The sequence below is a fragment of the Mauremys reevesii genome, linkage group 1 (assembly GCF_016161935.1).
Source record: "Mauremys reevesii isolate NIE-2019 linkage group 1, ASM1616193v1, whole genome shotgun sequence".
Lineage (NCBI taxonomy): Eukaryota > Metazoa > Chordata > Testudines > Geoemydidae > Mauremys > Mauremys reevesii.
The window spans coordinates 283,280,999-283,353,087 of NC_052623.1; the positions used below are offsets into that span (position 1 = coordinate 283,280,999).

A 72,089-nucleotide genomic window follows, 5' to 3' on the forward strand; every position below is an offset into this window, starting at 1 on the left:
AATTGAAAACTGAAAAACTTTTAGGTTTCTGTAAAAATTCTTGGGGTTTAGTAAAAATGTTCAGTTTTGGAAAACTGAAAAACATTTTTTGCTGAAAACTAAAACCCCAATTGGGGGAAAAAAAATTCTCCCCCTACCCTCCACGAAATTTTCAGTAATAAAATTTAGTCCGGCCCCCTCACCTCCCAGAGTGTTTTGGATGGGTCACAGCCCTGCAAACTCTTATGCATGTGCTTTACTTTACTACTGTGAGCAGCCCATTTCCTTCAATGGGACTTTGCATGGCAACAAAGTGAAGTGTTTGCAGGTGTGAGGCTTACCCCTGCTTGAAGCTGATGTGCCCCATCATATCCCAAGCTGCATTGTCTTCAGTGTGCTGCAGGTCTTAGTGGACAGTCATGCTCAGAGGAAGTCCTGATGCTCATTTTATGCACTTTGCCCTGAAAAGCTTTCTTCCACAAAAGCAGGCTAAAAACCACTAAAAGTTTGAAAAAGAGCAGGAGTTGTAAGGAAAACAGTTCCAACAAGCTCCATCTGATGTGCTTTTATTTTCCACCTTTCTCCAGGTATGATCGCACCCTTCTGGTTTACCCTCCATCTGTGATTCTCTCCTAATCTTTAATCTGTGTCCCCTCTACCTCCCTCACCTGGACCACTTTCTCAAGTCAACATCCCTTGCCTTGCCTACCCTCTCATCCCTTCCTTCTTCATAAGTATTCTTCCAGCTTATACTATGAACTCTACTCCATTCAGTGACTCCTCTGCTTCTGCACTCCCAACACACTTCAGCCAACATGGCCTTTCTGAGTTTGTATCCCTAGTTCTTCCTCTGACTAGTCCTTTTTAATCTTTCTTCCTAGACACCAGCTACTAATTATTTCCACTGCCACTTCTGGGTAAGCCTGCAGTAGTGATGGTAGAAGGCAGAGACTGGAAAATGAAAAAGATCTATTATCTCTGTTGGCTTTGTAGGGATGTAGGAGCAGACAAGGAAGTGTGAGGCAGCATACAGATCCCACAATGGACAACAAGGGATTAAGGAACTGCTCTGAGCTAAGGGAGCTCCACCTTGCCACACCTGCAAGGCATGCACAGACTGAAGGAGGAGCTTAAAAGAGGAGCAGAGCCATGCACTTATTGGAAGATTAGGGAAGAGAACAGGCCTCCACCTCCTAAGGAAAGGGCTTTCTGAAGGTAGGAGCTTCCCTGATGGCCCCTCCCTGAGGGAGGGGAGGGCAGAGCCACATTCTGGTGTATCTTGAAGGGGAATCCTTCTCTGTCCCTAAGAACTCACTTTATTTGTATTTAATGTCCCTTGCTTTTTTGTTCAGGGACTACTCTGGAAGGGGAGAGACTTTAAAGTGACTTGGCTGGAGAGTAAAGTCATAGGAAGAGGCAGACCACTACAGAGGTGGAGCAACCATTGGATGGAGGTATCTGATGGGAAAAGAGATGCTATGCCATATCTAGCCACAAGGATGTGCTAGTGGTGAGTCAACCCATTTACAGAAGGGTTAGAGGGTATAGGTGGGATCCATAACCTACCAGACCCAAATACTGGGCATAAGAATTGGTTATCTGGTAAAGGAGGCACCATGTTAAAGAAAGATGAAAGGCTGCTCTCCCGATTGACCATTCAGGGGGTGGGGGGTTTCAAACTTTCTTTTAAAACACTTTGGATAAACTGTGCAGAGGGAAGGATATTCAGCAGAACTGGTAACATCCTGAAAGGAAAAGTTGTTTATTTGTTGGATTATCCATTTTCTTCCCTGAAATGACAAAATGACAAAACAGTAAAGTGTTTTTGTTTTGTTTTGTTTTGTTTGTTTGTTTGGTTTTTTTTAATGGAAACCACTCTAAGTCAGATAAATAATAGCTTGAATGACGCTGTCCTGTCTGAGCGCCATGGAACCTGACAAGGGGAGTAGTTTGACTCTTTAAGTTCCTGGACAATTTCTTAGGGTAACAACTACAGACACATGTTCATGAGGGACAACAGTAAGTTTCAACAGCTGTGACAAGCCCTCTTCTGGCATGACCACCAGAAAGCATGCTTGTGTACATGAATAATAGGCAACCTCTCATAACTTTCTAACAACAAATCTTATCAAGCTTTTCCCTCATGGAACATTACCTCATGCCCTGGCCCTGGTAATTTATGAAGGGATGGCATCATGCCATTTGATGGAGGTAACTGACATGTACTATATGAATATTTAAAGTCAACTGTACCTTTTTATAGCTGCAGTAAGAGAGCACTACATGTTACTGATACATAGTTTAAAAGAAAAGGAGATCCAGAAAAGGACAAGGGTAGATTAAAAGTCAGCAATGGTAGAAACTTCTTTCATGATATCAGAAAGGAGCCCCAGGGCTAAATTTATCTCTCTGGTACTATGTCATCAGGTTTTTGCAAGTTTTGTACATCATCTCTTTTGCACTTCATGCATTTCCTACAGGTTCATATTTGGAGCATAACTATCTTGTGGTGCTTTTTTTTTTATTATTGGTGCCAGTGTGCATTTGAGTTAGAAAAGACTTGCATATTAGTATTAATCAGTACTTTTCAGGTCACTTTGATATGTCGTTGGTTGACAAACTTATAACACTACTGTTGCAGTATCTTTTAAATTCCAGAGTAAAGGAGGGATAAATTTGCACAGAAGGGGTCATCTCTACATTTGGTAAAACCAGAGTAGAATGCTCAGACCATATTTGTTCTCTCTGCATTTCAGGATGCATCTACCTGCTGGTATATATCATACATACCTAATCCATTCATGGGAAAATGAGTCCCACAGCTGTATAAGCAGTAGGCACCAGCTTGGTTAACAGACTAATCACTGACTAATTATTTCCTGTGTTTGTATATGCTAATATGTTGACTCACTGTGGCCATACCAGGGCTGTAAAAATCTACACAGGCTTGAGTGTGGTCTGTACTTTGGATGGGAGAGTTTCATTTGAAATTGCAGGTATCATCTGAAGTAGTATTGATTCAATGGGTGGTGTATTTTCCTCTGTCTCTTCTGAACTAATTCCCTAGTATGATGCAAAGAGAATATTGATGATTAATTATGAGTTACTTAGCTTTCATGATTTCTGATGGATTTTAAAGAAAACAAAACAGTATTGTTAGTGCTTTAAGGGGGACACTTCCTTGACTAAGTGGGTTTAAGGAGACACATGAAGATGGGTGCCATTTCATAGGTAGACATACTTTATTCACACACCCTTATGAAGAGTTAGGTAGAGTTAGGTTCCACCACATATGTGGATAACTGATTCCTGTGTACTGTTCATAACACACTTTGGGCTCTCTGAATGACTGGTGATGAGATATAATGGAAAAATGATACATTGTGATAAATCAGCTGAGCAGTGATGAGTAAGCAGAAGGCAGTGTGGTAAATGTTCTGCCTCTTAATTTCCTCTTGCTCAGAAGGGACAGAGGGTGATAAGGACAGGAAGGTTCTGTGGCAGTCAGAGGGGAAGTGAGCAGAGGCAGCGTGTTGGGGGCTCTGGGAGGAACATGGGGGGGAGGGGGGGTTGCAGGCAGCTGTTGGGCTGATCACTAGAGCCTTTAGCAGCTGAAGTACCTACAGCACTTCCCTAAGCTTTTGTTCCCAGAGCATGCAACCAGAGACCAAGGTTATTACCACGTCTCTTAAGGCCAGAAGCAGTAGCAGTTTGGTAGCTACTCAATGCATTCTGTCATGGCTGTGATAGTTTCTGTTCCTGCCTTATTCCTAGCCCTCCATTCTGGGTAACCCAGCTCTGACCCTTAGCTCAGATTCATGACTTAGGCTCTGACCCTTGGCTCGGGCATCTGACCTTAGGCTCCTACTCCTGGCAAGCAACTCCTGCTCTGTCGACTAGGCATGACCACCCACATCTTGGTCTTTGATGCTACTGTTCTGGTCAGTATAGCTTTCTTTAGAAAGACACTGACCAGAGTTTGTCTGTGTATAGCATGAGATTCATCCTTTTTAATGTGGATGAGTTATTGTTCGAGTTCAGAACTGCAAATTGCCTTTCCTGAAGAATCTGAGTTGGCTACATACAAAGTATTTACTATAAACCACTGAAGTCCTGGGACTAGTTTTAACATAATTCATGTATATCAAATGTATTAATCCTGTGGAAAGGACAAAAGATGTAAATTCTTTCCAGTTGTTTAAAGGACTGAGAACACTTTCACATAGTGGTTTTGGGTATTGTACACTTTTTTTTTTGTTTTTGTTTTTTTGTTAAAAGAATAAGTGTGGGGTAAAGTAGTCAGTCACATAGGACCAGCTAAAATCATGTGTGTAGCTTTACTTCAAAATAATAAAAACTAAACAAGATGATCTGTAGATCAGAATAAAAAGTTGGGTGCAAGGAAAATGTTATTTTGGTCATAGAAGGTGATGATACTATAATTTTGATATTGCCTATTTCCTAGTAATAAGCATCTAGCAACTTTGGTAAAGTTGGTAATTACTTGGATTGTACGCTTCTGGGGGCAGGGTCTATCTTTTTGTTCTTTGTCTCTACAGTGCCTAGGTCCACGACTAGGGCTCGTACATGAAACAGCAATATAAATAATTTTATAGGATGTTATTTACTTGGCAATTACCTGGCAACCAACATTACCCTCTGTAGGTGACTGTTGGCTTCAGGATAGTTGGGGTAAGAGGAGAGGGATTTTTTTTCCAGTAACATCTTTCTTTCTATGCCTGATGAAGGGGGGGAAAAATGACTCCCCATGATGAATTCCTCTGTGTGTGTGTGTGCGCGCGCGTGCGTGCATATGATTTATTCTTAACCAACAGACTCAAAACGGCATAAGTTTGGAAAGCAGGAATATCATGTAACCCATAACTGTGTTGGGAGATAACTTTGAGATGACTGTAGTATTTTGGCTGAAGATGATTATTATTATTCCAGACTTCGTGTAACTTTTAAAATTCCTATTAAATGATTTGTGGTTCACTGCAATGTTCCGTACTAATATAGAGGGAGCACTAGAAGGGGAATTTTTTTTGTAACCATGGGAGACTGCAGAATCTATATCACACTTAACTGTTAGCTACAATGGGATTTTTGTCTCCATTAATGAAATGAAGAATGTAGGCATAGCTTAATGAGAAAAGAGTCATATTATTTCTCCTTGTCTCCCACCACCCATCAGTGCCTTCACTGGCTTCGTGTTCTTTACCCTATCAAGATCAAACTTTGTGTGATCACTTTCAAAACTCTATGTACCTGCCCCTCCCCATCTTACATCTCCTGTACTTTGCCAATGATGTGCCAGAACTGAGATTCCATTTGTTCACTTCTCCTTCATTCCCCTCCATGACTTCTGCCATTCCACTTTGTGTTCCCTGAATATGTTCAAAAAGCAGATGATTTAAAAAAATCCCTTTTTATTTCCTTATAAAATGGGATGCTTGGGTATTATAGAGGATTGCCTATATTGATATTTCAAAACACTGCCATCATCTGGGTGATCAGCAGTCATCAAGGACTTTTGCCAGTTTCTCTTGCTGAGGAACATCACACTGGTTTCCAGCAGCAGAAAATACAGGGGGTTGTGACAGCACCAGGAGTCCACAATTTACCTGGTGCTGCAGGGTGACCTGTAAGCTTCCAGTGCAGCCTCAGCAGTCGCTAGTACTGGGTGGAGAGTGTGTAACCAGGGGACTTTTGTATACGTCTTCTCTGAATTCTCCACCAATGGGGAACCTATAGAGTTGAAAGTTGCTTTTTTGTGACAAGTATCAGAGGGGTAGCCGTGTTAGTCTGGTTCTGTAGAAGCAGCAAAGAATCCTGTGGCACCTAATAGACTAACAGACGTTTTGCAGCATGAGCTTTTGTGGGTGAATACCCACTTCTTCGGATGCAAGTAGTGGAAATTTCCAGGGACAGGTTTATATATGCAAGCAAGAAGCAAGCTAGAGATAACGAGGTTAGTTCATCACCGGTTCATTCACCTGCACGTCCACCGATGTTATATATGCCATCATATGGCAGCAATGCCCCTCTGCTATGTACATCGGCCAAACTGGACAGTCTGTAAGGAAAAGGATAAATGGACACACATCAGATATTAGGAATGGCAATATACAAAAACCTGTAGGAGAACACTTCAACCTTCCTGGCCACACAATAGCAGATCTTAAGGTGGCCATCCTGCAGCAAAAAAACTTCAGGACCAGACTTCAAAGAGAAACTGCTGAGCTCCAGTTCATCTGCAAATTTGACACCATCAGCTCAGGATTAAACAAAAACTGTGAATGGCTTGCCAACTACAGAACCAGTTTCTCCTCTCTTGGTTTTCACTCAACTGCTAGAACAGGGCCTCATCCTCCCTGATTGAACTAACCTCGTTATCTCTAGCTTGCTTCTTGCTTGCATATATAAACCTGTCCCTGGAAATTTCCACTACTTGCATCCGAAGAAGTGGGTATTCACCCATGAAAGCTCATGCTGCAAAACGTCTGTTAGTCTATAAGGTGCCACAGGATTCTTTGCTGCTTTTTTGTGACATATGCTAAAGGAGGGCTGGGTGCATGCCTTCTATGGTGTGAACCCCTTGTGAGGTACAGTGGGCCTGGGAGTGTATAAATTTTGGCTCAGAAGCTGCAGTGGTGTGAAAATGTACTCAATTTTTCAGTTTAAAACTTACTCATCAGACATTTATTGGTAATTGCTATGGAAACCTGCTATAGCCTCTAGTAGTAATAGGAAGGAAAGGACAAATATATTTAAGTTGGTGATCTGGATTCTCTGCACCTTGGACTGTGTAAAGTGGACTCGACATGGCCAGCAAAGAATTCCCCTACTGTAGAGGAACACTCTGTCAGAGTAGGCCACTCATCTACCAGAAAGCCCCTTGATGTAGGCCCTGGGAGGGGGCGTTCCAAAGGCAGGAGGCAAGTACGAGAATGCAGAACTCCATCTCCACTGGTGTGAGTTAGAACGGCAAGGGAGCAGCTCTAACAGGTTGAGGCAGGGCAGCTCAGGATCAGGGAGACATAATTGGCTTCTAGGTGGTTCCTCACTTCTTGCTGCCTTTGTCCACAGCTTGGATGTAATCAAGGATCTGGTACTGAGAGTCTGTTTCCAACAGAAGATGGGGAGATAAGGGAAGAGAACAATAAAGTGGGCAAAAGGGGAAATATATTTTGGAAAGTCTATTTCTTCTATCATATGGGCAAAATATGCCAATTTGGGGGCAGCAACAGAATTGCCAACTTCCTTTTTTTAAAGGCTATTTTCTTGAAAATGTTAGGATGCTAATCTTAAGACTTCCCCCTCATATAGTCAAGTGTTTGATACAACACTAAAGTAATGCAACACTTAAACCTTGTCTGAAAGAGAGAACAATAGTTTCTTTAAATAGTAATTGATCAGTTATTTCATATACCATTATATATTGTGTACCACTAGGTGCCACCATAGCCCTAGTAATATTTATTTAAAAATCAATACTATTGATTGTGTATGTAGAAGAAGAAAGTTTTCTCACTTTCTGCTCTGACTAATCTTATTTTTCTGATAGCTCATATTGCATGCCCAACAAAATTCTAGATTCATTTGATGTTTTTTTTAATAGCTTTAATGTATTTTCTAAAGTTGGTGGTTTGACTAGATGTTCAATGATTTTGAAACCTTCAGCTACTCCATTATAAGAAGATAATGTTAATCAATAGAAATATGGGTTAGTAACATTTGTTTTAGGTTCATGAGTTAGTCACAGCTATGAACAGAATCTGTTATTGAAATGATTGTTCCTCCAAAAAGGAAACAGATTGAATTTTAGTTGTAGATAATCTTCACTGGATAGTGCAGGGGACTGGTTGTGGGATGTAGAAAAGCCAGTTGGTCATCATGGGAATTCAGTACTGTTCAAGCAACTACTAGAGCTAGTTGGAATTTTTTTGACAGAAGAGTTTTTTTTTTGTTGGAAAATACCAATTAATCAAATGCAAAGCTCTTCTTGGGAAAGGGGTAGTTTTAATGAAACTTTAAATGGGCAGGTTTTGCAGGTCCAGGGTGGAACTTGTGCTGTGAAGAGAGTACTCTCCATTATAGCCAATGGTTATGGCTTACCTGCATTGCAGGTAACATGGAAAGATTTAAAGTTCAAGTCTCTGCTCTGATTCAGGCAGAGTATGGTGTTTCCCACAGACCCCTGGATGCCAACTGGTAGAGTCATAAGGGGTGCATAGAATCATAGAATATCAGGGTTGGAAGGGACCTCAGGAGGTCATCTAGTCCAACCCCCTCCTCAAAGCAGGACCAATCCCCAACTAAATAATTTAAATAGGATTGTACAGGGATCCCCTGTGTTAGATATGTACATAATAGTTCACCAAAGGGTAGCATGTGAGATTTACTGAGGGTTAGTAGCCCACTGGTCGTCATAATCATTATGAGGTGCATATACCGATAATATTTAAGGAGTTACGTAACTATCCTGAAAATTATGCTTTTTAAGGTCTTGGCGTTAAGACAAGTCATCAGGAGGTGACATACCTTGGAGATGTTCCTTTCAGGCAGGAGGTAACTGACATCTGTCTCCCTCTCCAGCCATTAGTGCATTGTGTATTGTATGCCAACTTGCATATTGAATCAGTTGTGAATGGAGAGATTGTTTCATCCTCCAGATTTCACAAACAGCGGGGCGGGGAAGCGTGTTCCTGTTTTTGAATAAAGACACTGGATTGGTTTAGTATACCTTGTAGTGCAAAGTAACTGAATTCTTCACCTAGGAGGCAGACTGATCCTGGGCGTGTCTCATGAAAGAAGGCTCACAGGCTGCCTGGCTGTAAAGTACTGTAGGGATTTTGAGTGAACAATACTTTATTAGATATGAGAGTATCTTATTAGACTCTAGAATGCATGTTGTGATTTGATATGTAAACATTTGTTTCCAATACTCATCATTGCTGTTACTTGATTCTCTAAGCTTTGTTAAATAAACTTGTATTTGATTTCACTACAAACAAATCTAAATTTGGAACCCAATGCTCTGAGTATCCCTAGCCTCTATTGCCAGAAGCTGGGAGTGGACGACAGGGGATAGATCACTCGATGATTGCCTGTTCTGTTCTTTCCCTCTGAAGCACTTGGCATTGGCCACTGTTGGAAGGCAAGATATTTGGCTAAATGGACCATTGATCTGACCCAGTATGGCTGTTTTTATGTTCTAAGTGCTGTGAGTAAAGCAGAGCAATGATCTGAGGTGGAACTGGTAAACTGAGGGATACACTTCTTCCAGAGAAACAGCATCAGTGAATACTGTGAGGGTACAGTGGACCAGGGGTTGGGCAGTCCAGAGAGTCACTCAGATGTCTGGAGTGTCCTTATTGATAACTTGCAGAATGACAGTTGGGCCTGCAAGGCCTTGAGGGGAGTGCATGTGTTACCAGTGGGAGCTGATCCATGGCAGGCACAGACCAGGCTTCTTCATGCAAAGGGCAGGTGGTAGCCAGCTGTGTCACAATCCTGGGTATACCTGGGAAGTGTCAGACGGGCTTAAAGCTGGTTCTCCCAAGGCATTTCATCTCAAGTCCCTGCTGTTTCTGATTCACAGTGGGGACTTGAACCCTGATCCTTACATGTTTCCTGCATCCCAGGTGAGTGCCATAATCGCTAAGGAATAGCAACAGTTTCTGTCTGGCCTAGTTACTGTTTAATTATGTGTACAAGGTGGAGCAACTCCAACTCCAGAGATTGAAAGAGGCACCTGCCAGAATAGGCAATATCCTCATGGTTGGGAGAGACCAGGGTTCAAGTCCCTCCTCTGAATCCGACATAGCAAAGACGTGAACCTTCCTTTCCCATGGCTCCTGCATTTCAGAGGAGTGCCATAGCTACTGGGTTACTGGCTGTAATGGGATGGCCCCTTTCTCCCCAAATCTTTTTCCATTTTTTTTTCAAGGTTTCAGTTTTGTTCCAAAGTGGAGCAGGAAGTTTTTTCAATATCATAAAATTCTCATGGGACAAGAAACAGTTTCCTGCTCAGTCCTAGTCGCTATTGACAATTTTTTTTCAGTGTGTTAGGCATTTAGGTACTTGAGTAATAGGTGCCTTATAAATAAGTGTTATGATAGGTGGATATTTTAATGTTAAAGCATGGAGGAAGAGGATTAGTTGGAGAGGAAGAACGATGTTATGTAATATGGGTCAGTCTTAGTCTGTCCAGGCTTTTGAAAGCAACTCTATACATCGATCATGCCTAGAAGCTTAACAGGATTATTAGCGGGCATTCCTATGCTAGTAACGTGGTGCTTGTTCTTTGAGCCAAGTTTGTTGAATTCTACAGGTCTGGCAATGCTCCCCAGAATAGTAGACCTACTTTTGTCTTATCATAGTTGGCACTAGTACAAAATTACTGAAGTGTTATTACCGTAGTTGCTGAAGATGTGCTATCACTTATTTGTGCACAGTATGTAATTTATTTTCTGAGAACAGTCACATAGTGTTGAGGAAATACTGTATGCATGCATTGAAGAGCTGTATCACGAGATGAATCTGCAACACGTATTGACAAATTCTACAGAGATATTTGCCCCAAATGTTCAGAATTCAATAGATCATTAATCTTCTATCCCAAGCTTCAATAGGCTGGGCCATGGCACAGTTATCAGCTGCATCTCCAGGGATCATAAAACAGTGTTATTCCACCTGATCTCCTGCCCCCCATCAAGAATAGCAGCAGTTCAATAAAATAGCCACTTAGCTATTCTTTGGGATGAAGGTGAGTCACTACAATGGTGAATATGCCAGGAGTTTCTGTGGGGGGAGAAATTTTTTTTAACCTTTTCAATGCCTGATGCAGGCATGTGGTCCTTTGAATGGTATCTCATGTTTCCTTATGATAGATACGACTGCAAACATTGTGATCCTGGTATTCAAACCAATGTGTGCTGTTTAAGGATTTAAATATATCCCAAAGCACCTGTTGTTGGAGGTTTTTCAATATTTTTTCCTCTGGTGTACACCTGCCACACCTGCCTTCAGAAGAGAAGTTCTCCGTATCATTTTCCTTCCCATGTCACTGATCATCTGTTTCTTTTCTTTAATGAAGAATTTTAATAGTCCTTTAGAAACTAATCATTTTTTTTTTTAAATCCAAAAGAGAACTAGCATGTATTACTGATTCAGGCCTATGTTCCATTACCCAGTTCTTCCCCACATGTATCAAGCCTTCTTCACTTCCCAACATCTACCCCCAAATAAACAGCAATAGGAGCTATCAAATTTAAAATTAAAATAATTCTTTAGCTCTACAGTCCATATCAGATAGATAGTATAAACTTGCTAATTAGGAACAGCAAGTGAGAGCTCAAAGATCATTTCATGAAGGTATATCTTGAAAGATGAAGCAAAAGTAGATGCTATTCATATTCTAGAACAGAGATCGGCAACCTTTGGCACTTGGCTCACCAGGGTAAGCCCCCTGGCGGGCCGGGCTGGTTTGTTTACCTGCCGTGTCCACAGGTTCGGCCGATCGCAGCTCCCACTGGCTGCGGTTTGCTGCTCCAGGCCAATGGGGTTGGCGAGAATTGGCATGGGACGAGGGATGTGCTGGCTGCCACTTCCCGCTGCACCCATTGGCCTGGAGAGGTGAAGCATGGCCAGTGGGAGCCGTGATCGGCCAAACCTGTGGATGCGGCAGGTAAACAAATGGCCCGGCCCACCAGGGGGCTTACCCTGGCGAGCTGCATGCTAAAGGTTGCCGATCCCTGTTCTAGAAGAAAGGAGCTATCTCTTTCATTGGGATTTTGACCCTGCTATTCACTTGCTTCATAAACAAGATGGTAGAAATGCATTGGCATCACTGTAATTACAGCACATGATTTTTTTTAATTATTTTTTTTTGTCCTTCAGTTTTCCAGGGAATAATGCAGAAGGTATAGGTCACCATTATGATCTCACTTACACAGACTTCATTGTCTTGACTGGAACTACTTCTTGTTTACACTAGGGTGCAGGTTCTCCACAATATAATAGATGTGGGGCGGAGCAGATTCTGATACTTGATTGCAATGGGACTGCTTGTGATGTAAAATATTACTCAATGTCTGGAAAGCTCCCTGGATGTGAACCACTTCCTCTTCCATTCATGATCACATAACATTACTGTGGCAACTACAACATTTGCTTATACAGAATAAGAAAGTATCTGATGTATTGTTAGATTTTTTTTTAATGCAATTTGGCACCCAGGTGGTGCTGGGTTCTTATTTTTTTTCCACATAACTTGCCCCTTTCTGCAGACCGCTAGCAAGCATTCCAGGGATGACAGTTTAGGACCCTTTTGTATTAGAATAAGTGAGAGGAGAATCAACTTCAATAACTTTCTTCTTCAGTTTTGCCTAGGTCTGGAGAGGGCAGGGAAAATACAAATATTTTTTTTTTATTCAAGAACTGTACATTCCCTTTCATTTTCCAGACCACATTCACAGCATGCCCTCTGCCAAACAGCATTGCCAAAGTCAGTACTATGGCTCTAGCAGACGCAGAGGAGACTAAAGGTAGAGTATCAACAGGATGTTTAATAAGATATGAAATATCTTCAGGATAGAAAGGAAATTTATATAGTCAAAGAGTTCAGAGAATATCTTTTCAAATAATTCCTTAAAGAAATTCAGAAGTACTTAGTCATTAAATTATTTTATAATGTAAAAACTTCCATCCTTTCTAACTCTAGAATGGTACTAAAGAATTAAGCTCATATTTTTAGTTTTTGTGAGTCTTGATTACCTTATCCTTCTGCTTTTTTAGCTTTAATTTCAACAATTAAAGTTTATTGATCCAGACCCAAGATTCTAGATGACACTAAATCTATTTCTGACTCAAAAGAGGCAAAACTAGTCTGTGTATTGTACAGCAGAGTAAAGTGTTTTCAGAGAAACATTAGTCATTATGTCAGAAACCATATATATTTAGGGGTAGCTTGTTGATCTGCAGTCTAAATACTTTTAAGAGCAGAAAGAGCTAGCAGAGACTGGAAAGGATTTGGAGGAGAGAAACAGTTTGCCTCTCCTGCAGGTGTCATTGTAATGTCAGTAAAGATCAATATTGTCACCTTTACCACTCTTTCTTTAAGGCGTAACTATTTTAACTGTTTTAAGAGTTTGTTTTATAGTAGTGTCTAAAGGCCTTAATAGAGATCAAGGCTCCACTGTGCTAGCCACTGTACAAATACACAGTAAGCAACAGTTCCTGTCTCAAAGAGCTTAAAATCTATGCAGACAAGGAAAAGTGAAGAATTAAAGCTAACAGTGCATTCCCTCTACGTCTCCACCCAAATACACAACTGCCACAGACCACAAATCATAACCTTCCCATATCCCACAAAGGGTGGGAATGGAAAGGGCAGTACGTTGGTGTGGACTTGCCTAGGGTCACAGCAGGTCAGTGGCTGATCTGCGAACAGAATCCACATCTCCTGATGCCTGGTCCAGTGCTATATACACTAGACTAGAGCATATTTCCTCCAAAATCTACCATGCTCAGACACAATTTTGAGAGCTGGAAGTAGATGACGTGATGCTTGCCACAATCAACTAATTGGTGTAGATAAGGGCAAATCATGTTCACCATCATGTCAGCAAGTTGTGACTAAACTTTTGGAATCAATGGAATGATCAGGTTTTTTTTAAATATGCCCATTGTAACATCTGAGAATACTGCATAATTTAGATGTACCTTTATGTTAAATTACATTGCTGTCAATGAAAAGTGCAATTAGCTATACCTTCCCAGGAATTATAATTGGTGATTGATCATAGCTAAGCAAATGTTTGACCAGAAAAAATGTTCTAAAATGTGCTCTGAAGGTCAGCTTTTGTGAACCACCAGGGATGGGAAGATCCATAGCCTTGGGAAGGAAGTGAGGTGTGGGGGGAATGCTGGAAGCCAGGAATCCTCTTGGAAGCAGAGTTAAGGTTGTGATTTGTAGTCTGTGGTGTGTGGTAGTTGTGTATTTGGATGGAGAAGTAGAGGGTAGGCACAGTTAGCTTTCACTCTTCACTTTCTTGCTTTTCTTTTGTGTTTAGATGTGTTATGTATAGACCAACCTTAACTGATGCACAGTGTTTCGTTTTTGTGTACAACTATATTCTTCCTTAGTGTAAGCATGCTGAAGTGAACACCAGGGATGAATTTTTTTGGCTCAGACTGGATGTTTCTAATGGATAAGGAAAGAATATTTCACAGGCAAGATGAAAATCACAGAACTATTAGCTGACAATGACTCAATAATATTGCACAATTAAAAGCATTAGAGGGGTTTTATAACACACTTTGAAATATGACACTGACTGTTGTAGGAGATAGATGAGGGGACTAAATTGCAATATTGGAACAGATTGTACTATCAATATGTTCCTTGTGGATTTTACCTGTACCTGAGGTGTCTAAAGTACAGTGCAGCTCTGTGCAGTTTGTGATCTGTTATGACTTCTTATGTTTTCTTCCTCCATGGCTAACAAAGGATCCAGTGATGCCCTGCCTTATCAGCCTTGTTATCACAAGATCCTTCATTAGCTATGCAGGAAGAAAACATAAGAATTCATAATAGATCACAATATATAACGCTTCGTTTATACCCTAATAGTTCATTAATTTTAATCCTAAGAGATAAGTGTTACATTTCATTTTTCATGTTTGGATTGAGTGCATTCAGATATGATTTGAAATTTTAATCTTACTGTAGTACAGTCTGGAGTCTGAGATGGTAAAATGTATAAAATGGATTTTTGTTGCTGCAGGGGCAAGGAATGTTTATACAGCTTCCATGACCCCTAAAATCACCTCTTCTAGAATAAAGGAAGGCTCTGTAGGGTAAGAATATCTAATTCTAGAGTGTTTAAAAGTGTAGCTACTGCTGTTTACACCTTGTGTGTGCATTACATATTTGGATATCATTTTACACCTAGGACAAGATTTTGATACCCTTATTCATGTTGAATATTGTATTACTCCATTAACGAGGCAGGTTTTTAACAGCAACTAGAAGTGGTCTTATTTTTATGGTTCTGTGATGCAAGGTCTTGGGACATATCGATAGTCAATGACACACTGATAATACAATCTTGTCTTCCTCCAACCTTAACCTTCTCCTTTCTCAAGTGCTCCCTGGGTTCCTTTAATTACATATTGCTCTGCAGGCTCAATGTCTTATGGGAGGGTGGCTTTCTTCAGGAAGATCTTATGTTCCCCTGGTTCCCCCATGTCACAAAGAATCTTCAGGGGCAGAATTCAGAGACCACTATGATGGAACTAGGAAGCTTTTTTTCACAGGGGTCTTTTGGGCTTTAGACAGGTTAGATAGAGTGCTGGATTTAGGGGAATTGCCAACCAGCGATGGGAAAACCCTTCACTGGCTCATGTAAGCTTTGAGAAAACCCTATTTTAGAATTGCCTCTGGGCTTAGTGAAAATCCTGGCATCCCAGAGAGTTTAAAAGGCCAGCATAGTGGGACCAGGATAGTGTTTCCAGTCTTGCTGTTAAATGGGGAGATGGGTTTTCTGCTCTTCATCAGGGAGGCCAGCAGATAGTTACACCCTGCACTTCTATCTGTGGATATTTAATTTAGTTTGGGAGTAGAGGACGGTCTCTGCAGAGATAGGAGTGTGTGTCCTCCTAGCTCAGAATTCCTACATCCTCAGCTGCAGCCCAGAACAGGCATTTTGTCACCTTTTAAGCAGGAAAGAAATATGCAGCTATTTGAGTTCTATTCCTAACTTGAAATCCATGGTGTTCAAGTAGCTGCAAAATTAGACTACAACCCTGAGTTGTGTGGGAAAGATGAAGTGAATGAGGACATGAGCAGAAGCAACACTGGGTACAGGTGACAGGGTGACCATCAAGACTGAAAGAGGTGTCACCATCAGTAACTCTTCTTTTCACTACTGGAGTCTTTATGGGACTGATGGTGTTTAGATAAGTCACCTAGTAATACTACCACAAAAATAGATGGTGGTGTTTAGATCAGTGTGTTTTCCTGCAGTCAGTCTTTCTGGCAGTATCACAACAACTAGTCCCCTCTTTTGTTGTCCAGCTGGGCAGAATGTTGCTCAGATCAGAATGCTGATCATTCACATAAAGTCTTGGCATCTCCCAGCCTACTTTGCTAGACCTTGTACAAATAACGCTCAATAACCACCATTTGTTAAGGTGTCTCCTTAAGCATGTCTGCTGGATATACAGTCACAGCTGGTATCTGAGATATTCTCTTGTATTTGATATTCTAGCATCTCCTTTGAGCACAATGTTTTAGAGGCCGTTCTCAGAACTGCAAACTATATGAAGCTAGCAGGAAATGGTAACACAATTTTTAGAGGAAGTTGCACAGGTGACTGGCTGACTTATCTAGCTGCATGTGGGACAAGGGAAGAGGGTGTTTTTTAAATCCCCTAGCTACCAAAAGCCCTTTCACAGTCTTGGGCCTTACTGCATTTGAGGCAGACCTTAATGTGCACACAATCTGATAGACAGCTGTTGCATGCAATACATTACCATACAATACAGAAAGACCACCCAGTTTTTAATAATTTAATCTCTTATGTTGTAATAAAAATACAAATGCAATTTACAGACATTTAAAAAACCACACAAGCATTGCCAGAGAATGCTTTGTTAGCTATTACATTAAGACCCCCCCAACTTACTACAATTGAACAATAATTGGCTGAATATTTGTACTTGCTTTACAATGTCTATAATAGCTGCTGTTTGCTCCTTGTACAAGCCTAGATTAAAAAACCCTCTCATGCCTTTGCCTTGTGTGAGGTAAAGCAGGTTAAATCAGGTCAATTAACCTGGTAGGCTGCACCTGGGAGGAGATTTAGACTTGAATGACAAGAACTAAGTGAAGGTGGAGCCCAGCTGGGAATTAGCAGGTTGAGTTTCTATAAAGGGAGTAAGTTGAGAACAGAAAAACTCCAGGGGAAGATGTCTATAGCCACTCCTTGGGAGAAAGGAGAGGTCTTTGGGGCTACAGAGTGTGTCAAAAAATCTAAGAGGGAAGTAGTCTATAGTTACTTCCTGAGAGGAGGGAGTTTGGAGGGGGGTGGAGGATAGAGCAGGGAATAGCAATGGGATCTGTGAGCAAGCACACTCTAATTGCTGGACAGAAAGTCTGTAGACTGGAACGTGGAGTAGTGGGTGGATCCAGGTTTCCCCTAGTGGCCGCTGGGAAAGAGGTATAGGATCTGCACCAGACTGGAAGACAGCTGACCCAATGGGAATTTAATACCTTGGAAGGAGAAAAATGTAGTGACCTGGATGGAGTGCTGAGCAGCAAAGAAAGTGCACCCTGAGTCCTGTAGAGAGAAGGGCCACCATACAAAGAAGGGAATGTCAGACCTGATTGCTGCTAATCCCCTGACCTAGATACAAGGAGGTGCCCCAGTGTTGAGTGAACCCTGTCAGACGTTGTTCTTCCTGTGAGTGCCTGTATAGATGTCTCAGAGGCAGATTCTACTGTGTATTGATGTAGGATTTCTCAACCTTTTGAGCTAGTGATTTATTTCAAATGGTTTCTTTTTCAGCTCTTAGGAGAGGGTTGTCTGTTGAAACCAGAAGCCTGCCTGTCAGCTTTCTGACCAGAAAACCGAGCTCTCTGATATCTATGAGCAATTCATAGTGTTTCTGGCATGGCTGGATCTCTTGACTACCTGTTTTGGAGCCAAGCATAGCTTTAAGTGCACTGCAGATGCCTTCAGAGAGGTTCTCACTAATAAAATCAATATAACATGGTTATTTCTCTTGAAATGCAACAGACTTCTGTTGATGCTAATAGTGCGTTTGTCTATTAATGTATCTCTTTATATTACAGTAGTGCCCAGGAGCCCCAACCAAGAGCAGAGCCCAGCTGCACTAGGCACTGTATACAGAGTAACAGGCCCTGCCCTGGAGCCATGGCTGGCTCTAGGTTTTTTGCTGCCCCAAGCACGTGCTTGCTTTGCTAGTGCCTAGAGCCAGTCCTGCCTGGAGCCCTTGCAAATTGGATTGACAAGACAATGAGTTTGGGGGAGGGGCTATAATATGCAAACCGGATGAGCAGCGATGATGGTCTGCAAACATCATGTAATTTCTAGTTCTTGTTTCTGAAATTTTTTTGTAGTGGGAGGATTCTGCTGAGAGGGGATTAGCTAAAGAGGGAGATTGACGGGGGAGAGGACAGTGCATGGACCCTGTTGCCTGTGCAATGAGGCTCTCCCACACATTTCTGGGGAAACCTGAGTGGTCTCATTCTGCACCCCTAGCCTCTTCCATCTCACAGTAACGTGCCTAGCTTCTGTGCTTGTTTGTCTCTGCTCCTGCTACTTGAATTTTAGTAAAAAGAACAGGAGTACTTGTGGCACCTTAAAGACTAACAAATTTATTTTAGCATGAGCTTTCGCGAAAGCTCATGCTAAAATAAATTTGTTAGTCTTTAAGGTGCCACAAGTACTCCTGTTCTTTTTGCGGATACAGACTAACACGGCTGCTACTCTGAAACTTGAATTTTAGTGAATACTAGTTATATCGGGTGACTTCAGTTCTTTATATTGCTTCCAGCCTGAGGAATTTTCGGGGTGCGAGTCAGCAGCCTGTGGCCTGAATTAGATATAGATTAATATCTTATACTTATATAGCAATCTCTTATCCCAAAAGACCCCTAACTCTTTTTTTTTTCCTGCATAGCTGATCTCCTTAACGAGCAATATGGCACGCTATCAAATCTTGGCACATTAGGTGAAGTATGATCTGAGATACCTAAAGAATTCCTCACAGCTTTCTCAGCTCCAGTTAGCTCAGACAATAATTATTAGCAGCAATAATGCTATCTAGCCAGGCTGCACTGTACCACCCTCACAGCTGTATGGGCTGGGCAAAATAAAGCAGGACTCTTTGGGACGGAAGTGATTATATGAGCAGCAAGGACTTTGCCAGCAACAGTTAGAAGAAAGAACACTGATGCAAAGACAGCCAGCTGAGTGCCCCCGGACTTTCACAGCCGCAGCTGTGGATGTCACAGATGTTAGCATACAACTTTACAATTCAAACTCTGGACATGTTTGCCCTTCCCTCTCTGTCCTATTGCCAGGCAAACTGTCCCTGCCCTCTGTCCTTTTTTCTATTGCTCCTTCTTGGGTCTCACTCAATATCTCTTTTTTCCCCCTGACACACCACTACTGTGCTTCTATTTACTTCTCTTGGCTTGACACTCCCTTCTTATGGATCCTGGTGTGTGGGGTAAGAGCAAGATGTGTCTATCATTACCTTTAATCTCTGCTTATATGTTGTGCCTCCTTTCCTATATCTCTTCCTGTTAAGAGCAGGGACTGACATCTATTTAAGGGGCCCTGATCTTCACTGATACCTTTGGGTACTAAAGCAATAATAATTTATAACCTTTAGATGAATAGCATATTTCCTCCATTTTTGTAGGGGAGGAAGTGAAGATGTCACTTCATAAACATGATGGATGGAGAGGCTGCCTCTTGGCTTTCATTGCATTGTATAACATTTCAGTCTCAGTAAAGCATTTTTGGTACTTTATCCAATAAAATGTATTTCCCACTTGCAGTGGGGGTGACACTACTTGAACTCTTGAAAAAATCTTCCAAAGTCAAACAGAAGATCTAGAAATGGACTCTGAATACCCCTATTTTTTATTGTTGTATATTAACCAGCCCATGAGACTAGTAACAAGAATAAAATCTCTTATCAAATAAATCCCAAAGATGAGGACGATAGCAAAGAGGACCATTTTAGGCTCTGAACATGCAAGGAATTTTTCCAGGGTACATGGATCTACTCATGTTGAACTTGTAGATTTAGGGCTTGAGTTTTGTAGATCTTCTACATTGTTATAGGGTGGATGACTGTTGCCACAGTTCAGAATAACTGCACCTGCTCAAGGCCAAGCTTCAAAAGGATGGATTCAGAGGTGGGTCATTTACATTCCTCTTACCACAAGTAATTTGCAGGAAATCCACTTCATATGCATTGTCCCCGAAAGTACTTTGAAACTCATACATACAATCCCACAATAACACACAAATGTTTTGTATTTTCAATGCAATGAGCTCCTAAGCACTTCACCCTAATTCAACAAAGTTTAATTTAGTTCCAAAAGGTTGGTCCAGGATATTGTCATAGTTGTCATAAATATCTTGTAGAAGTGAAAAAATGTTGGTTTTCTTTCATGCTTTGTTCCTCTTCTCATTGCTGACTTACATGTCAGTGTTCCTAAAAAAACCCAAAACTTATACTGCATATATACATTATTTGAAATGAATTTATCTTAAAATAAAAAAAGGTATTAAATGAGAACAATGTTTATCAGGGGCGGCTCTAGGAATTTTGCTGCCCCAAGCACGGCAGGCAGGCTGTCTTCAGCGGCTTGTCTGCGGATGGTCCGCCGAAGCCGCGGGACCAGCGGCCCCTCCGCAGACAAGCCGCCAAGGGCAGCCTGCCTGCCGCCCTCACGGCACTGGCAGAGCAACCCCCGTGGCTTGCTGCTCCAAGCACGCACTTAGCGTGCTGGGGCCTGGAGCCGCCCCTGATGTTTATTAAAATAGAGCAGCATGAGAGAGAATATGAACTGTCTCTTAGGTAACAGGTCTGTCCAACCTCCTTAGCCAATACAATGTAAATGGGACAACCATAGTGACTATTCAGTCAAGAAAGAGTCCATCAGATCACATCACATTTAACATTGAGTAGAGCTAACATTGCTCTTGGGCTCTCAACATGCACACACTAACAATCTCCTGTCACTCAGACTTCATTATCTCTATGCTCCCTCTAATTACATGTGGAGAGCTAAATGTAACATGCATCAATGGAAGGCCTCTTGGTAGCACAAAGTAATACCGGTACTATGAGGAAGATAGGATTTTGAGACTTGTTTTACTTGAGTTACTAGACTTGCAAGGGATTCAGAGTGCAGCGGGGGCAACAATCTTGGGAATAGAAAATGGTGGGAGAAGGGAGCAGGTAATTGTTTGTTTTATAGCAAATCTCTTGGCTGACTCAGTAAGACTAAGCATTGCAGACTTTAGAGGGAGCTATGTGTGTCCAGCCCCACAGCAGGACTGTTGATGTTACTGTAGGTGACTTGCTTAAAAGCAACTGCATAATAGGCTGCTCCAGCAGGATTGCTGTGTTCTAAGTTTTTCCAAAAGGGCTTGATTGTGTATCTACCGACAAGGAAAGCACGATCAATCCCTATCTGGAATAATAGAGTTTAGCTTCCTTAAGGACAATATCTGTACGTAGAGGCAAGAATAGTCTATTCCATATTATTTTATTATATTTCAACTTATTGTTCACAATACTATCCAACTGCTGTCTGTCTGACTTCTCAGGCCTTGCCTTCAAGCATTTGTTTTTAAAAACTTGTTTTGAATTCAGTGGGAGTCTTTCCATTGGATCAGGGCCTGAGTGCAGACGTACTGTTTGACAACCTTGGTTTATCTGGAGGTGGGGCTCAAAAGGAGGAAGGCATTTTTCTTTGATACCTAAACTGAAGCACCCCAAAACCTTGCTTTAAAGTAATTTGTCATCTTTGCTTTGTCTTTGATTCAGAGTATACACAATGGAATATTTAAACAGCAGTGATGGTGTTTCTCTGGTAAAGCCAATATAAAGCTTGGTCTGCAATGGGCTATCACTTTTAGCATGTAAGCTTGGATTCCCCCGCCCCTCCTTCTGCATAAATATATATGCTATGAAGGCTAACATGGTGACACTGTTAAGAATCAATCTTAAATAAGACGTGGCAAACAGTGAGCAAAGATGATTGACTTTACAAAATGAGACAGTTTTAATGGCAAGAAATTGATGCAACAAAAACATCAATGGTTTTGTTAGAGCTTCCCTGCTTCATTGCACATGAAAAGGAAAACAGAGAGAGGCTTTCACAGGAAAGCAAAATAGCCAGAGAATGTTCTGCTTCTAGTGCCATTTCCTTCCAGGTTGGGAGATGTTAACTCTAAGAAGGGCTGAAGAATTTCTATTAAAAAAGAGAAGAGATAAATAACATTACGAAGAATGACTTAACCACTTTTGCTGCTGCACCTCCACTCCAGCTGTGCTGCTGCAGCCTTTTGATGTTCCATTAAAATTGATAGCTATCATCTGAACTATTAGTCTGTGCCCCCAAGAAAGGATTGTCTGTAGTATGTCTTGCCCAGCTCTGGACACATTGTTGTTGCTTAACAAATAATCCTATGAATCTGTGACCTTTCCAAGGCATCTATCATATGGGTATCTAAATGCTATAGAAAGTTGTGACTTTCCTGTAGCCCTTCTGGTCATACCAGGTATTTCTTATTCAAGGTGTTTGGCACATTATGCAGTAGGAAAGCGTTAATATCTGGACCATTTACAGGCACTTCAGTTCCATTGGTAAACTTCTTTTTGGTAAAGCGTGTTTCTATCCCAGCCTACCTAACAGTACTAAAAAATAGGACTCGTCATACTAGATCCAAGTATTGGTTGATCCATGCAATATCCTTCATCTAACATCAGCCTATATATGAGAGTCAGAAAAAAGGGGAACAAATTTAGCATTACAGTGCACCTGACCATTGCACAGGGAAGGCCAAATAGCAGCGGGTTAAAGGCACAAAACTAATCCCCCACCGTCCCCATGTACACAGACTGATAAAAGAATAAGGTGTAAGAAAGAATAGTGCAAAGAAGTATTTGCCCTTGGTGGGGTGTGTGTGTTTTTTTTTTTTAAAGCTATTTTACTGTATTATTCACATCTTTTTATTTTTCAAAAATTGTATTTGCAATAATGTTTGTGATGCTTTGGCTTTTCACCAAAGCATCCACAAATATAGATATTTACGGGTATATCCATACTGGAAGTGCTTGTGGCAACACATTGTATGTTAGAGGAAGAAAGGAAAGTGTTTTTTGCAGAAGTATGGAAGAAGCAAATGTATACTAAACACTGGCAGCTGGTGACTTTGTTGATAGGTGAGGCACGCATCTCAAATCTCAAAACACAGTGGGACTAGTCTCTCACCTCTTCCCTCTTTGCCCCTGCAGGTAACTGGCATCATCAGCCCAGTAGCAGCATAGGGAGCCCTGGTGGGACCTGCTCTCTCACTCACCAGCGGGGAGTGCTGAAGGTCTCTGCTCTGCCCTGCCAGGACTGCTTGCTTGCTCCCATGACAGAGGGGCTGCAGAAGACTGGGCTCCCTGTACAGCCTCACGGTTGCTGACTGCAGATCCCTGTAGGTGTAAGGTGAGGGGGGCGGAATGCAGAGCAGAGATACCTGGGCCAGTACTGCAAGGAGGAGGAAGACGAGCAACTGGCAAGAGTCCTTCAGCAGTGGGTTGGTCTCCTCTGTGGCCAAGGCCTCGTCCTCCTGGAAAGCACCTGAGGGAAGACACAGTACCAGGGATGTGAGCTGGGTCACACCACCACCACCCAAGGAGCACTGGGGTGGGGAGAGAAGCCTTCCAGAAATAGTGACAGGTAGCAGAGGTGGGGTGGGGAAGGCTGGGGTATTGCGGAGAGGAGCCTAGGTCATTTATTGGGGGGTGTCAAGATGGGGAATCCCTTCCTCAGCTTGGGAGCTTGTTTGATGTAGGGTTGCCAGGTGTCCAGTCTTCAACCAAACACCTGGTTGAAATGGAATGAGTGAGTGAGGATGAGGGAGAGCAAGCCACAGAGGGAGTGGGGAAGATGGAGTGAGCGGGGTGGGGCCTCGGCAAGGGTGTTTGGTTTTGTTTGGTCAGAAAGTTGGCAGCCCTAGTTTAATGGCGTATATTACACTTCCCCTCTCCTGCACAGGTTGGAGTGAGGCTCCCCCCTGCTCCCAGGGAATTTCAGGGGGATCAGGCTTGGGGTCCTTTCCCCAGGGCATTTTGTTGGGCTACTCTGTGCTGCTCCAGCACCCATTCCTGACCAGGCTCGTGCTCTCCCCACCAGCATGAACTGTGGTGGTGGCAGCCCCTGCCAGCCAAGAGGGACCAGGAGGTTGAGCCCCAGGGAGCAGCTCCTCCCAGGGATAGGGCATGGGTCCTGGAAAGGAACAGCTGCAAAGTCCCCAGCTCTAGGCTGGTGCATTGGGAACCACCTACAAGTGGAGTAGCCTCCTCCTTGCAGGCCTGGTTGGGGGTCTCTGCTCTGCTTTGCCAGGACCACAGCCTTCCTCACACGTTGTGCCTTCCTCCAGTGTTGCTGGCTGTGCAGGGTCTGGAAGCCCTCTGCAGCTCTGCTGTCATGGCCCTACTCCCTCTCTCACAGTTAGCAGCCAGGATGTGGGAGCTATCCCTGGCCAGGAGCTGTTTAGCAGCAGATAGCCTCCCTAAGGGCTGCAGACTTGTCCTCCTTGCAGTCCTCACTGGGTGTTTCTACTTGGCTAGGCTTGTGACTGCAGCCTTCCCTGCTCCTCAAGCCCTGTGTTTTCCTGGGCCGGCCCCCTTACAGCCCCACTGTCGGAACAGCCTTTAACTGCTGCAATTCTGCCGGAGCCTGACCAGTCCATGGTTATCACAGCCCTGCCCTCATAAAGTGATACCTGGGTGTGGTAAGTTGTCATGGTAACAGAGCAGCTTTCTGAGGTACAATTACCTATACACTGATCTGAGCCTCTCCTGCAGCAGCATTGTGTTTATGGAGAGGAAGCACTTGTGATCTGTCAGATTACTCACTTTTGCTCCTTGTGGACTTAGATATATCTAACTTATTTAATATATACACCTAACTGTCCTAATGCTAATATAGACACACAAATGTAGCTTTAAGGATTGGGAATTAGCTTCTGAATTCTTTGGTTAGGCTGTACCTCACTTGCCGGTGCTGATGAGCTGCCCCAACACTAAATAAACAAACTGGCAGCGGTAAAGAGGTGGAGGAGTGATGGGTGGCATGCAAGCTTTTGTGGACAGTGTGCAACTGCCATCACTACCAGGAGAAATGGCTGAGGAATCCCTCACCCAGCAGCTCTTCAGAAGCAATATTTTGTCTGGCCATCTGGCTCTGACTGAAAAGATGTGAGGCAAGGGACTGATCAACACATGTCTTGCTTCCTGAAACAGACTTCAAGGTGACATCCTGAGGCTTATGCTGTACTATATTTTATTGGGCCAACATCTGTTAGACCCCAGGTGTTTTATGAAATTCAGGCCGCAGCAGGCAGGTATGGTGGAGGAGAGCCTACATGCAGCGTCTAATGCTAGCATCTCCTCCATGATGACACTCAACACCAGTAAGTGGCTTTCAATCTGAGGAAGTAGAAACCTTTTAGCAGTGAGGGTGATGAAGTAAAAATCTTAAATGAACCAAATTGTACCACAGAATCTCTATGGATAGTAATTTCATGCTCGAATAATAAGAATATAGCAGTAAGGATTTATTACCAACCACCTGATCAGGATGGTGATTGTGACTGTGAAATGCTGAGGGAGATTAGAGAGGCTATAAAAATAAACTCAATAATGATGGGGTATTTTAACTACACCCATATTGACTGGGTACATGTCGCCTCAGGATGAGATGCAGAGTTAAAGTTTCTTGACACTTTAAATGTGGTCGTCTTGGAGCAGTTAGTCCTGGAACCCACAAGAGAACAGGCAATTCTTGACTTAGGCCTAAGTGGAACACAGGATCTGGTCCAAGAGGTGTCTATAGCTGGACCGCTTGGTAATAATGACCATAATATAATTAAATTTAACATCCCTATGGCAGGGAAAACATCACAGCAGCCCAACACTGTAGTATTTAAATTCAGAAAGGGGGACTATACAAAAATGAGAGAGTTAGTTAAACAGAAATTAAAAGGTACAGTGCCGAAGGTGAAATCCCTGCAAACTGCATGGAAACATTTTAATGACACCATAATAGAGGCTCAACTTAAATGTATACCCAAAATTAAAAAAACATAGAGAACCGAAAGGGTGCCACCGTGGCTAAACAACAAAGTAAAAGAAGCAGCGAGAGGCAAAAGGCATCCTTTAAAAAGTGGAAGTTAAATCCCAGTGAGAAAAATAGAAATGAGCATAAACTCGGGTAAGTGAAGTGTAAAAATATAATTAGGAAGACCAAAAAAGAATCTGAAGAACAGCTAGCCAAAGACTCAAAAAGTAATGGCAATTTTTTTAAGTGAATCAGAAGCAGGAAGCCTGCTAAACCACCAGTGGGGCCACTGGACGATCAAGATGCTAAAGGAGCACTCAAGGATGATAAGGCTATTGTGGAGGAAATAAATGAATTCTTTGCATTGGTCTTCACAGCTGAGGATGTGAGGGAGATTCACAAACCTGAGCCATTCTTTTTAGGTTACAAATCTGAGGAACTGGCCCAGATGGAGGTGTCATTAGTTGTCTCTTTTCCAGCCTTCTCTAAGGGGGAATATGATAGAGGTCTATAAAATTGTGATTGGTTTGGAGAAAGTAAATAAGGAAGTGTTATTTACTCCTTCTCATAACACAAGAACTAGGGGGCACCAAATGAAATTAATAGGCAGCAGGTTTAAAACAAACAAAAGGAAGTATTTCTTTACACAACGCACAGTCAGCCTGTGGAACTCTTTGCCAGAGGCCAAGGAAGGCCAAGACTATAGCAGGGTTCAGAAAAAAAACTAGATAAATTCATGGAGGATAGGTCCATAAATGGCTGTTAGCCAGGATGGGCAGGGATGGTTTTCTATAAGCTGTTTTCTGTAAGCTGGGAATGGATGACAGGGGATGGATCACTTGATGATCTGTTCATTCTAACTGGGGCATCTGAGATTGGCTGCTGTTGGAAGACAGGATACTGGGCAAGATGGACCTTTTGTCTGACCCAGTATGGCCGTTCTTATATGATTATCTCCTGGAGCAAACTACCAAGGGAAGTGGTGGATTTTCCAGCTCTTGTTGTCTTCAGATCAAGACTAGATGCCTTTCTGGGTGATTATGCTTTAGCCAAATGCAAGTTTATGCATTAATCAAACACAAGTTGTTGGATCAATACAGGGCTAGTAAGGTGAATTTTTAATAATCTGTGATACACAGGAGGTCAGACTAGATGATCTAATGGTCTCTTGGGGGGCCTTAAACTCACTCTATGAATCTCTGACGTATTCAAGGCCATAGGTTACAGGAGGATGGTGCTAGAGAGAGGCATGTGGTTGCTGGTGTCGTGGGAGCTGGTGGTAGATGATTCTGAACAGCTGTTATGGCAGCTGCAGTGAAGGATGTGTTGGACATGCAACCTTCTCTTATGACTCCTACCGTTGTGGATCCTTCTGCTGGTGTCTTTCTGTTAGACAGTTTTGCTGTGCTGTCTCCTGCTTCTGCATCAATTGGTGTGGCATGAGCTAGACCATATTCTTGGAGGAGATTTGCTTTGTTTGGTATCGTTTAGTTTTCTGGGGTTGCTATATTTTTAGTGACCACCTTTTTAAAAAAAATACTATTAATCCAGTTTAAACTAGAACTATTGCCCTAATATTTGCATTTGTTAAAATTACTCCGAATGACATGGAGGCAAAACTGTATGTATGAGTGACAGACAAAGTGAGCATTGCTGTTGTCTGCATTTAATATTTGGCTCTTAAATGAGGTTGGAGAGTCTAACATTGCAGACCATTGAAAAAGAAGAAATCTAAATGTTGGCACCTATATGAAATTAACCTTCTCCCTCTCCTTGGAGTGAGGGATGGGAGGAGGCAATGAGGGTCAGTTTCCTCCCCCATGATACCTCCCCTCACTAGCATGTCTGTGTGGAGCAAAGCACTCTAGCAGAGATGGGATGAGATTACATATATGGCAAACTCTTGTAAACCAAATCAACACCAAGGATGGATTCTAGCCCAGGGCCCTTTATATGTGACTCTGTCAGTATGGAAAGGCCAACTATGATGTACAGGGCTGGGGGAGAACTCCACTGTCAGTAGCTTGATGGAGTGCCTGGAAGTGGCAGGGGAGGGTGGGACAGACGGACAGATGGTGTGTGTGGGTGTGTGTGGATCAGGGCTTGAGGGGGAGTCTCCCTAGTGCACGCTTCTTAAGTCACCTTTTGAATGTATACTGTGAATTAGAGCGCTCCCCAGACTGCAGCAAAAAATCTAAACCTTGAGTTTTATAGTCCACTTTTAGTGTTTTGTTTGAAAGCCAAGGAGACATTTCCTGTATGTCCTAGAAATTCAAATACTGAATGCAGTAAGCAGCAGCAGGAGCAGAAACTCTCTTGTGAACATATTTTTGAGGTGACAGTTGCTTGTCAGTGTGCCCAGCATTTTTATACCACTGCTACACCTGGTGTCCCTTTTCTGTTTGTACCATGCTTCATGCAGAGCTCAATTTTTTCTAGTAGCTATATTCAAAGAACATACCCCCTCTCTTTTTCTAATTTATTTATGTATAAGATATGTCTTTTGGCGCCCTCCAAAGCTTCAGGTTGTTAGAATAACTAAATTTATTAGTTTGTTTGTATAAAGTGTAGGCTATTATCTTTTCTGGGACTGGGTATAGCCATGTAGGAAGAAATCCTGGGTAGCAATTTTATTGCTGGAGATGATCCAACATGGGGAGGGTGGAATTCTGCTGAGTTTTTTTTTTACCCATGTCAGGGAAGCTGATCCTTTAATTGACGTCTGGAGTTCAGCATGCAGTGTAAGAGAAGCAAAATGAGTATAAGTCTTTGGGACAATGCTGTCCATTTTAGTTGTGATCTTTAACATTTATTGCACTAGTGCCCAATCAGCACTTGGACCTGTGTGTTCTAGGTGCTGTAAAAATGCATAGAAAGACATAAAGCATACAGTCTGAGAGCATTATTCACTTTTGTACTATCTTAGAAGGTTTCCACTACTAGGCTGAGTCACACACTGAATCAGGACGGAAGTAGGAAATAGCCCAGCAAAGGTCTCCTCCACCTGACCTTTCTACTGCCCAGGTTTATAACATGGCATCCCCATGCCAAGCAGCAGCACCTCTTACCTGGTGCCGCAGCAAGCGCATGCACGGCTCTTGGCTTCCAGGCTGGGCCTGGTGGCATCTCACCCACCATGTCACGGGGATTTGCTGCCTCTGGCAGGGAGAGAGCTGGAGCCATGTACCACAGATCACTGCAGCTGGAAGGGGAGGTCAGAGCTAGACTGAGTGGGCTGTGCAGAGCCTGGCCTTGGGTCCCAGCTAGTGGGGGAATCCCTAGAGCTGGGCCCCCAACTCTGCCCCAGCTTTATGGGAGACAGTCAAGGGCTAGTTTTCTCTTTTTTCTCTGAGGATGGTTTTAGTTGTTTTCTCACTATTAACATATACTGTTTGGGGGGCAGTGCACCCCCAAGCCCCGCCAAGCTCCACCCATTGTTGACACTATAGTAGAGAACAGAATTATTAGACACCTAGATTAACACCATTTGTTGGGGAAGAGTCAACATGGATTTTGTAAAGGGAAATCATGCCTCACCGTTCTTTGAGGGGATCAACAAGCATGGAGACAAGGGTGATCCAGTCAATATAGTGGACTTGGACTTTGTCAAATGCTTTCTGAATGTCCCACACCAAAGGCTCTTAAGCAAAGTAGGCAAACATGGGATAAGAGGGAAGGTCCTCTCATGGATTAGTAACTAGTTAAAAAATAGGAGCAAACAGTAGGAATAAATAGTCCGTTTTCAGAATGGAGAGAGGTAAATAGTAGGGTCCCCAAGGATCTGTGCTGGGACCAGGGCTGTTCAACATATTCATAAATGATCTGGAAAGGGGGGTAAAAAGCGAGGTGGCAAAGTTTACAGATGATAATACTAAATGACTCAAGATCGTTAAGTCCAAAACTGAAGATTACAAAGGGATCTCACTAAATTGGGTGACTGGGCAACAAAATGCAAATGAAATTCAATGTTATGAATGCAAAGTAATGCATGTTGGAAAGCATAATCCTAACTAAACATACAAACTGATGGGATCTAAATTAGCTGTTACCACTCAAGAAAGAGATCTTGGAGTCACTGTGGTTTGTCACTGGAAAAACATCCGCTCAATGTACAGCAGCAGTCAAAAAAGCTGACAGAATGTCAGGAACCATTGGGAAAATGATTAATAATAAGACAGAAAATATCATAGTGTCTGTCATAAACTGATAGTTAAGGGTTAATGTCTCTCTTACCTGTAAAGGGTTAAGAAGCACAGTAAACCTGTCTGACACCTGACCAGAGGACTAATAAGGGGACAAGATACTTTCAAATCTTGGTGGAGGGAAGTCTTTTGTTTGTGCTCTTTGTTTGGGGGTTGTTCGCTCTTGGGACTAAGAGGGACTAAACATCAGTCCAGGCTCTCCAAATCTTTCTGAATCAGTCTCTCATGTTTCAAACTTGTAAGTAATAGCCAGGCAAGGCGTGTTAGTCTTATTTTTGTTTTCTCAAACTTGTAAATGTTCCTTTTTGCTGAGAGGATTTTGCCTCTGTTTGCTGTAACTTTGAACCTAAGGCTAGAGGGGGTTCCTCTGGGCTACATGAATCTGATTACCCTGTAAAGTATATTCCATCCTGATTTTACACAGATAATTTTTACCTTTCTTTCTTTAATTAAAAGCTTTCTTTTTAAGAACCTGATTGATTTTTTTTCCTTGTGTTAAGATCCAAGGGGTTGGATTGGTGTTCACCAGGAACTTGGTGAAAAAGCCTCTCAAGGCTGCCCAGGGAGGGGAAGGTTTTGGGGGGGACAGAAAGTGATCCAGACACTGAAATTTCTGGATGGTGACAGTGTTACCAGATCTAAGCTAGTAATTAAGCTTAGAAGTGTCCATACAGGTCCCCACATCTGTACTCTAAAGTTCAGAGTGGGGGAGGAACCTTGACAGTGTCATTATATAAATCCATGGTACACCCACACTTTGAATATTGCATTCAGTTCTGGTTGATCCATCTAAAAAAATAGTTATATTAGAATTGGAAAAGGTACAGAGAAGGGCAGCAAAAATAACTAGGAGTATGGAACAACTTCCATATAATGAGAGATTAAAAAGATTGTGACTGTTCATCTTGGAAAAGAGATGACTAAGTGGGGGTATGATAGAGGTCTATAAAATCATGAATGTTAGGGAGAAAATGAATAAGGAAGTGTTATTTACTCCTTCACATAACACAAGAACCAGGGGTCACCCAGTGAAATTTAATAGTCAATAGGTTTAAAATAAACATAAGGAAGTACTTCTTCACACAGTGCACAGTTAACCTGTGGAACTCATTGCCAGGAGATGTTGTGAAGGTCAAAAGTATAACAGGGTTTGAAAATGAATTAGATAAGTTCATGGAGGATAGGTCCATCAATGGCTATTAGCTAAGATGGCCAGGGATGCAACCCAATACTCTGGATGTCTCTAAACCTCCAGCTGCCAAAAGATGAATCATTCGATAATTGCCATGTTCTGTTCATTTCCTTTGAAGCATCTGGCATTGGACACTGTCAGAAGATATGATATTGGGCTAGATGGATGATTGGTCTGACCCAGAATGACCGTTCATATGTTCCTAAGTTTCACTATTGGACAATATCATACCATTTTGTGCTTAAAACTTGTAGGAAAGGATCAGAAATCTCCGGAAACTTGGTGTGGTGAACCTCCTAGAGTTTCCTTGGAATATTCAAAATTTCTTTTCAGGGAAAGGGCCATGAAGGAGGTATAGGGCATGGCATTTAAGCACTGCAGGTCCCAGAGATCCACGGGGGAAGCAAACTGCAGCCTTCTGACAAGTTACCTCTAACGCCCTTTCTCAACAGCCTGCCCTCCTCGTAGGCTGCTGTTTGACTTTTGTTTTACACTTGAGCAAACTCCTTCTCTAGGGGATGGAGAAACAGGTATGAAGCATGGAGAACCCCCTATGTGGCTATCTATTTGGATATCCGCCAGCTCAGAGAGCAGCACACCATAGTATGTGGCTGTCTCCATGGATCTGGAATACTCAGTTCAACTCATAGAATACCAAACCCACAGGCTGGGGGTGGAGGGGCTTCTGCGGACTCAAAAGGATGGGGGAGCATGTGGTAGAGCAGTGCTCTCTCCCTTTCTTTGCTCCCCCACAATTCTAGGCAGCATATAGACCTATGATGTAGTTTACATTTTGAAATAAAATTCACATTTTATTTATTCCAAATCCTCCTTTGCAACTTTTTTGTTAGATCTTGATCCCTTTAATAAATCCTCCAGAGTTCTCGATTGACTGTGAAACTGATTAACAGTAGGCTTCCCTGCTGTTGAACTCAGCCATTCGTGACTTCACCAGATGGGTTTGCTTCTCGGCCAATGACAGACTTTTGAGTTTTCTCCTCCTTCCCAAGAGCAAACAGCAGTGCAGTTAAGTTCCACAATCCTACCAATCAATGCCAGAATCAAACTGCCTACCTATCAAGCAGATGCCTGTCTTTCACTGTGACCATCAAAAGCATGACTTTTTTATGCACATTTCTAAGATTAATCATGTGCACAAAATATATCCACTGTAATTATTTTACATCCTTTGTTATAATCTTGTATTTTGTTGTACAGTATTGCCTTTATGATTTTACTTTTATTTTGTAGGCTTATGTAGTGCACCATATCAAGACTTGCCATAGAAAACTGGTTCATCTAGTACCCTTTTAATTGCTTATAAGCCAGTGGGATCACTGCAAGTCATCAGTATGTGTCCAGATGGATTTTTTTTAAAAAGCTGTCATGATAGAAGTGAAAAGGTGGATAGAAAAAGCTGAGATGTCTCCCATGATGCAATCACACTTTACAAAACTGCTTGAAAAGAAACATTTATTAAGGAGCTGTCACTCTTTGTTTAATTAGATGGGTTTAAAGGGATTCTGAAGAATACTCTTATGATTACTGGAATCCATGTTTTTTCAATTACTCTTTAGGGGAAGTACTATGACTCTTTAACTGATTACCTTGTTTAGGACTTACTTGCACGGTCACATTTTTGCCACTTTTAAACTAATTTAAAACCACATTCTGCTCATAGTTAACAACAGTGTAAATGAGGGGTTGCATTAGACTTCAATTGAGTTGTTTCAGATTTACAGTAGTGTAACTAGGCACAGAATTTGGTGCCTAAGGACTTATCGATATTCCATGATTAGGAATATTTGTTGTTCCCTTTACTGTGTGATGACTATTAAAGTCTGATTTGGATAAACATGTAATACTTAGACCATGGTGGGAACATTTGTTCACCATATAGACTAGTGAGTGGATTTGTAACACTGCTGGACAAATAGCAGGAGGATTGTGAAAAGTGCATGTAGAAAAGACCTTAATTGTCATGATCCTTCCTCTCTGATAAGTTCTTCAACTCTCCTGGAAAATCCTCCTTCCCTCTCCCACTCTCTGTAGAAGCTCTACAGGATGGTAACTGTCTCTTTCTTCCTTCTCCCTTTACCACCCTGTGTCTTTCTGATCTCATCCGTTCAAAAGGCTGAAAATACGTACACCAGTGTTACCCAAAATGAACTTCCTACTCTTGACCTTGGTAGTTGGTTGGGGGAATGAATCCTCTTTGGTTCCATGGACAGTCTCCCCAAGCTGCTCTGTGTGGGCTTGGAGGTAGGTATATAAAATACATTTTTTCTATTGTGTGTATCTAGATAACCTGAAATGAAAACATTGCCAGTTAAGAAAAGATTTGTCACACTGTACTAGATGATGTAGGTGTGATCGGTGCCACCTGGAATAGGGGTACCACTGAGCCTTCTGACCCACCAGCCTGGGTCACAGCCTTGATCACACAGTGCTGCTGTGACAAGCTACAAGGCCCTCCAACCTGCTCTTTCACCAGCATACATACAGGTAGGGACACACCCAGCTGCAGTTACAAGCAGGCTCACTGACAAGCCCCTGCAGGGGAAAGTTGCTCCCAGCTCCTCAGGCACGCACCCCTTCCGGAGTATAAATCCAAAATTATGCTGTCTTTCGCTGCACAGAAAACTGTACAGTATAAGCTCATAAAATTCCCTCCCTTCCTCAATGTGGAGAGGAATATGCAACAGCCTTCTGCCCCGAGTTATGATTCCCACATACTGGTTTAGATAGAACAAAAATAAGTTTCTTATCACTTAAAATCTATTTTTGTAGTTAGCAAACTGATCAAAGTGGATTACCTAGCAAATAAACAAAAACCACACATTAAACTTAATATAATGAATAGATTAGTTATGAATACCAGATTCTCACCCCAAGAATGATACAAGCAGCCTGCAGATTCTTAAGGGGGAAGCTTCACTTGCTTACAGCTTGGAATCCACAGGTGTTCCATTCACAGGCTAAAAATCCCTTTAGTCTGGGTCAAGCACTTACCCCAGTTCAGTCTTTGTTGTTCATGTGTTTTTAGGAATCTTCTTGTTTGGGGAACGAAGAACACCACATGATGTCACTCCCTGCCTTATAAAGCTTTTGCATATGGTGAGAACCCTTTGTTTCAAAGCTTGGTTCCCAGACTGGTCTGTGGAAAAACATGGACATCCCAGGATGGAGTCTAGAGACATGTAGTCTCATCACGTATCCTTGAGAGTCCTAGCAGCCATTACTCAGAGGCTGTTGGTAGGAAGGCTATTCTCAGGAAGGCTCCCCAGGTGGAAGATAAGCTTCTTCTAAGAATCTAAGGGCTATTTTTTTCCTAATGTCCCATTCCACACCCACTGTCTAGAATTAAACATCTTGTCTATTTGGCACTACCCATGTGTAACTACAAGTTTTCTGTGGACAGCTCCACTTCATTTTTGGGAGAGCTACAGCACAGGGTTTGCTCTCCCTTAAGGGCAATCCCAGGTTCAGCGCGTGCCTGTTCCATGGCCTGGTCTTCCTGGGACTTGTAGCTCCCATGGAGCAGAGGAACTATAGGGACTAAAAAAAGGAATGCTGGGAAAGGGACGCAAGATATAGAAGAAAGGCAGAGACCAAGAATGATTCAAGATTTGGTTTTGGTCTTTCCACTGACGGACTCCTGGAAGAATCTGTGGTTGTGGTTGTTAGGACTCCAGAGACAGTTCAAGGGCTGTGAAAACAACCTCAAGGAAGGGGTGGTCTTTGATTTTGAAAGCAAAGACCATGAAAGGCCAAGAGGGTGCCAGAGAACCACTCATGGGCCTTACCAGTGAGGAGCCAAGAGACTGGTAATAGGGCTCCCTGCAGTGAGGAGGTTGGGTAAAAGAGCTTGAAGGAGCTTTGGAAAAATAGCCTCAAATATTCCAGAGAAGAGGCTGGGAAGCATGCTGTTGACATACCAGAGGGAAGAGGTGTGGTTTTTGTGGAGAGGATTTCTTGGAAGCCTGGGTTCAGAGAGGGAGCCCTTCTATCAAGGGGTGAAAGTTCATTGGACTCTTGCTCACCCTGGAACTGGAAGACTTTTAATGGTTTGCCCAGAAGACTAAATCAAATTAACTACCTTACATAAAGGGGGAAGCTTGTAGTGGAAGAAGGAAATGAGGCAACTTGATGTCTGAGAGGTCAATCACTGTTGTAAACTTGCAAAACATTTATTGTCCATGCCTCTCTTCCTCTCCAGCCCCCACCCCCAATAAATGTAACCAGTAAAGTAATAGTTTAATAAAGATTGATGATTAAAAGGTAAATCTTATAATATAAAATACATTCACTTTTGTGCGTATATGTATATGTGTGTGTCTATACACACAATAATGAAGCACTGAGGAAAATACTATCCTTCTTTGTGCAGGAGAATTTCATAAATGTATATTTGTGGAAGAAAATTTATAGAATGGTCACTGCCTTTTATGTATACTCTACTAAAATTAGTGCTGCTGATCAAGGCTTTATTCTTCTTTTCTGACATTTTATTTATTTGAAAAGTGACTAATTATAGTGCTCTTCACACATGGCTGCAGTTTTAATTGTTAGTCACACTGGCCTTCACAGGGTAATACAAAATGCAACCTGTTATTTCTGAATTGCTTTTTTTTAAAAAGCAGTCGAAAGCTCTGAAGAAATAAAGTTGCAGCTAGCTTTCATTATGTATTCCAAATATAGAATGAAACAAACAAAAAAGCATACGTAGGATTGCAGGTGAGTATTTTTGACTCCTTTTTGGAAGATCCCATTTTTAATATGACGGATTTTTATGCCACAGACCTTTTCTTTTAAAAACAAACAAACGTTAGCATCATGTGATGAAAAGACTTTTGTGGAGTAGATAGCTCATATTTAATTTGGCAGAGAAGCTACCCCTAGCATCAGCAAATGCTATTTTTGTAGGTTTGTCTGACAGTAAAGACAGTTTTTACCTACATATTTTGTAGAAGCATCTGCCAGAAGACACCCACTGAAACTAATCCATAAAAATGTTCTGGTCTCAAGGACTTAAATAGTTTAACAACTTTAATCATTGTTAGAGTACTAGGTTTAATGTTAAAACCTAATGTCAAGTTACCATTGTCACAGTTGGGAGCAACTACACCTGTGTTGCCTCTCTCTGGTTCTGTAAGCGTGCCCATTCTAGGCTCCCTGCTCCTTAGCCATCACCTCTCTTAAGTAGGAGACTCATTTCTCTTTCTCCCTCTTGACCAGGATATTTCGAGACTGCATAGTTCCCTGCCTGTACTGTGACCTCCTCAGCAATGTCAGGCCACCTAAAATGGCTGCCTTTACTTTTCTCCTCAGAAACAGTGAAAAGTGCAATTGCCACAGTTAAGCTACCCCACAGTTCTTTCTAAGCAAGCTCATTTATTTTTAAGGTAAAAGCATTACAGAGAACATATTAACAACAATATAAGAACCTACATGCATGCCAATGAGCTTACCAGACACCATCCCCTGACTCTACAAGGGCTCTGGCTGACTCCTTCTAACCTCACCGGCATCTACCTGTGGTCACAAGTTCATCACAGCTTCTGCTCAGAATAAGCTCTCTCAGTATTATGGGGCCTCAGTACGCCAAAGTCCTTCCAATCTTTTCATAAGGATTGCCCCTCCCCTTGGACCAGAGGCCCTGTCTATTTACTGGATCAGAAAGAAGCCCTGAGTCAGTTTAAACTCAGGCTATTTATCCTTTCCTTGTTGGTTGGTCTGTAGAGAATTCAGTTTAAGCCACTATGTGCAAACTTCTCTCGAGGTGATGGTAGCTCTCAGGAGGTGTTACAACCTGAGTAAATTGCCTAACCATTCTCCAATCTTAGTTCCTGGAGGTGGTCCCCCTCCCTTATGGAATTACATATAAACCCTCAATAGTACATAAATGCTTGCATTTTTACTATGATAAACGCCTAGAATACTTAAACTCAATACATTTTGTTCATCATATTGTCATACTTTAATGTAATGGTTACCAAAATTGTAGGCCTCTACATGTCTATTTGCTCTAAATACCTTTTACAAAGGACTAGATGTCTTTGGATGGGTATGTGGCCTGTCAACTCCAGGGGAGCTGAGAACTGCTGAGACATACCAATGTAAAGGATCCAGTTACAACTTTTAGAAGTGGGATCAGCACTTGCTCTGGCATAGATATGAGCAGTCCCAAATCTGGTGTAATTTATGATGGGTGGTTATGACCCATTGCCAGCCAGGGGTTTCTGAAATGCAGAGCACTTAGGCTATGCCCCCTTTACTGAGGAGGTGGAGCAGGCTGTGCTGAGTATATCGAGCTGTTTTCTGCCCCCTTGATGCTTCAACAGTAGTGCACAGAATGGGGAGGGAGGTTGTGGATTGAATCCAAAGTCACTAGAGCGAATCCAGATCACTAGAAAGAAGCGAATAGCCATTACCATCTCGTGGATGCTCAGTGTTCTGTCTGAAATATTTGTATTCTCAGTCTGCTTCCTGGAGATGTCCAAATCGGAAATGGCACTGACCCCTCTTTTGGATGTCTCTGAAGAGCAGGCAAGGATTGAATTGGCATGGGGATTGAATATTCCCATTCCTAGGGTTGAGTTCTGTGGTTTGGGATTGGGAATTCTAGTCAAGGCAGCAAGAGGATACTTGCATTGTGACTCTCCTTATGATAATCCTGGCTATACAATCTTCTGTGGTTATAGGAGTGTTGTTTCAAATGTGTTCAGTGTAGCTGTTTTCAACAGCAGGAAATTCAATTAAAACATATCCCAATGAAACATTATCCTTTGGATGCATTCCAAGTATTTCTGAACATGTGGAGCTATGATTTAAAATCTTCTACATAATTAGGTTAGAGATACTTTGAGGTGCCCCTACTTCTCTCACTCTTTGTGTGACCTCCACTCCCACAAATGGGAGTTACACCTATATTTTTAAAGGGAGACTGGACCACCACATTTGTCTACACTTTATTCAGTGCAATGTGAATTCTTTCTTAGTCATTGAAAATAAAAGAGTTAAAGTTTGTGCTTTGGTATGAAACTCTTAAGATGGATAGATACGTGAATATAGAGGGACAGATGAGGGACAGGGGACTGAGGTGAGCATGGAAGGGGAATTTGAGAGACTCGATGTGGTGGAGAGGGAGATGGTTGGAAGAATGGGAGGGGTCAAATGGAAGCTTTTTCCTCAGGTTTTATGAGTAGGTAAGTGGGTCACTATCTGAGCAGCCAGCATGGAGGCCTGTATTTTTGTGTGTGCTTTCAGGCTGAATCTCCAACTTGACATAATCACACATGAACCAGAAGGCACCTTCCTTCTACAAGCTCAAATTGAAAGGCATGCAAGAAATAATGACCTATTATTATTTTTAAAATCTCTCTTTTTTTTAAGCTAATCCTGTGATGTTTTCATGTTTGACTCATAGTCTCCATGTTTGAGGCTAACAATACTGTTGATGCCATTAAAATATATTCCCTGTTAATCATCCGGATTCATCTGCTCCAGGTATAAGAAAGCTATTGCTATCTGAAATTTTTTTGTGTTTACATTCAAAACGAGATCTAATAAAGGGAGAAAATTCTTTATTGTTCAGACTTGTGTTTACTGGAAGTTGTTATAGCCCTTTTCTCCTCCCTCATGGATTATCGCCAGGCTGCAGTATTGAATCAACCTTTTGGATCCCATGTGTCTTTTTTTGAAGCCCACTGGCTCTGAGCAAGAACTGTCTCTAAGTACAAAACTGGGTATGTACTTGGCACAGCTAAGCTACCACTCCCCTTACTACAACAGTGCCACTTCTATGTATACTCACTCTGGCTTGATGAGAGCTAGCACATGTACGTCTACGCGTGTGGGGAATCATACCCCTAGCTTGTAACGCAAACATAGCCTGAGTCTGGCTTCTCAGACACACTGCCAGAGTGCAGACTCCCTGTCTGGTACCCCTTAGGATGTGGGACACAACTAGGCCCCAGGGCTGTTCTAGGGTCCCTTTATTGGAGAGGTGGGAGTGCAACAGCAAGTAGGTATTTTGGGGCCCCTTGATTTCACAAATTTAAAAAAAAACAAACAACCTACCAGGAGTCCAGCAGCTGGTTAGAGCCCTTGAAAATGTTGTATTTTGAAAGTTTTAAGAATTAAAATTTGGCTACTGGGGCAGTATTTTGCTATAATTTATAACTTATAGAAAGGATGAAGACTGCTTAAAAAGTGCTGCTTTTTAAGTATAATTTTCCCTGTCAGACTTGCAAAAATAAAAATTCCAATATTAAAATAGAATTAAATGAAACATTGACAGTGTTGCAATGCTGCTTCTTTTTATCTATCCTACTAAAAGGCAAGGGAGATATTTCTGTTGATAACTCTAATGCAAAGGCATGGTTTAAAGTATGTTAAGATGTTAAATTATACTGTTCTTGCTATGAAGATCCTCCAAATGGAATCTGGTTATATAGCAAACAAAATACCAGCATATTAATTTTCAGCCGGTACCTTAGAAAGACTTAAAATATAAAAAACCTTTGCTGAGAACTACTCAGCATTTAGGAAGACAAACATTCCCAAAATAGGTCAATCAATAAAACAACATACTTCAAAAAGAACTGTGGATTGACAAGGCACAAGTTCCATTCAATTTTCTCTTTTCGATAGGCTTCGCAACAAAGAAGCAATATTTAAAGCTAAGGCCTTCCCAATACTGATAAAAATAAGTGAATCAGCAGGTCAGCTTACCACTTGCCAATGTTCTTTACATGATGACTGGTGATCGTAGCTGCTGAAATACTGTCAGTTGAAGCAAAACACTGGATTAAATAATGTAGAATTCACTATAGGTTAGCAGTTATGTAAAAGCAATGGATTAAATCAGAAATCAGTCACTGGCCTGGAATAGGCAAAGTGAACACTTCATCTTAAATTAAAAGAGAGGAATATTTTTAAAAAGTTTATTTGTATGGAAATAAAATCACTAAAACACAATCTTTGATACTTTTGTAGCCACAAAAGCAAGAATCAGTTCTGTGAAATTCAACTGCTTTCCAACTTGACTTTCAATAGACAATAGGGTTGAAGCATTCAATCTCCTGTGACATTTGAGCCACAAATATATCTTTACGAGCTTTAAGAGAAAGAACTTTCAGCTGAAGCCAGAGTAATAGGACTTGTTAAATACATGCAATAAACTATGTAAGTATTTGGAAATATTAAGTGGAGTTTGTTCTTAATGATAGCGTTCAAAATTTCATGCATAGTTTTTCTTAATCTGTGTTCAAAATACATTTTTAATATCACAAGTTCATCCAGTTAGTCTGCTGCCAAGTCTGCTTCAGTTGCAGCCAATTCTTTACATGCCTTTTCCAGATTCATTCTAGTTCAGGAAATGATCTGTAAGAAGCCATACAAAGCTACAAATTCCTTCAAATCTGCTGAAAATATCTGTAATAACAATTTCCAAAAGTGAATTTTAAAAAAAGTCAGTACTGAACTAGTCTTTTGTATCCATTTCACTGTCAGTAGCTCCATTAATAACTGGAAATATTGGTTCTCCATCCAACTCATGAGCCACTTTGGTTTTCTCAAGTGTAATGTCAAAACCTGTCTTATGATAATCCTGAAGGGATGCTGCTGATTGTATGGCATGCAGATTAATAAAAACTAAGATCTATATCAGTTCCCTTAAACTGTTTATTGTGCTGATTTCTTTCACCACACAGTGAAGGCTACCATGAAAGGATAGGAAGACAACATTTGCCTTCCATGTAGTTTCAGACCAGGATTTCAGGGAAATATCCACATGCTTTTTTAAAAGGTGGGATATTTTTAGCAGATCCACCAGATAACACATACAATCTTTGCAGTACACTAAATATTTTTGGACTCAAGTGAAGAAGCTGCAGCAGCAGCAAAAGGCAACAAGTTCCAGTTGTGACTATAACAACTCCCATGCCATGTATCTGGTTTAACTTTCCTAATTTGTGCCTGCACCTCATGTTTGAATCATTATCAAATAAGACTGCAGAGCCTAATGTTAAAGTCCCATGTCTTCTAGCTGCTTCAAAACCAGTCTGCTCTGATAGTGACTTTGACGTTCAGGAATACAAGAAAAGACTGTATAAAGAACAAGCATCTATTAAAAGACTTCTACATACCAAAAAATTACAGCCATTTGTTCTATATGGAACCATCAGGTGTACAGTTGAGCATCAGTGCATAATATTTTGCACTTTTCACTTCCATCAGAATATTTCAGATAGACCACTGAGCAGCCATGAGATGGTAATGGCTATTAGTTTCTTTCTAGTGATCTGGATTCGCTTTAGTGATTTTGGATTCAATCCACAACTACCCCCCTCCCCTGTTTTTTGTGTGCACTATTGTTGAAGCATCAAGGGGGCATTCTCGGTGTCTTTACTAAGATAATGCACATTTGCACCTGCTTTCACTGTGTTCAAATGTCAAAACAGGATCATACTAAGACAGTAACTCAGTCAGTCCCAGGCAGTTTCCATTTCGTCTTTCTTTCAAGTGTTCAATCTCACCTTGAAATGGCAGATTTCTCTCACCAAGAAATAGTGTGACCCAGACATCACTGCAGTATTAAATGCCAGTGTTTCTCACCTTCAGTTTCCTGCTGCAGCTTTTCATCAAGTCACAGAATTCTTGAGACAGTTGTGCAGTTCTCTCCAGACTGAGCCACAGTTCATATGACCTGATGCTACATGCTTTCTTAGTTTAGGTTTCAGCTTCTTCCAGAATGACACAATTTATGAAATAAGCTGCATGATGTTGAGATGTCTTGAAGCTGCTCTGGCAAACATGGCATGGAAAACAGAATGCTTTGTTCCCTGCACAGGAATACAACATCCAGGTTTGACTGATGGCTTTTCCATTTGGTAGTAAACTCAATAAGATCGTATCAGCGAAACATCTGCCATTCCAATGTGGAAAATTAAAAGTTTCAGGTGTCAACAAGATAACAACGAATGGAGTCTGAATGTTCTTGGGAATGTGGCCGCATTGCTGGATCTTGCCCCAGTCTCTTTTATGGTGAGCTTTTACTTGGGATTTCTTCCTGGACACTTGCTAAGGAAGCTGAGCTGACAGATTCATCATCATCTTCATGACAAATAGCAACAAATGGCTCATTTAAATTGTCAGTGCTACCTCTCCCAGCTTTAGAAGTTGCAAACATATTCATCTCATATTTCGTAACTTTCTCTTCTGAATTTTTAGTGCAGACAGCCACTATGGTCAGGGGCGGCTCTAGGATTTGCGCTGCCCCAAGCAGGGCGGCACGCCGCGGGGGGCGCTCTGGCGGTCGCCGGTCCCGCGGCTCCGGTGGACCTCCCACAGGCACGCCTGCGGATGCTCCACCAGAGCCGCAGGACCAGCGGACCCTCCGCAGGCATGTCTGTGGGAGGTCCACCGGAACCGCCTGCCGCCCTCCCACGGGACGCCGCCCCAAGCGCGCGCTTGGTGCGCTGGGGTCTGGAGCCGGCTCTGACTATGGTTATTGATACACTATGTCCTAAATGATCTTTTTACTTCCTGTTCCCAGGACCAAAAACCATTCTGCTAGGCTGGCCTGCTAATGTTGCGTACATCAACTCTGGTAACCTGGCATTTTTGCTTTTCAGCCCCTGATTGATATTTCTGCTTTTTTGATGGTAGCATGGTTGAAGGTTCCCATATTAACAGTGAATGACCTCCCACCCCTTACCACGCCACTCCTTACCAACATGGCTCCCGCCTGCATTCTAGTGTCACCAAGATGGTGTCAGCAGGATATTACCCAGTAATGCTGTATGGGTTAGCCTACCTAAACTCAGTAGACATCTGTCTCTTTTAATACTTTAACCAATAATTATAAAATGGCTAAAGAAATTGTGACTGGTGAAGAGATCACATACCCATGCCTCAAATATATTCTCAAAGTGAGACAAATGAATTATGAATGCAGAACCAGCAGCAAGTAGTTGGTTCAGCAGGTCTTCCCCGGCTGACTCCTTTAGTTGAATGTGAGTAGTTTGCAGTGATATTTCATGCTGGGCCACAGCATGTATGTGAGAGCTCTGATGTGACATCCATGTTAATCACTAACCTCTCAGCTTCTAATCTAGACAAGTCTGATTTTATCATTGAGGCGATTATTTTAAACACAACATTGTCTGTTACGAAAATGACTGAGATGGAAATATACATCTCTGCCACTTCCACTGCTTAATGTGATAACTTGGTACATATTTTGTCCCTGTTTACAATAATTTGGGGCTCCTTGAAGTTCATTGGAGGTGGGGGGGGGAAATGTCCCTTTGCCTAACCTAATACTGCTGCGCCTGCTAGGCCCTAAAACCAGTGCTGAACCCACCCAGTTCATTCCAGTAGCTTATGCATGTTGTCTCCAAGCCCCAACTCCTGAGCATCGACAATTAAAGCAACAAAAAACACACAAACTTTGCAAAAAAGCTTCTTAATTGTACATACCATTGATTTAAAAAGCACAGCAGCTTCAGATCTATGGGTGGTGGGGGGAAAACATGTGCATGCAAATTCCCTCCCTCAGTTTCCTCAGAACTCAGCCATCAGCTCCACAATTTTAAGGAAGTTTCCATTGTTTGGCACATACAGCTGATCTGAAATGCCACGCAGTGCTAGGTTTTGGGTAGCAAGCATTCTCACAATGGCAATGAGCCTTTTCAGAACATTTTGCCAGTAAGGAGACTCTGATACAGTCTTCTCTTGATGCTGATCATCTATGGTGGCCTTTAACCTTAGTCTCATCTCAAGCTCTTTCCACCTATGGAATGCTCTCTGGTGATTTGCTGCCTTCTCATGGCATGCCAGATTTCTAGCCAGATTTTTCCAGTCCTTTGTCCCTGCAGAACCCAATGTGGATCTGATTAAGTTCAACAAGGACAAGTGCAGAGTCCTGCACTTAAGATGGAAGAATCCCATGCAGCGCTACAAGCTGGGGACCGACTGGCTAAGCAGCAGTTCTGCAGAAAAAGATCAGGGGATAACAGTGGATGAGAAGCTGGATATGAGTCAGCAGTGTGCCTTTGTTGCCAAGAAGGCAAACGGCATATTGGACTGTATTAGTAGGAGCATTGCCAGCAGACTGAGGGAAGTGGTTATTCCCCTCTATTTGGCACTGGTGAGGCCACACCTTGAGTATTGTGTCCAGTTTTGGTCCCCCCACTACAGACGGGATGTGGACAAATTGGAGCGAGTCCAGCAGAGGGCAACAAAAATGATGAGGGGGCTGAGACACATGACTTGTGAGGAGAGGCTGAGGGAACTGGGGTTATTTAGTCTGCAGAAGAGAAGAGGTGAGGGGGGATTTGATAGCAACCTTCAACTACCTGAAGTGGGAGTTCCAAAGAGGATGGAACTAGGTTGTTCTCAGTGGTGGCAGATGACAGAACAAGGAGCAATGGTCTCAAGTTTCAGTGGAGGAGGTCTCGGTTGGATATTAGGAAAAACTTTTTCACTATAAGGATGGTGAAGCACTGGAATGGGTTACCTAGGGAGGTGGTGGAATCTCCACCCTTACAGGTTTTTAAGGCCCGGCTTGACAAAGCGCTGGCTGGGATGATTTATCTGCAGTTGGTCTGGCTTTGAGCAGGGGGTTGGACTAGATACCTCCTGAGGTCTCTTCCAACTCTCTGATTCTATGAAATGCAAGAGGAATGATGCAATCTAACATGACAATACAGTTTATAATAACGTAGATGTCACTGAAAATACAAAATGATTTTTTCCCCACAGAATCAGACTAGGGATGCAGACATGGCCCCCAATATGTTATAGATGCATAGTAACCAATAACAGTGCCCCAAAATTGAGACTTCTCCAAAATGCCTTTTCTTAAATTGTTTGCAGTGTTGTCTGTCTTAAAATTGTCAAGCAGAAAGATAATAGAATTGTGGCAAAAGTCCTTGCAAGTTCAGAATTGACTAGAAGTAAGCAAATAGGGCAAAAGAAAAAGGTCATACACATTGTTTGCATTTCAAAGTGAATTCACTTCAGATCCATCACTTCAGCTGAACTCTTACCCTTTTGTATCCACTTCATAAATAGTCACCCACACTTTGAGATTGGGTGACTAATTTTTTGCTGGAGAAAGCGTTATGAATGGGGTCAAGACCATATCGCTGAGGCTTGGTCTACACTAACTTCATAAAGTATTTATTCACACAAAAGCTTTATGGTTTTCAAGATATATTTTCTCTGTAAAGAGATTATAAGCATGCCTGGCTTACCAGGTATCACCCGTCTTCCACACGGTGACCTTGGCATGTTTCAAAGGTTGACATAAGGCAGCTTACATCAACCTAATTACGTCAGTGTACACACTACAGCCTGGCTCCTGTCGCTGAAAGTGCCCTACTACACCAACATCCTAACTCTACCTCCACAAGAGGCATAGGGCTTAGGTCAGTGTAGTTAGGGTGATGCAGTGTGCCTGTAGACATTGAGTTTCTTACCTCTTTGGCTATTAGGAGCTGTGAAATTGACAAGAAAGCTGGCTCCCCAGCTGGGCTGCTGTCTGGTCTCCACTCCAGAACAGGCTGCCACTTGGGCTCCCTGCATAAGGCCCTGCTGTCCCATGGGCTTCTGGCTCCCTGCTCTGATTTGGGTTGCAGCCAGACTTTCAGGTCCCCACCCCCGCAGGGAGCATGTCAGCTGACCAGACTCTGGCACCCTGAGCTCTTTGCTCCCCGTTGGGAACGAGGCAGCCGTGCTGGCCTTCTGGTGTGAGCACGCGCATCACTGACAGAAGAAGGGCAATGTGGACATGAACCACCATCGCAATTACTGCGGTGGCCGTAAGTTGACATAACAAAAGTAGACTTAAGTTTATAGTGTAGATATGCCCGTAGTGAGCATACTGAAGACAGAAAAGAGTGAATAGAAGATGGCATATATTTGCTTCAAATGACTTATTTTCTTCAAACAGCCTTGTATTGCTGTTATCTATCTCTATTACATCTAGTGGCAATTATGATAATCTACAATGAAGACCCAAGATAGTAGCAAATTTATAATAGTGACATTGTTAAGTGATATCCTTTGCAAACTTGCCATTGCTGTTGCTTGCAGAGAACAAGCATAACTCTAAATATTTCCTTCCACTAGCTCTTTTTTTTCTCAGGGAGAACAGGTGGTATTTAAAGTGTTTAATGAGAATAATGACCTGGCTGAGATCTGCAGTGGCAGAGGATATATCTCAAATAGTTGACTTCAGGGAGAGATTGAAGCCCATTGTTTCATCATATCCCACAAGAGAGGTGTTAACATTATCTCACAACAACCACATGCTCCAAGTGGTAATTATCCACTCCCATTTTAGCCGCAAAAATGACATAACTTAGAAAATTAATTCCCACATTTTAAGGAAGCCTCACATTACCATGCTCAAGCAACAGACAAAGCTGGCTACATTGAGAGAGAGCTCTTCTTCCATAGTGCTTTGTGTCTTCCATTTTTAAACGAAAAACAGTATTCCTTTTGACTTTAAAAATTACCCACTATTCAGTGTAGCTTATTTTATTCATGCTCTTTGCTCTGTTCATCAACTTTCATACTTGGAAGCTCAAGTCCTCTTCTCAATGTTCAAATGACTGCATGTCTCCCATTACTTAAATATTAGAAAAAAACATTCTTTTGGGGCCAAATCCAACTCTTATTTAAGTCAATTGGAGTTAGACCAGGCCCTTTGAAAAAGTTTTCTCTTATATGGGCCTGACATCAGATCAGCAGCATCTGTCTCATATGCTGGGAAAAGCGTTTGAGGTTCTCCTGGCTATATATGTTTGTTGCTGAATTCCTTCCCTCTCCTCTTTTATTTTGAGAGCGTTCATTGTTCCTGGAAACCTTTTTCTTTGCAGGTCAGTCAATTGGATAGGGCTGGTGAGGAAATTGTGCTCCTTTGTGGTGGCAGAATAGATGATCCCTGTCCTTAAAATTCTGGTAGAGGGTGGACTGCTTGTAGCTCTCTTTGAATATTTGTTTATCATTGCAGTTACATGTTTAGTGATGAATGATGTAGGAGGCTAAAGTGAAAATAGGCAACTCTTTGCAATCTAAGGTTATTGTACTCTTTGGATCTCGCTGGATGGTTGGTAGGAGAAATTTGGATATGGGGTATAGCAGCCTGTATGGAACTGGGAGAGAGAAGTGTAGGTTGCTAGAGGAAGGAGTTCAACCATGTGCACCAGGAAGCCAAATCTTGTGCACATGACTTGAATGCTAGCTGTAGTTGCAGCATTTCTGTAAATACATTTGAGTTTTAGAAACATGGAGAACTCTCATGTTAATATTGAGCCCAATGCATGGTCTGGCCCTATGTTTAATGTAACTGGCCTCTGTGCAAGGAACACCTCCCTTCTCTCTACCCATTGCACACTCCATGCAAGAAGCAGTCATGATAGCAAACACAGGGACTGCTGCTTCCTTGTGCTGGATCCATAGGCACATTTTATCAGTGAAGTGGATGGGGATGAGGTGTGACATAGACTTTCTTCTCCTCCTCCTCCCCCTCCCTCCCTCTTCCCCCAACACTGTACAGAGAAGCCTAGGTAAACTCAATGCATCAACCCCTCTTACAGATTGGAAAGCTTGGAGATGGATTGTCTTCTTGAATCTCTCCTGAGCTGTCAGGGAAGATGTGGATCTGCACTGTCTTCTATTCATGGCTGAGTCTTAAAGCCAAAATCTAAAGCTTAATTTTAAAATACTTAAATGAAAAATTATTGTGGTGGTATTGTCATTTTAAAAATCTAGTTTGGTCAGTTGTATCTTTAGTATCGTATATAATCAAACAGGCTAGTATACTTTAATCTTCAACCATTTGTTCACACAAATTCCAGAAATATATATTTTACTACAGTTAAATTAATTCTTTACCATAACCACAAGAACCTGTCTTTGCTTTGGATGGGTGAATGTGAAATTAATTTTGGCTACATATCTCATTGCAAAAGGGAAAAATGAAATACTGTGTACTAGTGGCAGTGATTTGGCAATTTCATAGAAAATTAGACATTAGTCTCAAAGTCCTATGAGAGCATCTAGTACATTTTCTTGCAAATGCAATATTCCCTACAATGTATTTCTAGTGTTTTGGTCAGCCTAGTTTTTAAAAGCTCCAAGCATTGAGGTTTCCATCACTCTCCTTGAGAGACTGTTCTACAGCCAGTAGCCCTCATTGTCAGGAAGCTTTTCATGATATTCGTTCTATGCTTTCCTGTCTTAATTTTATCCCATTACACATAGTTTACAGCCCCTGTTACCCTGGCAAATCATTCTTCTCCTTACTTAATGTATACATTTTTGAAAGATTTGTATACTATTATCATGTCTCTTCTTAAGGGCAGCTTATTCTTGGCTACTCCACTCTTGTGCACATTTTCCAGTCTAATTTTGAGATCCCTCACTGCTGCTTCTCCCCTCACCAGTTACAGCCCTGCTTCTGCAGCCAGGCACAGTTGGAGTCGCGGTGCTCCCTATACTGTATCTGATTTTGGTATTGGTAGTTGGTATTGCTATATTTTTGTTTGTTGTTGTATTACATAATTATTGTTTAGATTTGAAGGGAAGGGCCCAATTATCCTCTCACTAATGTGTGTTTTACCAGTCTAACTCCATTGACTTCATTGGCGTTCCACCTGATTTACACTAGTTTTAGTAAGGGGAGAGTTAGGCCTAGAATATTTCAAGGAGGAACTGATATGTCAGTGTAGGCTATGAATGTCAGTGTGTTTAAACAGTACTAAAATGAGAATAGGATATGCCTCTGCACATTTATTTAAACATCCACTTAACTCAAGCGATGACTCTCTTTGGAGTTCTTCCATCATGATTGCAGAAGCCATGTAGCTTAGGGGGCTGGATGTACATCACTGGATCTTCTGTTAGCTCTATAGGTTTCTCTCACTCTTAACTAGCTACAGAAAGTCATACTTAAAGAGCTATAGGTACCAATTAATGTGAGAGGGAGGCCTTGCATGGGATTGAATGCTGCAGTTCTCATTTGTCTGGATGAAAAGCCTATGAAGTGCCCTGTTGTGGAGAAATCCTTAAAATGAAACAGCAAGCTTGACATAGAGATTCATACACAAATCAGTTGCTCTCATCTGAGACACTGTATTATGTGTTCCCTCAGAGGCCTATATACCTTACATACATGAAAAGATGACTTGGTTAGATTCCCCAATTTATTTGAATTCATAAAGGGGCTAGGGGAATTGAGGTAACAGTTTGAAACTTTAAAGCAATAACTGTGTGTGTGTGTGTTGTGGATACACTACAGAAGAGATGCATGTGTCCTTTAATCCTGGAAGATAATTGGCTGCAGTCCCACTTTTGAATGCTGAAGTTGTTAGAAATCTGGAAGAGATTTTTGGGGCTCAGATTTTCTCCTTAGTAGTAGTTCTTATATATCTACTTTATGCTGTGCTAGTGGGTTATATGATTTAATCTGAAGTGGGGAGTAATTACTTACTGGCATTTTAAAATTCTTTATTTAGATTTTTTTCTAATCTGTATTGTGTAGAATAGGTAAAATGCTTGAGTAGATCTGAAAACTAGATGGTATATTAGCATGCTTGAGGTTTGTTTATTGAGAAGTCTGACCCTCAGCTGTTGAAGGTCACCTTACTTTACACTAGTGGGAGGAGGTAAAGTGTGCAGAACTGAATCCTGTTGACTCTTTGGTGGAAAACAGGTTATTCTGCATAATACTTCCCTCTATTTCAGTGCCATCCAGTACAAAGCCATCCTTTGCATGAGTTCCAGGTGTTCAGAGCTTGCAGATATTGGATGGTGTGTGTGTGTGGGGGGGGGAATGGGGTGAGTGCCAGTGGGGTGATGGAGCTGAGGATCAGCTTCTGTGTCTCAGGGAGGAAGGCAGAAATCTTTGGCAGATTATTGTTGACATTAATACTAGTCCAGCCTATAATATTCCTTCTCTTTGGAGGGCTTTGAATTGTGGTGGGTGAGTCAATGGATGGATTCTGGACTGGGAGGTTAGACATCTGGATTGTGCCTTGAGAGACAACTGTCCCATGAGATTGCACTCTGCAGAGTTTGGGTCCATGTTTTCAGTGGATACACAGCCTAAGCAGCCCTCTTCCTGTTCTGCAAGGCAGTTCTCCCTGCGTGTTTGAGGCCTGGTCTACACGGAGGGGGGAGGGGTGTCGATGTAAGATACGCAACTTCAGCTACGGGAATACCGTAGCTGAAGTCGATGTATCTTTTCCGACTTACCTCCCGTCTTCACAGCGCGGGATCGACGTCCGCGGCTCCCCTGTCGACTCCACTACTGCCACTTGCTCCGGTGGAATTCCGGAGTCAACGGGGAGTGCGTTTGGGGATCGATATATCGCGTCTAGATGAGACACGATATATCGATCCCCGATAAATCGATCGCTACCCGCCGATATGGCAGGTAGTCTGGACGTACCCAGAGATGCTGATGCGATGGACAAACTACGGCAAGACTAGAATTTGTTGAATTTTTTCAGAATACATTATCTGACATATCCAGCTTCCTCCCCCTTATTTTTGAGATGTATTAATTAATTGTAAGTAGTTTGTCAAATAGTTCAAACAACTTGCAGGCTATGGGTGATTCTTTAATGGTTAAATTTTGACCTCTGTGCAGCAGAACACTTACACGTGTGCTTAATTTTAAACACTGGAGTCCAACTGACTTGTGTGCTTAAGTGCTTTGGTGGATAAGTACATTCTGAGTTCTATTAACTAATAATTATCCATGGTGTGTGACGGTCACTTAAATTTCATAGGCTTATTTCTGCTCCCAGAGTGGGTGACCAACATATTTTAGAAGAGAATAACCAATTGTGAATTCTAAATAAGAAATATTGTGTGCACATGAACATACGTTTCTTTAAATCAACTGTACACAAGATGTCTGAAATTTCCATCCTGAGCAAGGGGAAAAGACTTGTAGGGAAAGGCGCCTAGTTGGATGAAAAACCACTTTAAAAAAGTTATTAGAAGTAAGCAGAAGCCTTCATGAAATGAAGAAAAAGATTGATCATAAGATAAATGTAAATCTTGGAGGTTAAAAAATGTGGGAATGAAGTGAGAATTGCTAAAAGTCAAGTTGAATTAGCTCTTTCCAAGGAAATTAAAAGAATGAGGCATTTTAGTTTATATGTAAATAAAAAGAGAAAGCTGTACAGTGTAGATGGGGAGGAGATTAAAAATCTAGGTCTGGCTCCCAAACTAAATGAATACGTTGCCTTGTTTTTTACTGGGGATAATGATATGAAAGATGGGCATGAAGGCAGGATGGCTGCTGGAAATGAGTGGATAGAAATGGAAATTAGATGTGAAAGATCCTCAAAAGGCTTAAAGTGCTTAAATCAGGGAGTCTGGATAATTTCCATACCCGAACTCTGAAATAACTGGCACATGAGATTGCTAGTCTGATAGCAAGAATTTTTAATAAATCCATCTATTTGGGGGTAGTTCCGTATGACTGGAGAATAGCTACCATCATACCTCTATAGAAAAAAGGGAGAAAAATTGATCCAGGCAATCACAGACCTGTTAGTCTATCCTCAGTAGTATGCAAGACTTTGGAACAAATTTTGAAGGAGAGAATAATTAAATTTATGGAAATACATGGAAAAGGGGATGTGATGTAACATGGGTTTACCAAAGATAGATTAAGCAATGCTAACCTGATTTTCTTCTTTGAGAAAATAACTGATTTTTTTAAGATGAGGGAAATGCAGTAGATCTAATATACTTGGACTTTAATAAAATGTTTGACATGGTACCATGTGGGAAATTATTAAATTAGAGAAGATGGGATTAGTACAAGAATTGTAAGGTGGATAAGGAACTGGCTAAAGGTGAGAAGGTAACAGGTTGTACAGAAAAGTGAATTGTCAGACTGGAAGGGGGGTTACTTGTGGAGTTCCTCAAGAATCAGTCTTAAGGACAGTTTTAGTCAATATTTTTATTAATTACCTTGGCACAAAAAGTAGGTGTGCAGTAATGAAATTTGCTGATGATGTAAAGATGGGAGGCATTGCCAATACAGAAGAGGGTTGCAATAAAAAATCTCTGGCTCTGAGTCTCAGAGCCTAGGTCAGCTGACTTGGGCTCACAAGGCTTAGTCTGTGGGGCTAAAGACTACAGTGCAGATGTTTGGGCTCAGGTTGGTGCCTGGGCTCGAAGACCCTCCTATGTAATGAATGGGTGGTACTCAGACCCTGAATGTCTGCACTGCAGGTTTTAGCCCCACAGCCTGAGCCCTGGCAGTTTGAGTCACTTGACCTGGGGCAGCTGTGGTCATGCCTGTGTGTCTTTCAATGCTGTGTAGAATACCCAAAGAGTAAGTTCTGCTACAAGTGGGGCACTCATCAGTTGAAAGTGACAGAGAAGGAGAGAGATCTGGATGTGTTGGTTGATTACAGGATATATCTACCAAGTGATAAATGCCATCATGTGCCAGCAATGCCCCTTTGCCATGTACGTTGGCCAAACCAGACAATCTCTACGCAAAAGAATAAATGGACACAAATCTGACTTCGGGAATCATAACATTCAAAAACCAGTAGGGGAACGGTTCAACCTCTCTGGTCACTCAGTAACAGACCTAAAGGTGGCAATTTTGCAACAGAAAAGCTTCAAAAACAGACTCCAACGAGAAACTGCTGAACTTGAATTAATATGCAAACTAGATACCATTAATCTGGGCTTGAATAGAGACTGGGAGTGGCTGGGTCATTACACAAATGGAATCTATTTCCCCATGTGAAGTATCCTCACACCTTTTTGTCAGCTATCTGAAATAGCCATCTTGATTATCACTACAAAAGTTTTTTTTCTCCTGCTGATAATAGCTTATCTTAATTAATTAGCCTCTTAGAGTTGGTATGGCAACTTTCACCTTTTCATGTTCTCTGTATGTGTGTATATATATCTTCTTACTATATGTTCCATTCTATGCATCTGATCAAGTGGGCTGTAGCCCACGAAAACTTATGCTCAAATAAATTGGTTAGTCTCTAAGGTGCCACAAGTACTCCTGTGCTTTTTGTGGGTACAGACTAACACGGCTGCTACTCTGAAACTAAACCAGATACTAAACCAGGCTGTGCATGTGTTACCCTGTATTACAGGGCTATAAACATGAGGATGCTGAGACTGATAATGTGGCATATGCTGCACAAGAGGCTGATTAGGGAACTGTTGAGGACTATAGGTAACATACTGTGTTGAATAGACTGGTGGTGTAGCTACAATAGCTGTCAATGAGCCACCAATGTGATGCAGCTGCAAAAAAGGCAAATGCCATCCTAGGATGGCATCAGGTGAGGCATTTTCAGTTGAGAGAAGTATTAATGCCATTGCACAAGGCACTAGTAAGATCTCATTTGGGATACTGTGTACAATTCTGGTTACCTGTGTTCAAGAAAGATGAATTTAAACTAGAACAGCTGCATAAAAGCCACTAGGATGATCAGGGGAATGGAGGGCCTGTGTTATGAGAAGAAACTGGAAAAGCTTGCCTTGTTTAACCTGGCAAACAGAAGGCTGAGGGGGAATCTGATCTCCCTAAATACATTGGGGTGTATGTGTGTGAGAGAGGTGGTTGGCATAGGAACAAATAGTTATAAACTTGCCCTAAACAAATTCAAATTCAGGCTGCAAACCAGAAGATTTCTAACCACCAGAGGAGCGAAGTGCAGGAACTGCTTTCCAAATGGAGCTGTGGGGGCAAACAACTTAATTAGCTTTAAGTGAGCTGGACAAATTTACGGGTGGGACAGTATGACAGGGTTGCTTATGATGGTGAAGGGCAGGGCTTGGCATCCCTGTGATCCTAAGGCCTGGTCTACACTAGGACTTTAATTCGAATTTAGCAGCGTTAATTCGAACTAACCGCTCAACCGTCCACACCAGGAAGCCATTTAATTCGAACTAGAGGGCTCTTTAGTTCGAATTTGGTACTCCACCCCGGCAGGTGGAGTAACGCTAAATTCGACATGGCTAGCTCGAATTAGGCTAGGTGTGGATGCTAATCGAACTTAGTAGCTCCGGGAGCTATCCCACAGTGCACCACTCTGTTGATGCTCTGGACAGCAGTCCGAGCTTTGATTCTCTGACCAGCCACACAGGAAATGACCCGGGAAAATTTGAATTCATTTTCCTGTCTGGGCACTTTGAATCTGACGTCCTGGCTGGACATCGGGGCGAGCTCCGCAGCACCTGCAACGCTGCAGAGCTCTCCAGCAGAGGCGTTCATGTAATCTCTGAATAGAAAGAGGGACCCAGCATAGACTGACTGGGAACTCTTCGATCTGATCGGTGTGTGGGGCGAGGAGTCTGTGCTTTCGGAGCTGCGCTCCAAAACAGGGAATGCGAAGACCTACGAGAAGGTCTCCAAAGCCATGAGAGACAGAGGATACAGTCGGGATGCAATGCAGCGCCGCTTGAAAATCAAGGACCCCAGACAAGGCTACCAGAAAATCAAAGTGGCAAACGGACGCTACGGAGCCTGCCACCACTGCCCCACCAGTGACCATGGACTCTGACGATGGGACAGTGTCGACGGCAAGTTCCTCGGCGATGTTCACGGACGGGGAAGATGAGGAAGGGTTTGTGGAGGACGAGGCAGGCGACAGCGCTTACAACGCTGGTTTCCCCGACAGCCAGGATCTCTTCATCACCGTCACGGAGATCCCCTACCAACCCTCCCCGGCTGTTAACCCGGACCCTGAATCAGGGGAAGGAGCAGTCGGTAAGTGCTTTAAACATGTAAACATTTATTCTTAATATAACAGGAATCTGAAGTATGTGAAAAGGAGGTCTCTCTATATATGGGGATAGAACAGAAATCCTCCTGGGAGATCTCCACGAAGCTCTCCTGGAGGTAATCGAAAAGCCTCCACAGGAGGTTCCTGGGGAGAGCTGCCTTATTGGGTGCTCCGTGGTAGCACAGTTTTCTGCGCCAGGCTTTCATGAGGTACTCAGGGAGCACTGCCTCCCCGAGCACAGCTGCATCGGGCCCTGGTTCGTGCGAGCTTTCACGCAGCATGCGCTCTATATCTCCTTCAGTGACCCTCCTCAGGGTGATCTCGCTTGGAGACTCCTGCATCTAATTAGGGTAATTACTGTAACGTTACGCCTGGTCCAAAGTATTTTTAAAAAATCTACGGACACACGGCATAGCACAGACTCAGCATGCAGCTGCGTGACGAGCGTAACGGAAAGCCAAAGAATATAATGGACGCTCATGGAGGGAGGGGGGAATGAGGACGCAAGGTATCCCACAGTTCCTGCTGTCTCCGAAAAGTATTTGCATTCTTGGATGAGCTCCAAATGCTTCTAGGGTCAAACACAGTGTCTGCGGTGGGTCAGGGCATAGTTCGGCAATTTGCGCACACACCACACCCACCACCAGAAGTGAAAACAATCCTCTGTTGAGTCTTTTACATGTCACCGTATCTTTACTGAATGCTGCAGATAGACGCGATGGTGCAGCACTCAACACCAACATCCTTGCTCCCCCCCCGCCATGGGTGGCTGATGGTTCAATAAGATGGAAATCCATCCTCATCATCAGCCTATTGGCACATGGGGCAGTGCAAAAGGGCTGGTAACCATGCCGACTAGTATCAGTAAGGTCGATCAAGGGCGCCTGGCCCTAATTTTTGATGGCTGATGGTACAATATGGCTGGTAACCGTCCTCATCATTGCAACAGGGGGCTGAGCTCCATCAGCCCCCACCCTTCATTGTAAATAAAAGATTCAATTGCCCCTGGACTAGCAGAGGGATGATGGGCTCCTTCACCCACAGTCCTTAATGTCCTGCCTGGACTATCATTGCAGCTGGAGGCTTCCTTCCAGTCATTTCTCACAAACAAGTCACTGTGTCTTATTCCTGCATTCTTTATTACTTCATCACACAAGTGGGGGGACAATGGTATGGTAGCCCAGGAAGGCTGGGGTAAGAACGGAATGAACAGGTGGTGTTGTTGCAGGAGCACCCCCTGTGAATAGCATACAGCTCATAATTTATGCAGGATCGGACACAGAGCAGCTGTGCTGTCTGGTTCTATGATACAGTGGTTCTCTAGTACACTTGGCCATAATCTAGGCAGGACTGATTCTATTTTTAGATACCAAAAAGGAGGGATTGACTCAGGGAGTCATTCCCAGTTTTTGCTTTTGCGCCCCTGGCTGCTCGGCCAGGGGCACTTATGACAGCAGCAAATGTTGCAGTGCAAAAGGACAGGTAACCATGCCCATCTTATTACCATCTTATTACCAATTTATGGTATGGTTGATGGTACAATATGGCTGGTAACCATCTCTGCTGTCATGCAAAAGCAAAAGCATGCTGCTGTGTAGCGCTGCTGGCCCGCCTCTGTCAGCGGCATCTAGTACACATACGGTGACATACACAAAAGGCAAAACAGTGTCCATGGTTGCCACGCTATGGCGTATGCCAGGGCAATTCTGGGAAAACGGGCTTGAAATGATTGTCTGCCGTTGCTTTCCCGGAGGAAGGAATGACTGGCGACATTTACCCAGAATCCACCGCGAAAATGATTTGTGCCCCAGCAGGCACAGGGGTCTCAACCCAGAATTCACAGAGACAGCCTAGACTCAGTTAATTGTTCGCCAAAATGTATCTTTGCAAGGAATTCACTCCCTGTTTCCCATCTCACAGCTTCCACTGTCTCCAGACCTGCCACAGCATCCTGCAGAGGCTGGCAAAGATTAGGGCGAAAGAAAAGACAAGGGACAAGATGTTCGAGGAACGTATGGGCTGCTACCTAGCAGAGGCGGACCAGCAGAGCCAGTGGAGGGAGACCGTCTCTCTGTGCCAGCGCTCACACAGCGAACGGGAGGAGAGGTGGCGTGAGGAAGACAAGCAGGCGACTGAAACGATGCTTGGACTAGTGAGGGAGCAAACGGACACGCTCAGGCGCCTTGTGGATGTTCTGCAGGACCGCAGGAGGACAGAGACACCCTGCAGTGTATCTGCAACCGCACTCCCCTGCCACAAAGTCCCATACCCCCCTCAACGAAAGTAATCAGGAGGAGGGGCGGCCGGGGACGTGAATACTGTCACTGCACCACAGCACAGTGCTCAAGTACCCAAAAGCTCTCATACCCTACCTTTGCCAAAGTCCTTCGCTTCCACACTCACAGTAGTCCCAATCCCAGTCCCATCCCCTAACTGTCTACTTAATTAATAAAAATGCTTTGCTGTTAATTACTGTTTCCGTTCTGTTTTTTCAAAGAAGACTGTGTTTGAATGGGGGGTGTGGGGAAGGGGGTGGTTAATTGCATAGGACAGTCACCTTTCCCAGGGTACAGACACGGGGGCAGGATCAGCAGCGGGTCACACACACGGTGCAGTCAGTAGGCACCCTGGTCGGTTTTTGGAGGTGGTTTCCAGGATCTGTGTGGGCGGGGGAGATGTGACTTTGCAGCGGGGGAGGGCGGTTACAGATCTTATACAGCGGTCCTTGTCCTGGACCGCTGAGTCACGCAGCTGAGGAATCTGTATCCGTCCTCCTCCACCACAAGGTCACATATCCGCCCGCACACAGAATTCCATAAAGAGGAATGGCAGGCTCCGTTGAAAGAAGCATTCCGGCACTGCGGACCGCTCTAGGAGCAGGAGCCTGTCATTCCTTGAGTTTAGAGGCGGTCTTTACATCACCGCACACCCTACCCAGCACAGCCTGCGTCCCAGTTTCAACCCTTTCATGAAAAGTCATGAATAAAGAAACCTTTGTTAAGTAATAATGGGACATGTATTTTATTTTTACACGTGTGCTGGAAGTGGGGGTAACGGGGTGAACGGGGTATGTAACCGAAGAGGAGAGTCAACAGTAACTGGGTAAAGAAACAGGGGCAGGTTCAGCTTCTCTGTAAAGAAACTGAACAGTCACAGGTCACGCTGCTCGCTGGTATTTGAAGAGTTCCTTGTCGCTGTCCCAGGCGCATGTATAGGGCTTCATGAGCAAGTGCATTAGCGGGTAGGCTGGGTCCCCGAGGATGGCTATAGGCATCTGCACATCCACAACAGTTATTTCGTGGTCCGGTAAGAAACTACCTTCCTGCAGGCGTCTGAGCAGCCCACAGTTCCTGAAAACACAGGCATCATGAACCTTGCCCGGCCACCCGACGTTGATGTTTGTAAAACGTCCCCTATGGTCCCCCAGTGCTTGCAGCACCATTGAAAAGTAGCCCAATTTCTCAGCAGCTGACTGTGGAAGAGGTGGACGATAAAGTGCGAGGAGGAGAAAACGGCCATAACTGCAGCGGGCTCCATGATCGCAGTGCTGTGGCGTCCACGCTGTCACTGACGAGAAAAGTGCACGAACAGATTGCCCGCAGCCGCTTTCAAGGAGGGAGGGAGGGAGTTTGTGATTGACGGTTCAATGACAACACTTACCCAAAACCACCCTTGACACATTTCTCCCCCCAGCAGGCATTGGGGGCTCTACCCAGCATTCCAATGGGCAGCGGGGACTGCGGGAACTGTGGGATAGCTTCCCACAGTGCACCGCTTCCAAAGTCGACGCTGGCCCTGTTAATGTGGACTCAGAAATTCGAATTAGTGTATTTAGTATGGATACACAAATTCGACTTCATAAGGTCGAATCCACAAATTCGAACTAAGTTGATTCGAAATAGTCTTGTAGTGTAGGCAAGGCCTAAGAGTCCCTTTATGCTAATTGTCAAAGGGCACACTCATCACATTGTTGTCAGAATATTTAGCCAAACAGAGTCTTTTAAGGTATCTCATAAAAACTGGTGCCACACTGGTCATGAATATCATAGTGTGATGCATATACAGTCTGTGTATAAAGAGTTATGTATGTGTGCTGAAAGTATGTTCTCATGTTGTGGAGGCAGGGAATTAACAAGCCTGCCTTAGATAAAGGAATGTGGATTTACCTTCTCTGCCTGGCTCAATTACAGGCAGAGGGCAATGAAAGTACATTAACATATAAGGTAAGCAAACCCATCAAGCTAACTTGCTGGAGGAAGCAGCTTGGTGAGCATACTAGGGGACATGCTGGAGTGTGAATCCCCAGGAGGCCTTTTTGGATCTTAGGGCAAAGACAATGAACTTTGGGAAATATAAGGAAAGTGAAAAGACATTCTAGTTATCAATCATTAAGTGGACAGAATCCTCTGATTCCATGAACATTGGAGCCTCCTACCAGAAGAGCTGGAGCTGCTACTAGCTTGATTGTACAAACTGTTTTGGCAAATATATAGCTTACTAGAATTAGGTTTTAGGCACTAGAAAGCATGTTTTTACTTTGTTTTATCTGTAACCAATTGTTTCTGTTATCTCTATTAGTACCACTTAAATCTCTGTTCTTTATTAATAAACATATTCTTTCTTTTACTATAAACCATCTCAGTGCTGTTATATTAAAGTGTGGGTTTTCAGCTAACCTAACAGGCTGGTGAGTACTGTCTCTGTGGAGGCAGTGAACATAATACTTTCTGTGAGTGTCCAGTGAGAGGGACTGGACACTGCAGAGAGATGTCTCTGGGCAATTCAGGAACTGGGGTTCACTGAATGTTACCTGTAAGGCAGGATTAAGACTGGCAGAAGCATGTGGCATTTGCTAGTGAGGCTAGACTGGTGTGGCAGGGAGCTGTCACACAATTTAAGATCCAGCAAAACTCTCCCTTGCTGAGGCAGTGGCTCTTGGTGCTCTGAGGAGAGCATCATAGTCCCTCCCAGTTTGTTTTATGTCCCTAAAGCTCACTCATCAAGACTTCAGCAGCTCACCTACATGATTAAGAAGGGATTCTCCCCTCCCCCTGTCCAACGTATTCTAGGTTTCCTTTGGTCTTCTGCCTCTAAAGCATCGGTGATGACCATGGCTGGAGGAGGGTCACTGCCGGGGGGTGCCAGTGCATTGAACATTCTCTCTCGAGTGCTGAGCTGGCTGGTTCTTGCTTGCATTCTCAGGATCTAACTGATCACAGTTATCCCCCATGTCAGACTGACAGTGACTTTAGGGTTTTTTGTCTTCTTCTGCAGCACAGAGGATTATCTGGGTATATTTTACTTAACTCCCTGATGTTGCAAGGGCCTCAGATATCAGTGCATCCTCCTGTTCTCTGCCTGTGGAACATACGTTTAATACCATCTGGGCTGTAATATTTTTGTCTAATTTTGGTTGTTGGGTTTAGTGTGCAGGTGCTGGTGGCCTGTGATATACAGGAAGTCAGACTACATGCTCTAGTGGGCCTTCCTGGCCTAAACTCTAGGACTTTATACAAAGAACAGCAGTGGGAATGGAATGTTTTCGTGAATAGGATATTCACAAATCCCGTTTTGCAGTAAACCTGTAGTCACCAAAATACTAACAGTATCTGCAGGAGGGAATGATTGGGTATATCATCCCAGTTTTGTCTGACAGTTCTTGTTAATCCTATGAAAGAGATAATACATAAAGTAGAATTCATTTCAGGTTTTCAAAGAAAGCTCGTGTTTGTGGCTATGATGTCACTAATCAAAAGCATTGCTCCATAACAGAAATTGTCAAACAACAATGAAATTACACCTGGAAAATAGTGGAAGCAGTTCAATATTGTATTCTAAACAGACGGTCAACAATGAAACTAGTGCTACATCAACTGTGAAGTTTTACAAAATAAGTGCATAACACCTTTTCCGTAGTTCATTAACTTGTCTGTTAGGGAGAAGTAAAAACAAGACTAGATGCTCAGAAAGTTGCACTTCAGATTTGATTTAAGCAATCTAAATTGACCAAGTTACACTTTACCTCTAGTTGTCTACAGCTAAAAAGTTAGTATAAAAAAACATACAGGTTTGCTAATTGAAGAAGCCCTGGAAAAAAACATGTGGTCACTTAATTGATTGCTGTGTGACTCAAAGGCTTATGGAAAAGCAGTAACTGAATAACAATGGATAACGAATAGAAAAAAGGTTTTGAGAATTTTCTTGATGAAAGTGGTCCTTGGGGCATTGATAGTACAAAGATATTGATCATTCTCACTGCTGCAGCTGATAGGAATCCTTTTACTAGCTTCAGCTGAGCAGACTATGCTAAAGGCCAGGGTTTTTTAAATTTTCATTTATTATTGATTTTGTCTCTAGTTGCATGTAATTGGCTCCCTGAATAGTATTTTTGTATGTTATTGGTAAGCTATATCATCTTTTCATTTTAAATAAATTTTTATATTAAAGTGTTTTTCCTTAGGGAAATTGACTTTTATATTAGTTGCTTTGCTATAAACAAAGAATAAAAACTTATTAGAATCTCTTAGGTTCATTTTTTTAAATTTTCTTGAAACTAAAATGTTTGTATTTGTGTTTTGCTTTGAATTTTTTAATGTATGATTCACCAATTGCTCTGCAATGTTACAATAGTATTATTTATTCAGCATTTACGGGCCTCTATCCAACACCCACCGAATCCAGTGAGAGCCATCTTCATTGAGTTCAATGAATGTTTGATTGGGCCTTAACAGTGCTGGGTGATTCACAGAACCAGTAAAACATGGTCCTGCAAAGCTTGAACTATTTGACATGACACAATGAGTGAGAGCCATTGTTGGGATTCCTTTAGAGACCTTATCCACTTGGCTTATCCAGAACACATTGTCCAGTTCTGGGAGAACACTTCACCCAGTTCACTGGGATCCAAAACACTCAGTTCAAATCCAGATTTTGTCGCTTAAGTTCTTTTATTTGATATGCAGCAAACCTACACTGAGTTGATCAGACTCAAGTGTAGGGGGCGGATATGAGGACATACCAGACATCCAAATTTACATAGAAAACCTCTTCCTTTATATACATTTACACATTACATTGCATATACTGTACATTACATCACATGTTTTTGGACTGGTTCCTGCAAAGTAACCAAGCCAATCCCTGTACAGCATGCTCTGTCCATGTGGTGTTCATGTGGAACCTGATCCTTACTTTCCACATTTATCTTGTCCATTTTCCCTAGCATCGGGGTCTTGCTACTTATCTTAGCTAGCACAGACATCCTGACTCCAGCATACTGCTTGTCAAGTCCCTATTTACAACTTAACAATCCATTCACCTTCCCAATCATGTCCACTAAGAAATGAGGCAAGTTACTTATGTAGAGTGACCAGATGTCCCGATTTTTGGAACTTTTTCCTACATAGGTGCCTATTACCCTCCACCCTCTGTCCTGATTTTTCACACTTGCTGTCTGGTCGCCCTATACCTGCTTTATGGCCTACAGCCATAAACCATGAGGAAAGGGTAGAAAAGGGTAAAATGAAGAGAGAGGTTAAAATAATAAAATAGGTTCATGCACATGTCCCAAGTCCCTTTAAAGTTAATGGAATGGCTCCCATTGATTTCTGTGGCTGGATCAGGCCATATGTGTCCATCTTGATAGCATTGCTGTATCGTTTTATTTTTTGTTCAGCTGGAGCAGATATTCCAGAGGGACCAGGTGTGTATGAGGAAGACCTGTTAAGTAGTGGTAGGTAATGGAGTAAGGTTAGAGAGAATGCCAAACTGTATAAATGTCTGTATCTTGTGCAGGGGCGGCTCTAGCCATTTCGCCACCCCAAGCACAGCGGCACGCCGTGGGGGGCGCTCTGCCTGTCGCCGGTCCCACGGCTCTGGTGGACCTCCTGCAGGCATGCCTGTGGATGCTCCACCGGAGCCGCGGGACCAGCGGACCCTCCGCAGGAACACCTGCGGGAGGTCCACCGGAGCTGCCAGCCGCCCTCCCGGGGACCGGCAGAGCGCCCCCCGCGGCATGCCGCCCCAAGCACGTGCTTGGCATGCTGGGGCCTGGAGCCGCCCCTGATCTTGTGGCATTTCCATCCTAACCAGGCATGTGAAGTCTCAGGAGAGAACTCGTAAGTTTTCATTTCAGTTTTTCACTCCAAAGAAGTTCAGCTCTGAGCCCCTGAATTTTTTGAGATTTGCCCCAGTGTGTGCCCTGCTGAGCGAGAGTGGTGCTGCAGGCACTCCCTGCCTCAGCTTCTCTTCTCTCAGGGCCCCTTAAGAATTCGATTCAGTCCAAACAGATGTAAGACAAACTTCATCTGCTGGGACTCTATTTTATTAAATCCAGAATAATTTAACTAAAGTCTCTCCCCTTGAGTTTAGGGGTTGCTAAACCCTCCTATGTTGGTGTGTGCTCAGTTTGGGGAGCTTTTATCTCCCTTAGGACAGCATCTCTCTCTCTGAGCACTTCCCTGCAACTGAGCCTTGATGGCCTTTTAGCAGGCCCAGGTGCTCGTTATCCAGTTAACTGCCTAGATGGGTTCCTTAAAGTAACTCCTCATAGATCGCCTAGGCCAGACTCCCCTTAAAGGGGACAGCAGCTCCGTGATGCAGGGTCTTGCAGAGAAAAAAGACCTCAAGACGTTGAGATGAACTGTTCTTGAATAAAACATTCTGAGTTTTCTCCCTTGAAAACTTTGATTTACTTAACCTTTGTTTTCTGAAGACTGACTGCATTTATTTTTCACATTTCCCAGGTGATGGGTTTTTTTTCAGTGATGTTTTACCGTCTGGTTGCATTAGTCACCCTGCATTATGCTGCACTAAATCAAGTAATGCGATGTGACTATTAAAGTTGGGATGTGTAAAAACATGTCTCAGTTGGGACTACAAAAATGTAGTTTTCCAAAAGCAGCTGCCTTTGCATATTTTTAATACCTGTTTTCTAGGTGAAAAGTGATATTTCTGCTAACTAAGCTTTTTTTTCCTGGGCAATATCTGGATAAATTAAGAAAATACTTGTGCTATTTTTTCTTGATTCCACAACTTCCATATATACAAGTTCCTGTTTAAAGCTACTTGTTGTATTGCGGTGAGTGTGTAATGTTGTTATGGTATCCACAAAAGGAATATACTTGCTACCCCAGGCAAAGAAATACTCCTTCAGTTTCTGTTGCAGAAGGATAAATGTCTCTCTAAAAATGAAATTCATTATAGGAATTGTATAGGACCTTTGGACACACTTGACTGATCATTACTAATAGCAAACTGGCACTCTGAAATCCATAGGTTTCTAGAAAAAGATTTTCGTAATATCTTATTTTTTTATGGTACTTGATCTGCAAATTTATATTTGGCAAATTTGCTGGAGAGTAGTTCAGAAAGTCTATTTCTTCTCTATATAGGGATGTTGGGTGCACTGTTCACAGGTAAGCCTTCATGATGCTTAGTTGGCATTTAAACCTGTTCTAACAATTTTTCTTCCTTAGAGTGACTAGAAAAGACTCAGACAAATGAGAGTTTAGCATGATCTAGCATCAAATTAATAATATTGATTTTTCTCCATCCACTTGGGTTCTGAACACTTTCAGATTTTAATTTCACTTTTTTTCTTGGAAGTGGGAACCCCTCACCTAATGTTCTTACATAATAATATTAATTAATTAATACTACCTAGGTTTTATACAGTGCTTTCCATGAGTAGATCTCAAAGCACTTTGTAAAGGAGGTCAATAGCATTATCCCCATATTACAGATGGGGAAATTGAGGCACAGAGTAGCAGTGACTTGCCCAAGCTCACACAGCAAGCCAGTGGCAGAGTCAGGAATAGGTCCCAGGTATTCTGAGTCCCAGTCCAATGCTCTAGTCACTAAGTCAAATCAGTGTAAATGTTCACTCCACTGTGTGTGTGTGTGTGTGTGTGTGTGTGTGTATATATATTGTGACAAAGTCCCTCTTCTACCTTGGTCGGTCCTGCACTTCTTGGCAGATTTGCTCACCTCGGTGATCTTCCTCTCTGGTGGTACCCACAGTGTGGATCAACTCCTCCTGGATCTGATCAGGAGTTGGGAGGTTTGGGGGGAACCCGGGCCCACCCTCTACTCCAGGTTCCAGCCCAGGGCCCTGTGGAATGCAGCTGTCTATAGTGCCTCTTATAACAGCTGCATGACAGCTACAATTCCCTGGGCTACTTCCCCATGGCCTCCTCCAAACACCTTCTTTATCCTCACCACAGGTTCTTCCTTCTGGTGTCTGATAATGCTTGATTGTATGATAATTCCTCAATCCTCCAGCAGCACACCCTCTCAGTCTCAGCTCCTTGTGCCTCTTGCTCCCAGCTCCTCACACACACTTCTCTCCTCTGGCTCCTCCTGCTTGACTGGAGTGAGCTCCCCTTTTTATACCAGGTGCCCTGATTAGCCTGCCCTGATTGGCTGCAGGTGCTCCAATCAATGTAGCTCTCTCCGATGCCTTCTAGAAAGTTCTTAATTGGCCCCAGGTGCCTTAATTACCCTGGAGCAACTGCCATTTTGGTTCCCATGGTACTAGGGATTTGCTTAGCCTGGGGCTAACGTACCTGTTCCTGCGTACTTTCCTGTAGCCATCCGGCCTTGCTCCATCACTATATATATATACACACACCTCTACCCCAATATAATGCTGTCCTTGGGAGCCAAACAATCTTACCGCGTTATAGGTGAAATTGTGTTATATCAAACTTGTTTTGATCCGTTGGTGTGCACAGCCCCCTCCGCCCCCGGAGCACTGCTTTACCATGTTATATCCGAATTTATGTTATATCGGGTTGCGTTATATCGGGGTAGAGGGGTCTGTGTGTGTACACTAATATGCGCACGTGCACACATATATATGTGGTGGAGTGAACATTTACACTTACACATAATTTCATCATTGAAAGCGCAGCTCTCTTCAGTAAATATCATGTATGCTTTTTAATCTTTGCAGAGACGGTGACAAACAAAGAAGTTTAATTTTGATGCAGTGGAGAAGGAGCCAACAGAGTAAATCAAAATGGAGGGTGATTTACTCAGATCAATGGACAGGGAAAAGGATTTCTTTCACCTGGGTGGAGAATCCTAATACAGCCTAATAACTCTAGTCCATTCTGTGTGGGGAGATCTTCATTTCTGCATCTACCCAGCACAACAGCCAGTCTCCTAGTCTGCCAGATGGAAGCACATTTAGATCCCACTTTGCTAGAAATTGATATAGCGATCACCAAAATGCAATTATTTTTAGTAACTGCCCACTTGTTTTGAGGGCTGCATTCAGCCTGTCAGGCACAGCTGCTTAGCTGGAGAATTCCTCTCGTGCCTGTGATCTGTCACCATACTGTTTCTGATCCTGCTTGCTTTCCAACATAGACTTAGCTACAGTTTCTACACCGTCTCTTTTAGCTTCCAAATTGCACGCTCGGATCTCTGTAAATCTTTCCTTTTGCTGACCTTGAGACAAAAATGCCATGTTATCCCTTTCGGAGCTTAGCAGCAACATGCATAACAGGTTCTGGTTTGTGAAGTGTTCAAGTAGGGGAAGATAACTGCGTACTTTGTTCTCTGCTAGGCATGGCAGTGTGCTGTATAAGAAGAATTTTTCAGCACTTCCATTTCTCTTGGGCATCCTGACATTTACACTGGTGAACAAATAAAGTGTTGTGGACAAAAAGTTACAAAAAGAAGAGCTTTTTAGAGCTAATACTAGGCATTCTCCTGAATGACTAGCTAGATTTCAAATGACCTCCCACAAGTATTTTCAGCACAAGCATGATAGAACCAATGTATTGCCATAAACATATAGAAATGTCAGTCTTCCCGTGTGTCTCAATATGAATGTCTTATCCTTCAAGAACACAATCCCCTTTCCCTCTCACCTGCTATTATGTACATCTCATTAATTTCCTTCTTCTTGAAGTTTTCACAGTGCAAACATGAGTGTATATTTATTCAGAGTGAATAATAGGTGATTGTATTTTGTATGCAGTTTATTATTTTCCTTATAATGTAAGTCATTATTCTATCTGACATGGATAGCATTCTCAGACTTATGTGTTTTAAAATTAATGAGGCATTTGTTCTCTCAGTGAAGAAGCTAATAAAGAACATTCCTTCCCCCCCATGAATAATGTAGATGAATTAATACAAATCAATTTTATTTTTGGAGGAGTGATTTGTGATTTTTTTCCTAGAGAAGCATCCTAACATTTATAGGTTGAGAGAGTTATGACCTGAATAATTAATTTAAATTAAAAATAAATTCAGACTTTAGTATGTAAACAGTGTAGTAGTCATCCTTCTTATAGAAGGAAAAGGAGTGAAGGAAGATTGGTATTATACATTAGCCTTTCATTTCAGGAGACCAGGGTTCAAATTAGAGTATGGTCAAAAGTAAAAAAACTTAAGATGTGCACTCCACTTACTCACATTACAAACCCACCACAGATTTTGGCAAGACAGTTTCAGTGGAGAGGGGACCATACTGGACTAAAAGGTATGGAATACTCTGTTTCAGGACTGCAGTACATTGGCCAACCTATCTATATTTTGTGAATTTTTTGGTAAAGATGTTTGTATAGCATCTATTACTGAAGTACCTGAAAGCACCCTATATGCTTAAGATTGGAGCAACCCCCTATGCAGTAAAATCCTGAGAATGGTGAACCAATACCCCATGTTCCCTTCAGTACCAGGAACCATCCCCAATAATGTCAAGGAACATCTACCAGTCATAGATTTGGCCAAAATAATAAAAGGATAAAGTGAGAGACCTTGGCAGAAGAAAGAAGCTGAATAAAGGGGTTGCTATAATATAATTTATAAAGTATTATCATTTGCAAATACTATTACCACATGATTTCTAATGCACAGTGACAGCTTGAGGTGAAAATTAAGACACTGATTTTTTTTCATAAAACTCAGTTTAAATTAATGTGGGCCTAAAATGCCCTAATCATAACTGTATGGTTATTACATGGTCATAAAATCATAGAGAAATAGGGTTGGAAAGAATCCAGAGATATTAAGTCTAGCCCCCTGCACTGAGGCAGGACCAAGTAAACCTAGACCACCTCTGATGGTGTTTATCCAACCTGTTTTTGAAAACCTCCAATGATGTGGATTCCAGAGCCTCCCCTGGATGCCTATTCCAGAGCTTAACTATCCTAATAGTTAGAAAGCTTTTCATTTTATCTAACCTAAATCTCCCTTGCTGCAGATTAAGCCCATTACTTCTCATCCTAACTCCAGTGGACATGAAGAGCAGTTGATCACTGTCCTCTTTATAACAGCCCTTAATGTATTTGATGACAGTTATCATGTCCCTCTTCAGTCTTCATGCCCAGTTTTTCTAACCTTCCTTCAGAGGTCAGATTTTCTAAACCTTTTAATTATTTTTGTTGCTTTCTTCTGGACTCTCTTCAATTTGTCCACATGTTTCTTGGGCTGGTCTACACTGGCGGCAGCGGAGAAGGTGAATTGATCTAAGATATGCAACTTCAGCTATGAGAATAGTGTAGCTGAAGTCCTCCTATCTTAGATCGACTTAGAATCACTCACTTCACGTCCTCGCGGCGCGGGATCGATGGCCGCCGCTCCCCTGTCGACTTTGCTTCCGCCTCTCGCTGAGCTGGAGTTCAGCAGTCGATGGGAGAGTGATCGGGGACCGATTTATCGCGTCTACACTACACACGACAAATCGATCCCCGATAGATCGATCGCTACCCACAGATCCGTGTAGACATACCCTTAATGTGTGGTGCCCAGAATTGGAGCTGAAGTCTCACCAGTGCTGAGTAGAGCAGGACAATAGCCTTTCAGGTCTTACATAAGGCACTTCTGTTTAATATACCTCAGAACATTAGCTTTTTTAACAACTGCATCACATTGTTGATTCACATTTTATTTGTGATCCAAAATGGGGTCACATGATAGGGGGAAAGCTAAGGTTTGGTTTTCTTTTATGTGCAACCTTTATCATAAATTTCCTGGGTCTACAATGCTTGGTTTTGGGATAATTACAATAGACCTATAATTTGTTTACCTTACATTGATATATACTCTGAAACTTAATCTGTTTTCACATAGTTTTTGTCTGAGAATAGATAATCACTTGTTTTATTTAATTGAAACAAAACAAAACTAATGTTGCCATGTAACTTTAATTTCCAAGAAAAAGAGACATTAAAATGGAGTTATGGTAACATTAATTTAGGGTAAACTTCATTCCAGGGATGTTTTGGGGATAATTAGAACAAGTGTTACAAACCCAGGAAATTCAACTAAATTGAAACAGAAAGTAGAGCTAGTTGGAAACTTCGCAATATCTCCTGAGTCCTCAGCCCCCATGGCAGCCCACTGGGCAAGCTCCAGCTCCCAGGCTACTTGGTAGCTCACCTGGCAGGGGTCCCTGGCTCTTTGGCAGCTTGCCTGGAAAGTTGCTGTGGAGTTGGGGTTCCTAGGGACTCCTATTTCTGTGGGGGGGCAGGTGGTCAGTTATCCAGCTGGCTGGCTCTCCATGCTGCTGTCCTTGAGGGAAGGTGGGCATCCAAACAGCCATCCCATGACAAATTCTGAGGTTTTTTTTTTCTTTTGTTCTGCTACAAAATGGGAAAAAAGTCAACGGAGGAATTTTTCACAACATGAAAAATCCCATTACTGCTCTGCTCTATGTTAAAGAAATACAAACATGTTAAAGTATGGAAATACAGGTTGGCACCCAAACAAACTTACCTCTGCCCTGTCACAAACGCTTCAAATTTCAGATTTAGTTAAAACTCACTGAAATCTTGTGCATTGGCTACATAGGAATATTTTTAATTGGATAAATGGTCAATTCCCCCCATTATTCTTCATAGCTGAAAGTTTGTCCTTCAGCAGAAATCTGAACACTGCACTGTAGGAGAACCACATAAAAACCATATGATCACAGGTAAGATATTTTAGTGTTTGAGAACCCAAATTAGATTACATTTATTTTTAAAGACCGTTCCATTTTTTTTCATTGTTTTCCCTCCCCAGTGTCACTGAGAAGGAGGGAGGGAGCTGGAAGAGGGTGGTGCCAACGGGCAATCAGCATAGAGGGAAGAATATACAGTCAAAACTGTGGAGAACACTTTGATCACATTTAGTGTCCCATGGTCCCTTTAGAAGCTGCTTCTGCCAGCATCTGTCTGGTTCCTGCCTAAAGATAAGTGCGTCAGAGAAGGAAATCACAGGATCAAAACATTTATTGGCTGTTAAGGTGACAATTACAGAAGCAATTGTTCTTGGAGAAGACTACATTCAGGATGGAAGCAATGAAGCATTGAAAAGTACCCTAGATGGGCAAAATATCTGGGCTTCTGTAGGGCTCTAAGCTTGCAAATACTTATGCATGTGCTTAACTTTATTCATGCTCTTAACTTAATTCATATAGATAGTCAGACACCATAGATCAGTTTGTGAAGAACAATGTTTACCTCATTGGTCACAGAGCCATATGCCTGTTGTGTTGACTGAGCTGCACATTGTTTCCATGCTTCCAGCTGCTCAGCCCAATTCTTCTCAAAGTCATGGATACCCACCCTTCTGGTGTGGCACCAGTTGCTCAAAGATTGAGTCAGTAATGTATGTTTTGCATAGATTTTGTTTAAGGGTGTCTTTGAAGCATTTAATCTGCCCTCCATGCATACAGTTGCCATAGCTTAATTCAGTATATAACACCTCTTTTGATAAACAGGTCTCAAGCATACAAATTACACGTCCAGTCCATCTCAACTGGTCACAGATCAAATGAGCCTTGATGCCAACCAAACCAGCTTTTGCCAGGACTTCTGTGTTGGAAACCTGGTCCGGCCATTTGACACCCAGCAATCACAAATGGAAACTGTGTTTGTTCTATAGGTGTAAATGTCATGAGGACAACAGCATTATAGACTTTGATATTTGTCTATAGACAAATATCCATGTTGCTTCCAGATAGAGGTGACCAAATGCAGTGCTGGCTTTCTGCAATCATTCATCCACTTTATGGTCGATTTATCTCTTTGTTGCTCAACATACTGTGGAGACAGGAAAGATTTGAAGAGCTTACCAGTGCGGAAACATTTAAAGACACTCTATGAAGAGCCACAAAAGGCTTGCTCTAGCATTGCAACAAAGGATAGACCAATAAGGCTCAGTGAGAGGACCTCCTAGCTTCACCCCATTTGTGATTAGAAATAGATCAGCATCACTGTTAACAGACCCAACTCTTCTATCCGTGCCTTCATGGAATTGCCAAATGATGTTAATTAACTTGTCTGGACATCCAAATTTAGTGAGCAATTTCCAGAGGCCAGTGCCATTAACTAAGTCAAGTGCCTTGGTTAAATATAGAAAAATGATACACAAAGGTTGGTGTTTGCAACATTTTTCCTGTTAATTGTTGAACAATGAAAATCATGTTAGCAGTGTTTCCTTGAGCATGAAAGCTGCATTGTGACTCACATAGAACATTGTCAATGATTTGGGTCAGGAGTTGGTTCAGGAGGATCTGTGCAAGCATCCTGCTGTCCACAGAAAGCAAAGAGATACCACAATAGTTATCACAGCCACTCTTTGAGCCTTTACTCAGATAAATAGTGATCATGTTGGCATCTTTCAGTTATTGCAGTATGAGGTTTAGAAGCCAGACTTGTAAGAAATTCAGAGAGCCTGTCACTGAGATTTCCTCCATGTTGAAAACATTTAGCTGGAATGCCATCGGGATCAGGAGATTAATTATTTTTCATTATTTGAACAGCTTTCAACACCTTGGCTCATGTGGATGGATCAGCAATTGGCAGCCACTATCCAGCAATTCATCAGAAACAGTAGATAAATGATTAAGTAGTTCAATAAAATGTTCATGCCACCGTTGGTGTATGGCCATGCAATCTGTGGGAGATCAACCATCAGCACTTGTTACTGGTGTCAAGGCAGATTGTGCAGGGCCATACACAGCTTTGACTGTGTCATAAAAAAACCTCTGGAATCAGATTTATCTGCAAGGG

At 42.4% G+C, this 72,089-nt stretch overlaps 1 long non-coding RNA gene across 1 annotated transcript; it reads left to right on the plus strand.

Annotated features, from left to right (window-relative positions):
- Positions 1 to 417: 417 nt before the first annotated feature.
- Positions 418 to 35,573, plus strand: LOC120385946. Its single transcript, XR_005589447.1, has 4 exons — positions 418 to 566; positions 973 to 1,194; positions 1,332 to 1,489; positions 34,317 to 35,573. It is a non-coding gene; the product is annotated as an uncharacterized LOC120385946 (long non-coding RNA).
- The last annotated feature ends 36,516 nt before the right edge of the window (positions 35,574 to 72,089 follow it).